At 43.3% G+C, this 60,948-nt stretch overlaps 4 protein-coding genes across 13 annotated transcripts in view; 1 reads left to right on the top strand and 3 right to left on the bottom strand.

Annotated features, from left to right (window-relative positions):
• Positions 1 to 1,451: 1,451 nt before the first annotated feature.
• On the bottom strand, positions 1,452 to 30,062 carry KLHL8 (kelch like family member 8). 7 transcript variants are annotated; one of them, XM_082051455.1, is made up of 12 exons: positions 30,036 to 30,062; positions 29,100 to 29,149; positions 27,889 to 27,950; positions 16,852 to 17,165; positions 13,329 to 13,877; positions 10,757 to 10,943; positions 9,954 to 10,097; positions 9,028 to 9,139; positions 6,796 to 6,964; positions 6,130 to 6,289; positions 4,969 to 5,170; positions 1,452 to 4,545 (listed from the first exon to the last, which is right to left on the bottom strand). In XM_082051455.1, the coding sequence occupies exons 4-12, from the start codon at positions 17,056 to 17,058 to the stop codon at positions 4,422 to 4,424; spliced, it is 1,854 nt and encodes a 617-aa protein (XP_081907581.1). In that variant the 5' UTR covers positions 17,059 to 17,165; positions 27,889 to 27,950; positions 29,100 to 29,149; positions 30,036 to 30,062; the 3' UTR covers positions 1,452 to 4,421. The 7 variants fall into 7 exon arrangements, with proteins under 7 accessions (XP_081907581.1, XP_081907582.1, XP_081907584.1 ...); XM_082051456.1 differs by lacking the exon at positions 30,036 to 30,062 and adding an exon at positions 29,849 to 29,864; XM_082051458.1 differs by lacking the exon at positions 30,036 to 30,062 and adding an exon at positions 26,134 to 26,518.
• Positions 6,995 to 13,554, top strand: LOC309439222 (uncharacterized protein). 4 transcript variants are annotated; one of them, XM_082051463.1, is made up of 5 exons: positions 6,995 to 8,091; positions 9,442 to 9,583; positions 11,149 to 11,275; positions 13,133 to 13,227; positions 13,431 to 13,554. In XM_082051463.1, the coding sequence occupies exons 2-5, from the start codon at positions 9,518 to 9,520 to the stop codon at positions 13,467 to 13,469; spliced, it is 327 nt and encodes a 108-aa protein (XP_081907589.1). In that variant the 5' UTR covers positions 6,995 to 8,091; positions 9,442 to 9,517; the 3' UTR covers positions 13,470 to 13,554. The 4 variants fall into 4 exon arrangements, 2 of the variants coding, with proteins under 2 accessions (XP_081907589.1, XP_081907588.1); XR_014183943.1 differs by lacking the exon at positions 6,995 to 8,091 and adding an exon at positions 12,679 to 12,739 and having other exon boundaries at positions 9,149 to 9,583; positions 11,152 to 11,275; XM_082051462.1 differs by lacking the exon at positions 6,995 to 8,091 and having other exon boundaries at positions 9,149 to 9,583.
• A 10,488-nt stretch (positions 30,063 to 40,550) lies between the features above and the next one.
• LOC309438621 (estradiol 17-beta-dehydrogenase 11-like) lies at positions 40,551 to 47,623 on the bottom strand. The gene is made up of 7 exons (XM_082050268.1): positions 46,804 to 47,623; positions 45,414 to 45,521; positions 44,650 to 44,781; positions 43,978 to 44,084; positions 42,736 to 42,873; positions 42,362 to 42,478; positions 40,551 to 41,240 (listed from the first exon to the last, which is right to left on the bottom strand). Exons 1-7 carry the CDS (start codon positions 47,011 to 47,013, stop codon positions 41,153 to 41,155), a joined length of 900 nt encoding a protein of 299 aa, XP_081906394.1. The 5' UTR covers positions 47,014 to 47,623; the 3' UTR covers positions 40,551 to 41,152.
• A 3,910-nt stretch (positions 47,624 to 51,533) lies between these two features.
• The window catches only part of HSD17B11 (hydroxysteroid 17-beta dehydrogenase 11), a 9,725-nt gene continuing 310 nt past the window's right edge, over positions 51,534 to 60,948 (bottom strand). Inside the window, exons 1-7 of the mRNA XM_082050269.1 lie at positions 60,563 to 60,948; positions 59,137 to 59,244; positions 58,374 to 58,505; positions 57,571 to 57,677; positions 56,170 to 56,307; positions 55,794 to 55,910; positions 51,534 to 52,479 (exon numbers count right to left, since the gene is read on the bottom strand). The exon at positions 60,563 to 60,948 is cut by the window's right edge and continues 310 nt beyond it. Of these exons, the coding sequence (XP_081906395.1) occupies positions 52,392 to 52,479; positions 55,794 to 55,910; positions 56,170 to 56,307; positions 57,571 to 57,677; positions 58,374 to 58,505; positions 59,137 to 59,244; positions 60,563 to 60,772 (900 nt within the window). The 5' untranslated portion in view covers positions 60,773 to 60,948 and the 3' untranslated portion in view covers positions 51,534 to 52,391. The remainder of the gene's footprint in view (positions 52,480 to 55,793; positions 55,911 to 56,169; positions 56,308 to 57,570; positions 57,678 to 58,373; positions 58,506 to 59,136; positions 59,245 to 60,562) is intronic.

Raw genomic sequence — 60,948 nt, 5'->3', positions numbered from 1 at the left:
GTTCTAATGAAGCTTGAACAGCTTAATTGCCTGATTTTTTTTTTTATTGCCTGGTGACAACTCGTTTGTAAAATGAATCTCGGTATCGTGTGGTGTCGGAGCAGCGGTCCTGTCACAGGAGATGGCGCTGAGCATCCCGCAGCTGCTCAGCAGAGGGAGAGGACGTGCGCCCAGCGTGGTAACGGCAGCCACTCCTGCTCCTCGGGTGGTGCGGGGCAGTTGTGTTGGGTGGGAGGTGCTGGGAAGCTGCGCCATCACTGTTGTATTCTCAGCACTCGGTTTTATCTTTTACCCACCTGAGCCAGCAAGGGCTGGCCCCTACTCTTCAGCATTTACCATTCATGGATTTCTTTTTGCCTGTTGATGTGAATTTTCTCATGCAGCTCATTTCCAACTCCTAGAAGACATGGAATCACTCCAGAATCAAAATGTCGTTGTGAGTGGAGGTAAGACACAGAACTGAGGTTGTGCAGTGGGGATGCAAGAAGGCAGCCTGGTTTTAGGTAAGTGCGCACAGAAGTACAGAGCAGCAAAGCATTCTCATAAAATTCCCTGGGATTTTGACAGCCCAAATCTGCCAGACCGCCTGCATCTCTATTGGTAGGACTCAAATGCAGTCGCGTAGAGGAAGAGGCTGCTCAGCCCAAGCGCTGGTTTCAGAATCTGCTGCCAGTCATGTCGCAATTGTGCTTTTATTTAATTACCTTCCCACTGCTCTAGAACAAGATGAACATGATGAGTTTCTTATTTTTGATGAATAAATTGCTTCTGACTTGTTCAGCCTGCCCCTACGCACACACTACGAGTGTTATAACAATGCTGGTGCTGGAATAACTGCCCTGAAATCCCAGCACACCCAAAAGAAGATCCCAGACAGACACAGGATCCCTTCAGTACCCGGCTGGCATCCTTGTCACCTCCTGCTGCCACGCAGCAGCCTGAGGCTGCGTTGATTGCCTGATGGTTTTGTTGCTTAAATACACCTTGTGTGCACAGTTCTCTGTGAAATCTGCCTTATTTGCAGGGCTGCATCCCCCTCTACAGGCAGACGTTTTGGTGAAACCATTTCGTCTCAGCAGGTTTTCAAATAGGAGGAAAGGCTGTAGTCTTTCTGACGGGACTAAGACTGCATATATATATATGGGGGGGGGGTTGTTTGTTTACATTTTAAAATATGCAGGTAACATGCGCATCACCTTCTAAAGTCTTCTGCCCACATCTGAATATTTTAGCAGGATGTCTAATCCAAACAGTTTTGCTCCAAGCATGGCTCTATTAGAAATGAGCTGCTTTCGGGAAGAGCAATTTTTAAAAGTATTCAAAGCTGTCAAAGTCTAACCAAATGCTCACAATCCCCTGTGAACATAAACAATAAGGCACGAGTTTAAGATCAGTTTGAAAGGAAGTATTTTACAAAATTGAAATTAACACTAATACATGCAAGATCCTTGCATCATCGTGGTGTTATGGCATCTTCTGGAAAAAATCAGAAATGTGGGGTGGACAGGACAGCAGGGCCAAGGGGGCTGGTTGGGCTGGTCCAGTCTGGTCTTGCTCCTCCTGGAAGCCGCTGAGATGGTTAAAATCAGCAGGCTGGAAACTTGGATGTGACTGTGACCATACACTTGATTCTTCTGAAATTATTGTTTCTTTATGTTTAAAGGATGTGCTAACAGACATCTTTGGGTTTATGAATTTTATGGGTGAGGTCATGGCTTTTAGATGCAGGAAATAACAACATTAACAGAAGCAATAACAATTCCACATTTAGGATCAGACACGTGTCATGTTTAGATGTGATGATTTCATGATCCTGAATGTTTTAAGGTTTTGCTACAGCAAATGCCGGGTTCGGTTTGAAATCAGGAGAGGCGGTGGCAGTCAGGGCCGGCTGCCACCAGAGGCAGGGCTGCCCTGTTCCCTCAGCCTCAAGGGGGTGTCACTTTGTCATCAGTTGTGCATCATTATTATCCTCTTGCCAGTATCAGAAGATAAAAAACCTGGAGTTTGCTGCTGTTAAATCACAACAGCTTTATACGCAGTTATTACAGTTTGTTGCCGTAATCCTATGCGTTTTTTTTAAATACTTTGACATCATTATCGCATTTTCAGCAATAGTGGTTCTAAAATCAGTTCTGCACAAAGTATCTGTAGTTCTGCTGCCAGCTAAGATACAGAATGTGGACAACACTGTACTGGCAACAGGCTTGTTCCTTGTAAACCTTTTTTTTGCATTTTTCCTGCCAGCCTACAGCTTTATACCTCCAGAAGCCTGAGCACAAGTGGTGGCATTGGGGGGGTGCAAATTAAAATACAACAGAAGCATCTGTCTTAACATGTTCAGCCCTATGACCATTTCCCTTCCAGCCACAGGGGTGGGAGCAGAGTTCCCTCCACACCGCACAGAATCCTCGTGCATTTGCCGTGACCTGATTTCCCTGTTGAACACACACATCTCCCTTTGGTGCCTGGAAGGTGATTGATTGCTGTGGGTTACTCACAGGCTGCTCCCACGTGTGCTAGCACTTTACCACCAGGAGGAGAAATATCTCAGCAGACAAGCGGCACTGCCAGGCTACTTGGTTTCATGGTCAGTGTTACTTTTGTGGAAAACTTACCTTTAGGTTTTGGGGATTTTTGGTGTGTGTTTGTTTGTTTTTAAAGTTTTCTTGTTAGCCAGGACATCCATAGAAGAACCTATTTGGTTCCAGAGAGGGAACCTCCACCCCTCCCAGCCAGATCAAGAGCCAGAAGCATGGCAGGGGTGACAGATCCTTGCAGAGCAGCAGGGCGGTATGGCTCGTGGCTCTAACATTCCATTTTTCCTGCTGACAAAAGTTTCTTGTTGAGAATTATATTCTGCAGAAACCAAAAACCACTGTTGTGATGTCTCCCCACAATACGGGGTTCCAATCATACTACAAACAAGGTGCTTTGAAGTACAAATGTTTTATTGCAGTATTTCATTATTTACAGTACCATTCACTTAATGAATGCACCTGGGTGCGACCCAAGTGCGAGCCATTTGAAAAAGAAAAGCTAAATGGTGGTAACTCGACAGTAAAACATGACTGTGCTTTATGCTTGTACTGCCCTCCCCGTTCCCTGGTACGGAATGCAGAGAATTTTGCTGCTCTCCCCTGTCACTTGAATAACCTGGTAATGTGAGACTTTGGTCACAAAGGATTGTCAGTCATTGGTCTGTTCGAGGTGTTACAGGAACAGGAATCTGCCGTCTTTCCACCTGGACAGGACTTGGAATTCGGGCTTTCTGACTGGGTAACGACACCTTTGTATGCAGCACTGTCAAGTTCCCTCTTCAATTTTTGATGTAAGTACTGGTTTATTTCCAATTCGTTCTGTTGCTGGTTCTCTTTGGTTTATGTAAGCTTTGAGTCATCTGCCTGTTCTGAGGCTACATCTTCTTGGCTTCAATATCTTGAAAGAGCCTCTAGAATTACCATGGAGTTGCTACTGGATACTGAAATTGGACATTTCATCTCCTAGAGCTGTATTTAAAGGTTTTTACAGAATACTGCAACTTCTATTATGTGTTTACACTTCATATGAAAACGGTGATTTGGGCAGCACTGAAGCCTACATTCTCACACACTATCATCTCAAAGTAGGACAAATTACTCTGGTTACTTCAGGAATGATCTCTGAACAGAAAATTGCCTTTTGAGGGGGGAGTAATTACTACAAATTTTATCGAAGACTTGAGAATTCCAGTATTCCAGTGGCTAAACTCAGGTCAATAATCTTTTCAGCTTTCTAACAAGTGTATTAGCTTGAAAAAGTACTTAGAAAGACATGTTCAGACTGAGTACCTGCAATTTCTGTTGCCACCAGCAGTCCTCTGGCAGGTGGGCAGTGAACTTCTCTGCTCCAGTCACCTTAGTGTGCAACAGGGATGTCGTTACCTTCTCAAACTTGAGAGACTTTGTGTTACAAAGCTCTTGTACAATTAGGAAATGTTTAAGACTAATTTCCTGGAAATAAGTTATATTAAACGGCATTCCAGTCCTCCAGAAAACACAGCGCAGGGCTGTTGGGTAAGGCTCAGAAGTACAAACTGCTGTTCTCTCTCCTCACCCCATGCCCAGCTAACAGTTCAATAATGAGTCCCTGTAACAGCTGCCTCAAGTGGTTCTGAAATGCCAAATTCTCAAAAATGGGATGACTGCAGCTCTTGGCAGGTTTTCTCCTGTGAGTCACACTTTTATTCCATGTTTCCACAGGCTTTTCTGTATCACCGTTGCCAGAAAGCCACCAAAAGCTTTACAGTTGTAGAAGGTAACATTTTCACAAAGAAAATGTATTGGTTTTATTTCTTAACCTACCATACAGAACACGGTGTTCCAAAGCCCAGCAGTGCCTCCCTGCTCCCGTTGCTCTGGCGTTCAGGGCGGCAGCAGCGCTCACATGCAGTCAACCACGTTGCTGGATCCCTGGCCCACATCGCGGATCTGGCTGCTGAGACAGGCGCACACGGCCACGCCTGCCCCTGCCCTGCAGTGCGACACCGAGCCCACCAGCTCCCACCTGCAGAAAGGGGCAGAGGAAAAAAGGAAAAGTTCCTGCCCTTTATGAGCAACTTGGAAGCATTTATTTTCTGTGTTTGAAATTCTATTATGCAGCCTAGCTGTTTGCTCTACACAAAAATACACCCTGCTTGTTTATTATTTCTCCAGTAAATTTAGTCCAAAATCAGACTGAAACAATGAGAAGAATGTAGATTCTTATTGAATGAAGGGAAGAGGACAAGGGATGGAGGGGAGGTGCTGCTTAAATATTTACAAGAACTTAGTGGCATAAGCAGCGCTCCTGCATCACTAGTCACAGATATAACTCAGTGATCACCAGGAAACAACAGTGAGACTCCTGCTCTACACGATTTCTATTACATTGTGGTTTTATATAGGCAGATATAATTGCCTTATTAAGCCAAATAAAAAGTTAAATTACCTATTCACTATGGGATCAAACGCTTCCACTGTATTCAGGTACGCGTTGCCGTTGTGACCTCCCACTGCAAAGATTTTACCCATCAGTGTTGCTATGCCAACGCCGCCCCTCGGCGTTGTCAGCTCCGCCACGTATTCCCATTTGTTGCTGCGCGGGTCAAACCGCTCCACCGAGCTCAGGGGAGAGTTGTCATCAAAGCCACCTGCAAAGAGCCATCACGTTATCAAAGCTGTAGCCACCTCTAGTGCTGGTGATAGCCAGGACTGGCATAATCGTGCTAATCCCAGCATTCAGTGGGAATAGAGTGTCCAGCTCTATTTCTGTATGTGGATTTCACAAACTCCTAAAAATTAACAGCTCTCCCTCCTGTTGTCATATAAGCATCACCAAGACTGAGTTTTCTTCAACTCATCTTGCAAGGAGTATTATTTATATTATTTTTTCTCCTTGAATTCATCTTACATAGTTGTAATGAAACAGCTTCCAATTTGGAATAGAAAAAAAAAACTTGAGTAGAAGGATGGTCTCGATCTTACTTTGAGCAAAACAAGCTCTTGAAGTGTTTTCAAATTGCAGCATTGCTGAATACATGAGTAGGAAAAAAATTCCTCAAAGATTTTGGTGATACATTCCCCTCACTGGGACAGCTGTCAGAGAAGCATTTTACTAAGAGGGTTTTTTTTTTAGTCACAATAATGCACAAGGCAAAGCTCTGCAACTATCACTACAGCGTTCCTACCTGGCATCGTCCTCCCTCAGGTTAGCAGGTAAATGCCAGGTAGAGCAGAACAGGACAGTCCTAGGACAACAGGCTGTGGAATAAGTGTAATCACTGTGTGAAAAAGCTACTGTTGTCTACATTCAGAACAGAGCTACAGTGCTTTCCTAAAAGGAATGTCAGGATTAGTGAGTCTCAAGACGACTTTATATATAGATGTATTGTCATGAGCACTACAGCACCCCTGAAATGTGGGTTAGGAAGTGCTTTTTATTTTCTTGCTAACGCAGTTTCATTTAAGCGTGCCCTGGTTGTGCTTGCTTACTTCTGCCCAAGAACACTAAGTACAGGTCGGGTCTATCAGTTCCTCTAGCAACAACGGCCTCTTCCAAAGGGCAGCACTTGGCAGGAGCAGCGCCACGAAATGCCACACGCCTACTCACCCACAACGTACAAGCAGCCGTGGAGCTCGCTGACACCGTTGCCAGCTCTTCGCTGACCCATCTCCTTCACTTCGATCCACTTATCCAAGTGGGGATCGTATTTCTCCACGCTGGAAAGAGACGCTACGCCGTCATTGCCACCCACCGCGTAAACGTGGTTCTGGAAAACAGTTGTATAGGGAAAGATTATTTGTAATGCATATGTATTTACTCAGCTTTTCAGAAGCAGTCTTAAAATGAGAGGAAAACATGGCATATCCCTACGGTCCTAATTATGTACTTTTCTTTAAGAATTTCAACAACAGACTTAATTACCTAACAACTGGTAAAACGCTGTTTTCCAATTAAAGAAGTGAAAAAGTTACATAGTGCTGCAGTTATTTTGCAGAGTACATATGGCAACAGGTGCAGATGCATGCAGTACCTGTAAACACAGTAACCATTACAAACCTGAGTCTTCTGAATGCGACGTGAAGCATTAGCCTGATGTTGTTGCCAGGGTCCTGGTACTTACCTGCAGTACCTCAAATAGTGTTGCAACAGGGAGCATAGTTCAATTTGTTTTGAGTGTTTTCCTAAATATCCTTCCTCACCTTTTGCACAGTTCTATAGTATTTTCATGGCTTAGACCTACCAGCTGCAATTTGGGAGGAAAGAGTCACTTACCACGAGGGCTACGGAGCCAACTCCTCCCCTGGGAGTGTTCATCGAGGCAACTGCGCTCCATCGGTCAGACTCAATGTCGTATCGTTCCACATCACTGAAGCAAGTGTTGTCATCTAAACCTCCTATCGCGTAAATAGGGCCACCAAGGGAGGCAAGAGCAATTCCTCTCCTGAGAAAACCATAGAATCAAGATCTCACTGCAAATCTTTAAGGAAGGGGAATGTCATACCAGTGCTATGTTAACTGACTAGCACCTGTTTCAAACTACGGGGAAAAAGTAATGAAAATTTAATAGGTTTATTATAAATAATCACTAATCAATGTGGCTGGCCCTCTGCACATCAGTGTCAGTCTTGCAACATTATCCTGAATGTCTTTTGAACGTCTGCGGGCTCCCATTAGAAGGGAGTTCTATCTTAGATTCACCTCTGCTTCCCCAGGCACCTGTATGTAATTGTGTGATCCATGAACAGGACTGCTGCAGCTACAGTATCTTTAGACTGCAAAAAGACAAAGCTCCTGTTACAATTTAAAAAAAAAAAAAAAAAAAGGACAGTGGTGCATATAATGTTTTGACTGAATGTCACCTAGGGCCCAAGTCCTCTACTTTTATGCTTCGATATATGAAGTTGTCTTAGTTATTTCATTTCTCTACCTTGGTACTGAATTTTACACCTCCTATCTTGTTTTATTGAACCTGGTGGTTTTAACTTTCTTGGTATAGCTGCTGCTACAATTTGAGAATTAATTTTTTTGGGCATGATACTAATACCTACTAAAAGGCAAACCTGTGCTGGATATTAGATGGCTGAACTTCAGCAAGCTTTAATTGCAATTTCTTCCATTCAGTTCTTTTTTCCTAAGTCTGTGTTGAAATAGTTGTCAGATTTTTTTTTCTACTAAGTCTACCAATATGAAAGTACAATCAATAGCACAAAATGAAAGTATTGTCATTACAGAACTCCGTGTAAAGTATGGTCTAGAAGGTAAGTATTAAGTTTCTGCTTTAACTACCAGGACTGGTGATTTACTATATCACTGAGGACATTCTGGTCTCATTACACAGAGGGCAGGGTTGCACATATCTAGACAGGAGTGAGAGAGGGACAGTCTGTCTAGAGAACAAATGCTGTGGTGAGAACAGATGTCCGGGGCTTATCTTAAATTGCCTCAGCAGATAATGTAGTCACACTTCCAATGGTGGCAGTTTTTTCTCAACTGAGTGTTCTGATGCCACCTTTGTGAACAGGAGGAGGGCAGCACAGCAGCCATTTCTTTTACTGAAGTACTGATCAGGTAAGAAATGTTACAGAAGTCCAGGGCTGATGTTTGCCGAGAATACGGCTGGGTGGTGGCAGGAGGGAGGAAAAGGAGCAAGAAGCCATTTCTAGGAGTCTGAGTCTTCTACTTTGATTAGGTCGCAGTGACAAATAGCTTTAGAACTTAGCTGTGCTCAGTATTTTACTCCTACTTGTATGTGACGATTGTAGAAACAACAAATAACAAAATGGAATGTAGAATTAATGAGGCTAATTTAAATGACAGCAGAAACAAAAAATTACCCATCTGTGAATCCAGTAACTCTTTAAAAGAATCGTATCAGAAGGCAAGAAAAATCCTCAATCTGGCTCTCAATGTTTCCAGCAAAAAGGCCTCCAACCTTTTGTGGTTTTCTGGACATGAGGTATTTAACTGTGCATGTTCTGCTGGCAGTTGTCTTGCTCACTCTTAAAAAGAGCAAAAAACCCTCACAGAACCAGTTAATGAGTTGAAAGTTCCTTATCAGGCGTAGCAGAAAGGCCCCAGATATCAGAATGTAAACACAGCTGGACTGGAAGAGCTCTCTGCTCCGGAAGCCAACCCCCCCCAAAAAAGGTGGGGGGGGAATATAATGGAGCAACAAAATAAAGCCAAAGACTGCAATAACCACTGTTACCAGACAGGGCCTATCTCCAGAGATGAAGTTTTGCCATGAGGTACAGTATATTACACACAACTTTGTGCACATATGTGATATATGCAAGTAACTTGATGCAGATTTGTGTTTGCTTTACATCTAGTAAATAAAGGCATTTGGTAGCATTCAAGCCCCAAAATAGGAAAAAAAAAATCCTAACAATAGCAGAGTTTAAAAACCCAAATAAAGGCAGGACAGACATGATGGTTTTCAGCATCAGCAAGAAATGATATGTCACAGATTAGGACTTAAAATTTTGCACATGGGACACATACCTCTTTGTGTTCATTGATGCCTTCATCATCCACTTGTTAGTGAGAGGATCAAATACTTCCATGCTTCCTAAGTGTTCATTTCCATCATGCCCACCTACTGCATAGACTTTACCTGAAACACATACGCATCTTTTGATACAGAGATCGCTTGGCAACATCTCAGTTTTCATTTATGTAATATCCCTGCCCATGTGGAGTAAAAAAAGCTCCAAGAAAGGTGAGAGTTTTCAAAGGCTTTCAATATCACAATTTTAATTAAGGAAGGACTTTACATTTTTATATGCTGTACTCAACCAGAGATCTGTTCTAATGTGGACTTTTATACAAAGCTTGAGATATGTAGACAATAAATCTTCCCATAACTTGAGTACTGCAGGTCAGATCAGTTTTGGACATTTATATCAATCTCTCCAGATTTTCTACAGGGGAAAAATAGCTGTGTTCTGCTGTAGCAACACAGGGGTTGCTCTGTACAAGGAAAAGTTGTACCATGGGCGCTAAGGTGCTCTGGACTGCATGGGCCTGGTTTCAGAAGATGGACACCCAAAAAATAAAGGTAGGTCTGCTCTTGGAAGAGTTATGGTCTTAGTGACTTGCCTGTACAGATTTAAGTATGAAGTACTAGCAAATTCTGGCTGTCTCTGCTGTGTAAGGCCATTTCTTTATGAACAGATTAAAAAAAAATTAACTGCCTATGAAGGCAATAGGCTATATACAGATTGCAGTAATGTCTTTGCAGTAAGCACAATCAAAAACCCCTTCACAATCGAAAACCCATTCATGGGGGAAAAAGCTTTACTAAATTGAAGAATATCCAACAGTTAAGCCACTGCAGGACAGACTTACTTAGTAAAAGCACCAATTCCAGCAAAAAGAGCAAGCAATCACCTTTTGAATAGTGTTGCTTGAATACATTTATTACTGACCTCCCACAGAGATCACACCCACATGCCTTCTCCTGCTGTTCATTTCGGGGCCGAAGAACCAGTTGTTCTTACTGATGGAGTAACATTCGATGCTGCGAAATGGGTCACCCGATCCACCTCTGCCACCGACACAGAACAGCACACCTGAAGAACACAAAACAAATTTCCAGAAAGCTGGCAGGAACATGGGGGATAAAGTTGTATAGCAGAGTGGGCTGAAAATTATGTACGTCAGGAGAAGTCATACTGCAATTCAAGGGGTACAGACATTGCCCTGTATACTGGATGCTGGATTTTGGCCTTTGCTTGGCATGCTGTTATGGCAATTAACTATCTATGCTCTTGTAAAAGTAACGTGTCTTTTAAATATGCTTTTTTGTGATTTTTGCTTATGGAGATAAACAGATTGATTGTTAAATATAACAATGTAAAAAATAGGATTTGCAGTTTATATTCATCACTCACTTTTAGTTTAGGTTAGACGAGAAAGTTAGCTCAACCTTCTTGCATTGAAGGTAAGTGTCCACCGTTTTCTGTATAGCTTTGAGCATACTGCCTGCACATAACATACTTAACAGTTCCAGCCTTAATACAGATAGAGCTGATCAGGTCAAATAACGTTTTAAAGAGAGAAAACAAGTGCTAAAGTTCTGCTAGGAAAATGCAGCCTAGTGACCAGAAAGGTACACAATGGCTTTCCCAATTTTGCATTAATTCATTAACAAGCTGTCTAACCCTGCACAGATGTGCTGCCTTTTTTCCACACCGCTCCATACTGGATAATCAGACACACATTTAATTACCAGCAGTCTGCTTCCTTGGTGTTGTGCGAATGGAGTACTCAAAGTCTGGCACTGCCCTGCTGCTCAGGTGAAGGTGGTAGTTTCTTGCTTCATCCAGCAAATCCCTACATTTTAGATTCTGCTTGACAATCTCTTCCTTTGCCACAACACCCATAAGGAAACATACGGGCAAGAGAGGCAGCCGTACCTGACAGAAATGAACACAGTTGGAGTAACTGGCTGAACTGGCTGAGTCTCACCGTTCGCAGTGATGCACACAGAACAGATGGCAGCTGCCAGCCCCGTGCTCTGCGCTAAAAAGAGCGGCTTTCATACCTTTTTTCCCCCAGAATAACAGTGATACAAATAATTACTTTAGTGACAAATGTTTGCTACAACCATTTGCATTTAAGCAGCAGTGGAGAACTGTCCCTTGGCCCAGGCTGAGCAGAGGAGAAGTGCCACTGCCCGTACCACAACCGTGTCTGCCCAGCGTGATGCAGGCAGCATCTGTAACTTCACCGGGAGAGCCCGTGTCAGGTTAGTCAGCTCATTGCTAATTGGCTAAGAGGAGTTTCGCTAGAATGGTTCATTGCTTTTGGGTGGCAAGTCAAAAAGGAAATGCTGTCAACACGAACTAAGCATCTATTAAGGAGGTATTGCTAGTGTAGTAACACCTTTCTCTAGTGTGAACTCGACAGACCACAGGATTTAAAAAAAAAAAAAAAAGTTTGAGAGGTAATTGTTTCCTTCCCCAAAGCCTTCCTGTGGTCCTCAGACCAGGCTGAGGAAGGGGAGGCTGCTTCTGGGTAAGACCACACAGCTACCCCTGTCCAGAGCAATCCCCAGGGCCAGGGCAGATCTGAAATAAGGTCAGCCTCTCCAAAACAGCCTTGAAATGTCCTTCATCCCCCCCATCACTGATTCCTGCAAACTTTTCATTTGTCCTTGTGAGAGAGAGTGAGGAATCTGAAATACAATCAGATGGGGGTGACAAAAGGAAGGTGCAAAGGTGGAACAGGTGTTAGCAGGAGGGAACTGAAGGAAACTACCACCTGACTTTCTAAGGTGTGGAACTGACACTGTCAAGCAGCTCCCAGTCAGCTCAGCAGCAATGGTATAGGAGAAGTCCAGTATCTTCACTGCTTCTCAGAGCAGCAGGATGGCACTGTCATATGGCTGACAACTGTCCCTGTCTTCAAGCATGTGTCTCTACCAGTTCTTCCTTACCCACTTGCTTTCAGTCCCATTTCTTCCTTTACTTTGGCCCTGGCTTATTTTAGGCTGATTCAAAACACCACTGTAGGCCTGCTAATAGACTTGTGAGGTTAGTGATGTGGTAAGAGCTCAAGGCTGACAAATTCAGAACCCCATTATAACAGGAAAAGCTATAATACTGATTATGATGTGGATAATAACTGTCAATAAGCTCTGTTTTCTGCTAGCAAAAAGGTCCAAATCAACTGATTACTCCATATACTTCAGCAAATAACCCATATTTACGCAAGGGGTTTACTTTTTCATTGCTTTGTTCTAGACTCTGGTTTCCATGAATAGAATAAAGCTGTTAATCTCCTCTACTAATGTAAATGCATGATAAAAATCAGATTTTTTTTTTTAAAATCTCTAATTATATTGCCTGCAAATTTAATTGTAGTGTACTAAAGGAGGGGTTTTTGTACCAAAAAAACCTCATGCTAGTCTAGATGAAACTGAAGGATTTTGGAAGACAGTTAACAATAGTGTGATCTTTTACTGGGAAATGTGAAAAATGATGCATGAAGACAATGACAGCAGCATGTTAGCAGACCTCTCGTTACTCACATGATGCAAATATTAGCAATTCTGCCAAATGCAAAATATTCAAGTGGGAGTTCACTGACAACTGAAACAGCACAAGTTCAGCTGAGTGACCTTTTGATACCTGTATGTGTTTCTTTCAGAAGTAGGGGACTCGTATCAAGTCTAAAGGATCAAACTGCAAACTCCTTTCGGATCTTACAGGTAACCAGCAGTGCCAGTCTAGTGAGCATTAAAAGGTCTAGGATATGTTTTCTGGCCTCTTGTAGGGCTAATACATCTTGGTCTTTTGCTAATTAAATATACAGAACATTCCAGAAGTAGCACAACTCGATGTGCTATATCTCCATGAGTTTTACTTTCTGACCCATGTAACAAAACTCCTGAAAAACTTTGCTCTCCTTCCTTAAGTACAAATACTTACCAGTAAGGGAAGCAAGTGTTTCAGGCTGTAGAAGTATCAAACCAGGTTGAAGTGATGGCTTTATTTTCACTACATGTAAATTTAAGAAGTTTCTGCTCTAGCACAGATGCAGGGTTTTGTTGGCTCCCCACCCCCCAGCTATAAGCATAAAGTGAGTACTCTTCTCTCTACAGAAACTGGGGAATACAACTCCTTCCTGATCTTCAAGAGGTCTGACCTGCTTCCACTGTCAACACACAACTGTGAATACCAGATGAGGCACCAACTGGTAAGAACATTTTTTATCTTGAAGTCTGCCTAAGTACAAACAGCTGATTTCAGAATTAAACCAGTAAAGAGCCAGGCACCCAGCGCCTCGGTCTGCCCTACCTGTGCCAGTATTTCATCCAGCCACGTAGCGTGATGCTGCGGATTGGCCAGCAACCACTTGATAGCAGCATTGTAAACCTGCTTTTCATTTTCTATATTCAGGTCACTGGAGGACAGGAGTTTATGGAGGTGCTGCGGTGACACGTTCACAAAGTCTTCGCATTCCACCACCTCGGTAAAGTGCTCACAAGCGTACTGATCGGCCATGTCCATCAAGTCAATGCGGTTGTGACTCTCTGCAAACGCCCTGACCGCCAGGCAGTTGGAGGGGTGGAAGTGCAGTTTCATGTATTCACAGCATGCCTTGGCCACCACCTCCACCTGAAGGATGCAAGCAGCGTACAGGAGAGGCTGGACGTTATCCACTGTCAGGGTAAGCCGGGAGGAGTACACAAACTTCACCAGATCTTCTATCGCATCACCATCAAAGTCCTTGATCTCGATCAACGTCTGCTTGGCTTCAGCCATTTCTGAAAGAAACATAGCTCTGAAGTAAGGTATAACGCAAGCCAGCACCAGTTTGTGGCAGGAGATGAGCTTTGAACCAACCTGAAAAACAAAACAAAACAGTATTTTACTGGAACGTTAATTTCTTTCAGCTATAAAGAAAGGACAGTTAAGCTGAAATGTGAATTCTGGACTCGAATTTATTTTGTTGAAAAAAATGCATTCCTTTTGCCCTGTACTTCCGACATTAGATTAATGTATCCCAAACAGATGGGAATGTAACTTGACCACCGGAGTGGCACAAGGCTACTCCAGGAAGCAATGGCCTTAGTGCACTTAAATTATTTTTTCCTTAAAGAGCCATGTCCTATTTTTGAAATGGAACTTCCTTAGGAACCTTATAGAAGCATCGTGGAGACAGGAGGAGACTGCTGGCCCCTTGTTTGGTTTACATATATGCAGACACTTTAAGGGGAAGGAAATTGTAACGAGACATTTTTAGACTACTTACTTTAAACCTCTGGACTTTTAATACTGTCAAGGAATTGATAATGCTGTGTATAGAAGCAATTTCATGTAAAACTGCAGTAATAACAGCTATTACAGGGATTAATACAAGTTACCAATTAATTCAATTCCAGAATTTAGAAGTTGTTTAGCTACAAAAGATACAATATTCCCTACAAAGAAGAGGTATTTCTCAAAATTCTGATCAGAAAGTGCAAAATAGGTATTCACTTACAAAATTCTAGAATTCATTTACATTAAAAGATAGTGGAAATATTGAAGGTAAATGACCAATCCAGTACTTAGCTGTGTTACAGCAGTGCTTTCTTACAGCCTCTGTCATTCTGCAGTCTGTGCTAATATCAAGGAATGGCCGAGTTAAATACCAATTTCCCTGACATCCTCAAATTACATCTTTGTTTTCAGATGGTGTTACAATGAGCTGTCTTGCAATTTTTTTTAAAAAAAGGATGTTAAATTATAAAGGATAATGTGGAGGTTTTTTTCTAGCTGTGATTCAATACACGATTGTTCTACCCTTGTTAAAAGTGTGTATTATCAACACAAGTATAACCTGCCTGGTAAGCAGCAAGCTGAATACAGAAAGCAGACGCACATGAAAGAGTACAGAAATTAAAAGAATGGAAAAGATTAACAGTTCAGTGTGAGTTAATTAGATTGCTCCAGAAGAAACTATTCATAGACCAAGCAAATGAACAAAAAAAAAACCAAACCAGTGGGAGAAAAGCAGATGGTATGTGTCTGCTGCCCTTCTGCTTCTAACATGTTCTTGGTATTCCAAAATCAGAGTTCTCCTCCACTTATTAACGATCATAGATTACAAAAATCATGTTTTGAGAGCCAGCAGTTAAATCAATACTTGGCCTGACAACAGCAGTGCCAAAACTGTTCCCTATCATAGATCATGCACAAAAGCAGAAAGATCATAGTGAAGTAATTCTTCTCAAAACACGAGACATGCCTGAGCACTACAAAAAGAAAAATCAAGAAAATTCTAGTGCAATATACAGATACCAGTTACCAAAAATCACTGATTTAGGAAGCCTTATGGTAAGATATCCATAGGTTGCTCTAGCCTCCATAGATTATATTCTCCACTTGAGGACTGGAAGCCAAGTCATACAATCATTAGATTGTATGTACTCTTAACGTTACCAAAGTATCTTCACACAAATAATACAAATGAACAGTAATACCAGCCTAACTTAAGGAAAATTAAATTGCAGCCATAGGAAGAAGTGTTTTCCAATCCAGGTTTCCCTAGCAGGAGTATACATTTAACTATTCTCAAAAGACTTTCTTCCTTCTTTGCAAGAGTGGGTTGAAATGGAAAAAGGTGAGGATAAGGTCAAGAAAAAAGAAGAATAGGATTAAGAGTTTTAATATGAACTTTCTTCCCAAAAAGACCTTTTAAAATGCCAGATATAAAGGGACCTGATTTTGAGCTTTTAAGCAAGTTGTGTTTTACAGCACTAATGCTGTTCAGAGCAGCTTCAGGATTGTCATTGTGTCCTCTGAGCATTAACTTGACTGTTACAAGCCACTGGGCCTGTTCTGCTGCTGCATCTTGTGCCTAGTGGCAGGTGAGTTAAAAATCTAGTACCTGCTGTGAAGCAGAACAGAAAAATGTTCTTGCTTATTCTACTCCTTTTGTCCACAGGCGTGTGGAAGGGAGAGAAACCCTCTTCTTCTTAGAGATTTCCATTGTCTCCCTAGCATTTTAAAAAGATGGGATGCCTGCCAGAGGGCACCAGGGACAGGCATCTGTCAAAGCTTTTCCCTGTTAATATGTAAAAGTGGCAGGCAAACAATTTCTCCCAAAGGCATCTGTCATTTGTTCTTGGCACAGGAACCTAAAATTCATCTCTTTTTCTTAAATAACTATCCTGCACTACTAGAATGTACAGCTAAGCAGTGCTTAATGTCTGTAGGTGCTGACAACCACTGTTATGGATGCTAGATATAAATTTATTGTGATCAGGATATAAGTAATACACAGCTCAGTTACAAAGAATGCATTAAAGCAATGCTGTGCAAGAATCACAAAACTGGTTTCCTCCTTCTCCTTTACTCTTCAATCAACTGCAGAACATAATTGTCTGGGGTTTTTTTGTCTTGTTTTTTTTTCTTTCTCAAAGTTAGACTTCTTTCAGAAACTCTGTTTGCCAGGAAAGATCTAGCAGAGCAACACAGAGTGCAAAAATAGAGACAAAATTGGGGATGAAAGTGGGGGAGAACAAAGAGGCTGCAAGGAGCTGAAATGCACTGTAATTAACTGCGGGAATTTGCTTAGAACGCAAGTTGGGTGAGGTCAGTGTCGCATACGTCCTCTTTCTGACTGTCAATACCTTAAGTGTTTACATTTCAGTTGTGAAGCTTCTAAATAATAATAAAAAACAAACAAAACCAAAAGAAAACAAACCCAAGAGCATATCTAGAGATGGCTCAGATCCAACAGGCATTCTATGGCTTCCACACCCCTGCCCAAATTCACAGCTACCTCCAGCACCACAGACTGTTAAATGCAAAGGATGTGTGACAATATCACCTTCAGTGTAACATCGCAGAGCTCTCCAGCTTCAAAGAAGTGAAGAAGAGAACTGTGAAAATCCTTCCAAGCCTCATTTGCTTCAAATACAAAGATGTCACCTTCACCGTCACTGTTGGAAGACCCAGTTTGCTGCTGCTGCTGCCGCCTTTTTCCCTTTGTCAGATGTTGTTTTGCCTGCTCTGGGACCATGGATTCTGAAGCCATTAGCTGTTTCTTCTTTCACTGCATGAATCTTGAAAAACTCCCGCCAAGACAAAATACAGCCCATCAGAAGTCAAGTCCTAAAAGGCAGTTACGTTCTGTTCACCTTCCTGTTTAAAACAAAAAACAAAACAAAACACCACAGAAAAAGCAGATGAGACATTAGGTACTGCTAGTACCTAACACTTTGATCACATCTTAGAAATACTACCTATAATCTTGCTTGGGGAAGGTGGAAGGAGAAGGTGTGGTGCGGGGAAAGACCCGCAGACAAGAATCCTATGCAGGTATCTCTAGGAAAAGCCACTTTTTGTTAACTTGTTGCCCACACTTCATGAAAAAGAACAGGCAAGAATGTCTCTTCCAACATTCTTGATCTCACTACTGTGCATGGTAGAGGAGCAGAGGGAACATGGCCCACAGACAGCTGTGCTCCTTTGGTCCCTGAATAGCACCTCTCATCGCTGCTGACACATGGGAGATTCGAGGGATTTTCTTGAAAAGAATGGACATTATATGGAACTGAACTGAATAGGCCTGTGAGCCCTATATGACCAAGAAGAGAGCAAAACAGCCTACGTGTCTTATGTGAGTTCGAGCAGCCTTGAACAAGAACAACAGAAAGTGTGTCCGGTGAAGAAATCAGGAGTCAGCAAGTTGGCAATTTTGTAGTGAGGTGGTGCTGAATGCTAGAGCTCGTGCTAACTGTAAAGATCCAATCCCTTGTCAGTTTGCAGCGAGTGAACAGTAGCTATTGTCCAATTACATGCAGCCTGTAAGCGCTTGGACAGGTCAGTAAGATACTTAAGGAGACATGTAACTAGCAATAAAGGGCTTTAGCTGGATTCACATTGGATCGTGTGGAGTCTGTGTTTTTCGCCCTCGCAAGTGGTGACCCCCACGTGATCCGCAAGGAGAATACAGCGACGAGACGACTGCTGAAGGAGGGTTAAGCCTTGGCTGACCGGCACGGCTGGACTGTGACCGGGACACAGTCTTCGGGCTGTGGGAAAATAGTCGGAGGGGATCCAACACCATTGCGCAACAGACATCCGCAGGTGAGGTGAGCAGCTGGGGGCGAGATCGGGCAGAATGTATCTAATGGAGAAAAAGCAATTCTGCAGCTATTCTTGCATATCCTCTCTAGGAGAGGAGTGAAATATGAGGAAAGAAACCTCAAAAGATTATTAATTTGGTGCCAGGACAACGGGTTTCCTGACGATCCATCTGGAGCCTTTCAAATAGAGACTTGGGAAAAAGTGGGAAACGCGCTGTGGGAGGCGATTAGTCGCGGTGAAAAAGATACTAATGGCCTTGCAGCCGCCTGGTGCTTGATAATCACTACATTGCAACAGTTAAAAGCCGAAAAGACTGTTGCACAAGGCGCCCAAAAAGACTGTTACAAGCCTCAGTGATTCAAAACAGGCATTTCCAGTTTAATTGCCAGTTAAATTGCAAGTGTTTTCCCCGATCCAACAAAATATTCACTCCCAGAAGAAAACCCATCAGAGGAACCATCTGTGCCACTCCTGGAAGAAAAATCACCGGAAAGACAGAACCAGTGTAATGACGATATGGAGATTGATCAAAAAGTGCCGTCTGACCCAACGAAGAAGAAACCATTTTATCTTCCTTTGCCACCATCCATGCTGCCTACTCCTGATTTGATTCCGATACATCCTGAGTTTCCAGATAAACCCAGATTGGCTCAAGAACTTATTTGGAAGCTGGAGGATTTGGAGAGACAACAAAAGAGTCATCAAGCGGACCAAGAATGGAGAGAGAACATGACAATGCATAGACTAGAACAGATCATCTCGGATAAACATTCTGGGGCGGGGGGGCAACAGGGGGTGCTGCAGGTAGCAATCTTATCATGAGGTGGCAGGATGTCATAAAAAATGCATTACTTGAGGGAGAAGTATTACCCTCTGCCTATCCAGTAATGCTGGGAGGTACTGGGAATGATGGGAGACAAAAGCCTAATTACTAGGCTCCTTTTCCCTGGGAATTAGTCAAAGAGGAAAGGAAATCAGTAAAAGAACATGGGTTACAGTCACCTTTTACTCAAGCGTTTATTTACAATATTTTTACTACTAACCTTATGACTCTGTCAGATTTGCATACATTGATGCAAATGATATTAACACCAATGCAGCAGTTACTTTGGCAGACACTCTAGTACGATCTGGTGGGCCAAGCAGTAGTGCAAAATTTAGAAAGAGGGGATGGTGATCTGCTAAGGACAGCAACTGTTGATATGCTCACAGGACAGGGAGGGTTTGCTGATGTGCAAAAGCAAGCCAGGTTAGTTGTGCCAATACTGCATCAATCACTGACGTTAGCCAGGGAAGCGATGAAAACATTGCCTGAGGACGGGAAAATTATACCACCTTATACTACCATTAAGCAAGATCAAAATGAGTCTTACATGGCTTTTTTAGATCATTTGCACAATGTGTTGGAACAGTCAGAGTTGACTGATCCAGTTCACGAAGCACTGCTTATGTCTCTAGCAGTGGAGAATGCTAATCCTGCTTGTAAGCGCCTTTTACAGGTGTTGCCAAAGAGCGTGTCTCTGGTTGATATGCTGGAGGCGTGTTCAAGGGTTGGCACGTCAGAAGAACAAGCCGGTTTTATGGCCAGCGCTTTTGCAGCACCCATAAAGCCTTTGATTCAAAACGAAAATCAGATAATATAAAACACAGTATAGAGCTAGTAAGCCGAGACAACAAACAAATAAAAGACTTGCAGGATATGTAAAAGAAATTCACCATTGTAGAAGATGGACTGAGTGGGTGGTTAGCAAGTCTGGAAATTACAGGATGGCTGAGGGATCTGCTTTTACATGGATTAGTAATAATGTTTGTGATTGTTGCTATGTTGTTAATTGTACCTTGATTGATAAAATTGCTCCAATGCACGGTATTGAAAGCCTTTGCGAATGTTTGGTTTGCACAAAAACAAAAAAGGGGGAATGGCGGGAGATTTGAGGGATTTTCTTGAAAAGAATGGACATTATATGGAACTGAACTGAATAGGCCTGTGAGCCCTATATGACCAAGAAGAGAACAAAACAACCTACATGTCTTATGTAGTGTGTCCGGTGAAGAAATCAGGAGTCAGCAAGTTGGCAATTTTGTAGTGAGGTGGTGCTGAATGCTAGAGCTCGTGCTAACTGTAAAGATCCAATCCCTTGTCAGTTTGCAGCAAGTGAACAGTAGCTATTGTCCAATTACATGCAGCTTGTAAGCGCTTGGACAGGTCAGTAAGATACTTAAGGAGACATGTAACAAGCAATAAAGGACTTTAGCTGGATTCACATTGGATCGTGTGGAGCCCGTGTTTTTCACCCTCGCACTGTCACAGATGGACAATTGATCTGACCCCAGCAGTTATTATGTACATATTTATTACTCAGCTTTCCTAGGTCTGTTAGAAAGCTAAAGCAAGCTCAAGTCTTTTGTGCGTTTATGCAAATGTAAGTGAAATATAAAAAGCTTCTACAGAACTACAGAGAACAAGAATTTACACTTACAGAAAAATCTTTGAAAGAAAATAATGTCCTTTTATCTACCAAACTTACTAATCCAACTGATTGATATTTAAAGCATGGAAATGAGCATTATGTAAAAGTTTATTCCTGCCTGCTAGATTTTATTTTAGATTATGTTTACTCAGCTTAGCCGAAGATATTTAAGGTGTTCAAGATTTACACAGCTCAGACAAAGGGAATCTTAGCTGTACTGGCATCACAGCTTTCCCAGAGCTGAAAGACAAATCCAGAATACCACAGACAATGGGGAGAAGGATTCTGCTTCTGTCACTCAAATATTTTATTCTTCCTGCTACTGTGAACTTCCGGTAGGTTAAAGTTTTACGCCCACTTTTTCATTTGCAAAAAAAAAAATTAAGCAGTAGGGAAAAGGTGATTTTTTTTTTTCAGTAGCTTCAGCTATGTGTGTTTAAAATCCATGAAAACATACATCCCATCACCTCAGGGGGATTGAGGCTGTGCATCTACATGCTTTGTGGCAGAGATTATGAAGCCCACAAGAAAAAAATTAAATACTGTTTGAAAGCGTGGGGTTACTGATTCAGTTTACAAGCTAGAGTTCTGTTAGATTTTTGGCAAAGGAAGCAAATGGTTTTGTTAGATTTTTGGCAAGGGAAGCAAATGGGTTTTTATGATGAAGTCTCTGGAGAGCAGGAAGGATATTTAGTAGCATGTTTGTCTCTTACACTGGCTAGCTTTGGTTTTCCTGTTTTCTGGTTTATTTATTATGCATTCGTTCTTCATTTTGCACTAAGAGTTGATGACTGCTGTAGTAACAAAAGATTCTTCTACAATGAAAATGTAAGTTATGTATTTGGGAGAACTGGTTATCTTCTGGAATACTTTCAAAGTACCTATGCCTCTTAGTGAATTTACAGCTCCCCATGCATCAGTAGCAGAGAAGGAGCAGGGAGTGACTTCAGGTGATCATACTCATTTCTGCTCTGCGTCACAGGGTTGTTGCCAGCCCCATGTCCTCTGTGGTAACAAGGCTGTCAGCTGCACTGCACCTGGCAGGTTAAATGTGCCTACAATATTCACTTATGCTGTAAGCAAAGTAAGTATTCTTCCTTTAAAAGAGAAAGGTCTCACTTTTTCTAAAAGCACAAACTAGCTCAAAGATATTACAGATCATGGGATATTTATGGCAAGGAATATATTTTTCTGCTGAAATCCTAACTTCCATTATGCCAGATTTGACAAATTATTATGCTAAGATGTGTTTCTAATTTGTTAGGAGGATAAATCTTGATACGTTGTTTCTCTTCTTTTAACTTGAAAATTGATCATCCACTACTGGTACTTGCCAACTGTAACAACTTTGAAGTCATCACTATTACCATGGAGATATGAAGCCAACACAGAGCTTCAGGTGCAACCTACTGACGTTACAAAAGTGAATGTAGACAAATGAGAGGAAAAAGAAGGAAAAAGAGACACTGAAATGCCACACAAGGGTTTTGAAAAGCATCATGTAAGAAGTAAGACATAGCATTTTAACCCTACATTTCTCAGAAACTTGTTTATTTTGCTCTGTAACTGATGTTCTCACTTCACCTCTCTCAAGCTGCTCACACTTAACTGTATTTCACAGCTCCCAAGTCTTAAGGTTTTTCCATCTGGCTTAAATCCTACATTTATCCTCATGCTTTAATTTCAAGTGCATATATACCTCCCAAAACTGTTCTGTGGTCCACTGTAAAAGAGGCTGATTTTGTATGTTTTACCTGTTCTGGGTACGCCATTGTAAACACCAACACAAAACCCATGAGTCCTAAGATAGATCAGTGCTTTTGGGGTGACTGTTTTTTTGTGTGTTAAATAAACTAAGCCATAACATACAAGCCAAACGTAAACTGATTTTAAACAATGCTTTTCATCTATATATGATGGTTACACTAAATGTAGCTCTTGCAGCTCTCACCTGTAAGAAAAGAAGCTGAGCATATATTTGGATTGATATATTTAGTAAATACTAAACACACACTTGATAATGCAGGGGAATAAACTAGAAATCACACCAGAGGAGACCAAGGCCATTACTCAGGCACATAGCCATAGACAGGACAATCACGTGTAACAGGGAACTCCCAGTACAGCAATATTAAGTTCATGGGACCATGAGACCAAGTCAGTTACTGCGGTAAAAAGAAGTTTCCACGACATGTTAAAAACTAACATGTTTAATATAACCTTAAGGAAATACTCAGCAATAGTCTGACAGAGTTTCATTCTAATGAATCTTTGTGACAGATAATACCTTAGATAAGATTTTTATTCATCCCCCAAGTCACCAATTCAGGAGAAACCTGTTTCTGTGATACATCTCTATGATCCAAATCTTTTTAATTATCTATCCACAAACCTTCCACTTGTCTTAATTATTGCATCTCATAGTTATGAGTCTTCAAACAAGATTATCTACTATGGAAAGTACAAGCTGTACACATGATACAGCTGTAAAGCTAACTTTAAAATACAGCTAGGTCACTGTATATATCCAGTTGACTGTTAATAATTAAGGGCTAACAATATGTATCTGGCTTAGAAATATCGCTGTTTTAAATTACGTTGTCCATTTGAAAAATCAAGGAATTTTCACAATCAGTGGTTTAAGTAAGTCAAGTGCCACTACCATACTTCTGTAAAGAGCCAGTCTTGTCAACATGGTGCACTAGTAAACACAAAGAGAAATAATATTACAGATGTAGAACACAATATTAATATCATGTATTGAAGTGTGTGATACAATCTATCATGATCCAGGCAGGAGGAGAGAACAGGTATTTCCAGAAAATACTGGTTTGCCTGGCTGTAGGCCTTTACCCTTCTCAGATTTAAAATGGAACAGAAATGAGTTTTAATAGCGCTTCAGTCAAGATAACAAACTCTGTAAATCTGAAGGTCATGCAGAAGTCATGAATGTCAGTATATTTCAACTCCAAACCTACTCCTCCTTCCAGCCTGAAGTGGAAGAGTGAATAGTTTTGTCCTTGCACACCCTTAAAGGGATGGCATATGAAAAGAGCAGGAAGTTGAAGTTGTATTTTCACATCTTTAATTATATAGACGTTCACTAGTTTAAGAACCACTAGCTAGGAGGATTAGTCAGCATTTAGGTTGGTGTGCATGATGCTCTCTTAAGTATGTACTAAGAATCCACAAAATGAGGCAGAAAAGCCATTTACAGATTTGCTCCTCAAATAAACAGTAATGCAACAGTAACATTCCTCTGCTTCGCTAAGTCTAGTACTGGGTGAATGCTGCAGCCCTACACACACAGAGTCTTTCCTCTTTAGAACAAAACACTGCCATGGCCATTCAAAACCTTAATAACACGTGCTCCCTTTTTATCTTGGCAATTACATCTTCCAGCCTCCCTACAGTCTAGTATTTTGACTGCATCAAGAGTGTAAGTGACCCATCACGGAAGTGACTGACTCTAAGGAAACAAAAGGAAGTGCCTCATTCATAACATCATCTGTTGTTATTCCTTGTAGACAGCTGCTTGACACTTTCTATGAAGGAGTAACTGTCTGTATAAAAAAAAAAACACAAACAAACAAAAAAACCCCACACATTGTTTATAGCTCACCATTGTTTGCTGACACCAGGTCAGCAATTTTCCTCTTCAAGTTAAATATTTAGAAATATTGATGATGTCTACTATTCCCAGAGTGCAGCAGTTCTAGACCCCAGAGCTGGTGTTCTGGTCCTCAAGGCCTGTCCTTAGGCAAGGGACTGAGGGTCCCCTCCTTGCTATTCCTCACTATCAAACTTAGAAAGGAAGCAGGGATGGGAAGCCAGAGAACAAGCGTGTTATCTTATATCTGCTGCAATTCAGATAACAGTAACATCCCAAAGTGAAGAGATTTTGGTTCAGACATTCTCGCTAAGTTATCTGAAACTGAATTAAGTGTAAAATTCCTAAAGTCAGACAGAGTACTTACATTCAGTAGAGGTAAAACACCTCAAATAATTTTGGAAGAAACGGAAGACATCAAACAGTGGCAGGACACGAACATGGCTGTTTTCCCCTGCCATGCAATTAAACCCCAGGAATCCTGGCTGCCAAGCCAACCTAGATGTTGAAGTTCACAGTCTCCTCTCCTGTCAGGTACCGTAAGAGACAGTGCCCCAGAAAAAAGTGATTGTCCTCATTCTGCCAATGGCACAAGGGAGGAAGACATTTCAGTGACAGAGAAGGGAAGTGATACCAAGGCTCCCAGTATAACTGCAACTAGACAGCATTCATTGGTTACTCCCCCACAAGACAAACAAATATAATGTAATGATCTGTGCAGAGAAAGGCACTTAGTCTCACCTGGAAAGCAAAAGGCCCGTTAATTGAAGGAGACAAGAAGCTTGTCTTCTGTCAAGGCAAAGTTTGTAGCCCTATGAGCAGGGAGGTTTTGGAAGTGACTTGAGCACAGACTGAATGCATATAAATGTGTACAAGATCATATGTGTGGCTCTCTAAAACTAACTTGTCTAATACAGAACGTGATAAATCTCTGTGGGTAATTATACACTGCTGGTGCTGCTGACCACAAGGTTAGATAAGCATATACAGTGAACAGATCTTCTCTAGTTTAATCTAAGAGAGCAAGTCTAGCTGTTGTTGTTTTACAAGTTGATGGGGTCAGCACAAAGGACACAGACAATGAGTTCAAAAGATAAGCTTACTTTTTGTGCTGGTTTGACTAAAAACTAGTTAATTTTCCTTCATTAAGTTAGAAACCTTTCTTCTTCATAGCTAGCACGGTCATTGTTTGGACTAAGTTTGAGAACAAGAAGATAACATCCCAGGACAGAGTTAATGTTTTTAATTGCTCTGGTCTGAGAGCCAAGGATGTTCTGAGTGCTCTGCCCACAGCTGTGAGGCAGCTGGAAAAGGGGACAGAGATGTGACAGATCTTGACTGACATCCAGACTGATCATGAAGAATATTCAGTGCTATTAGCGTCATGCATCATATTTAAGGAGAGCTGGTACCTTCCTGTTGGTTCTTCAGTCAGAGCCAGGACAGAGACCTGTTTGGGGGACAGGTGTTTGGGACCTTCTTTAGTTCAGCCTTTTGCCATCCTGCTGTTTTGCAGAGGCCTCTGGGCCTTTCTGCCTTTTCCTCTTTTCTCCACAATCGGCTGTTTTGGGACCAGGGTGCCGATTCCTGGGACTGGCTGCTCTGTGCAGACAGAGTTCATGAGGAATTGCACTGAGTATCTCTCATCTTCTATTTCCATTTTTTATATATTATTATTAGTAGTATATTAGTGTTATTTTGTTATTTTATTAAACGGTGTTTATCCCAATCCACAAGTTTCTCCCTTCCCTTTCAATTCTCTCCCTTATTCAGGGTGGGAGGGGCGGGAGTGAGCAAGCGGCTATCATGGTTATATTGCTACCTTGGGTTAAACCATGACACTTTTACTTTGGTTTAAAGCAGCAAAAGAATAAGCAAGGCAATGTACCTAAACATTACTACATAGAATTAATTATAGTGATTAAGAAAGATACATCACCAATGGCCTTGATACTTCAGCATCCCCCAGATCCGTGCCTCAGCTGGGGAGCCCCTGTCACAGCAAAGGATCAGAGAACCTTTCTCAGTAATTGGGAGGTCCGATGCAGTGTGTCCACTCACAGGTGAGGTCTCCATCGTCACTGTGAGAGGGTCGTGCTTTTATACAGTTTAACAAACAAATTCATATATCAAAATGCACAAAAACATCTGGTGGATTGGCATCCTCACTCGGGCACGTCTCAGATCTGGCCAGGATCCCGGGCACATCCGAGGAGTTGCTGTTCTGCTAATGGATCTCTAGCTTTGACAGCTTCCAGGGACGATTCCCATGGCCAGATTTGGCTTTGACTATGTATTTCCAAACAAGGCCTGATATCTGGTTTCTGCGTGTAAACAAGGAAATATATTCTTACGACATTTAATCTTTGCTAATGATTTTATCTAAGCCACATCTTTCACTAATGATCATACAGATTTCACTAATTATTAGATACTCATGCATCTAGAGGTTCATCTAGAGGTCAGCTTTGGTTTGGGGCCCATTGCTCAGGCCTTAGTACTTCAGTTTTCTGTGTTGTACTAAGAAAACTTGAAAGTTTGAAAAGAGAGCAGCTGGCAGAGAAGCAGGAGGGGCAGGAGGCAGCCGCAGCCAAGCAGCAGCTTCGGCAGGGACTGCACAAGCAGCTGTTTGCTGTTCAGTCTGGTTTACAGTTGTATCACCAGGAAGGAACATGGGGGGAAAAAAGACAAAATAGCAGAGAAAAACCTCAGTGCTCTCCCATTTCAAATTCCACCAAAAGAGTTATGGAAACCTCAGGCAAAACTGCTCAGATGCCAGTGCTAATTAGGTCAAATCAGACAGGGCTGGAAAACACGGTAAAGCTCATGTTACGCACTGTATTACAAGCCCAAGCCTACTGTACTTTTCAGCAGAAACATAATTTAGCAGAAAAAAAAATCAGATACCACACATCTAACTGGTTCAGCTGGTTTAAAACCATGAGGCTTTCTTTTGTAGAAATCCACATAAAATTTTCTTAAACAACACCAAAATAAAATTTCCAGATCCTTTCAGTATTTCAAAGGTTCTTTGTAGCAAAAGCTGACATGTATTATTGTTTTGTGTTACTTGTCACATAAGTAGCTCAGAAAACAGTAAAATGGGTAAGTAAAAACCTTCCTTGCATTTGGAAGCAGATCTTTAATCTGCTCATATAACCAAGAAAAAGGACAGAAAAGGTGTTTTGTAGAGCATGAAAAGCATAGTCAGGTGAAATCTAATTTTGGAAATCATTCTGCTGGCAATAATCCTCTTTTGAGACAGCTTCTTCCCTTGATCCAAGATATGAATATGATCAACAAAGTTCTGTTGAGCTTTATTCCCAGTTTCCATCAAATATCAGAAAAGGCAACTGTCTTCTAGGCTTTATGGGATGGCAGCTTGACAATTTTGTTCAATTTTGCATAATAAAAAGAAACAAACAACCTAATATGCCATGATTTACTTACACATGAACTACTTTTGCTTACTTGAGAACAACCACCAAAACCATCAGAAGCCTCAGAAAAGCAAAGAACTCTGCTTTGCAGATACAGGTGTACTTAAGAAGTGGTTTATTTATCCTAGATAACCTTGAGAATATGCAAAAAGCAGATATAAAAAAAAAACCAAAACACTGCAAATCAGTTCAATTCTTGGGAGGATAGTGAAGTGTTGATACATATGTGGTAAAAATTTTAACTAGTACTTTACCTTCGTAAGAACACGGACCAGGCCCTTACCAAGGAGAGGCACCATTGTCTTCTGTGATGGACCTGATTAAAAATAACAATAGTCTAATGATCTACACAGCAATGTTTAGTCCAGCCCTTCCTGGGAAGTGTTAACTAAGAGCAACATAATTTCGAAGTCATTTGCCAGCTGCCCTTTATCCTAGATCTGTAAATCAAGGCACGGTACCCACCAGAGCATCCTAGAGCTGTAGCCACTGTTTCCCATTTACCCACCACTGCCATCCTCTCAGTCCTTCCTGCCTTAGCTGCCAACCATCATTATATTATCTTGTCTAGATTCACTGAGGCTGCAGCTTCATGTGACACAAGTCAAACAGCTCAAACCATAAAGCAATATCATCTTCCTTTTGTCCCAGAGCTGTAAGGCTCTTTCAAAATCTATTTGAAATCAGGACAGGGCAAAGGTAATACAAGATAAAAGGCTTCACAACCCAAGAAGCTACAACTACTGATGCAGGAAATTATTATTACAAAATCTGTTTGGTGAAGCCTGCTGGGGAAGAACTAAGATGCTGGCTAACATGGTGCTACTATGCCTTGCATCAAATTACTGGCAGTAATCACACCATCGCTGTGTCCTTTGTTGTAATCACACTGATTAAACTTGCTTTTAAAAATAAACAGCCAACTACAAAACTGGATACTAGCCTACTGACATGTCGCTAACATAAACCAGGCCACGGATATACTGCTTATCAAATGCTGCATAGAAATCACAAGTACAATCTTGGCATATTACAAAACAGACACACTTCTTGCATAGCACAAGAACTCACATGGAGATTACAGGTGAATCAGCCCAGACTAACTCAAAAATCCTCAGACTCAACTGCCTGAAGATGAAGGGTGAACCTCGTATACCTGAACCTCAGTTACAAGCAGTTCAAGCTGTATGTGACACACCTGTTGTGGTTTTAGCTTGTTAACATTTGATGAGTTATTTTACCTGCAGTGGCACTTTAGTGACACGTGTGAAGTATTTCTTGATTATACTGCTAGAAGCCTTTGCAACAGGCACAAAGAGCCTGAGGTTTTTAACTTTCATTACCACAGAATACACAGCAATTTTTAGGCAAAGGAGGAAATGCACAGCTACAAACTAGGCAGCCCTATTTACTTTGTGAACTACCTACACACCCCTTTATAGATAAGAGCTTGATGAACTCATACCTCCCAGCAGATAGTAATCAATTGCTTCAGTGGAGATGAGAAGGTGGAACCTATCAAAGAAGGAAGGAAACTCAAGTAGGCAATACAAATAGCCAGTGGACCTGAAGCATCTGAAATTCTCATTTATTTAAGAAGGGAAGGCTAGGAACTCCTGAGCCTCTTCTCCAGTGGCAACAGCTAATTTCTTATTGTTTTCTAACACAAGAAACACTTGGCTTAGGCTAACTGAAATTACTTGTTATCCATCACCAGAGGTCCATAGTAAGCTGATCAGGGCATTTTTCTTGAGCTGCCGTTTCCACAGTAGTGAATTGCATGCAGCATAGTTCAGTTTGTGTCGTTTAGTCTCTGTGCTTGAATCTATATGGCAACTAAGAGCTCTGTAAGCACAGGGCTCCAGGGCTGCCTCCCAAAGAATAACCCTTCAGCCAGCCCTGCTCTTGCCGGGGGCATAACCCAGCCGTGGATGATCCGCACCAATTCTAGGTTAATTCACAAGAAACGCAGGCTCGGTTTGTATCGCCGAAGCCGTTGGTGGCGATAACGGTTTGCCACGCCAGGGAGCCGGGCCGGTACCGCTCCGCAGCCGCGGGGCCCGAGGAGCGCCCACGGGAGCGGAGTGCGGGCTGCCCGGCCCTTGCGAGGTGCGTGGGAGGGGTCCAGGGATAACACCGAACCGGGGCGGGGAGGGATATGAGGAGGAGAATAAAGACACGGCAGCAGAGCAAACGAGGCCGCCTGCCCGTTACCTCTGGGGGAGGCGAGTTACATAAAGCCGGGGCAGCCCACCATGGCGGCAGCGGGCCCGGGCCGAGGGCAACACGGCGTACGGCGGCGGGGGCTGGCAGCAGGAGCGGGGTGCAGGGGGAAGGCTGGGGTTGGCCCCGCCGGTTCAGCCGACAGACGCGGTTCCCTCCCGGCGCCCTCCCCACTCACCTGCGCTCCGGCGAGGGCCGGGGTCCCGCGGGAGGAGGGGACACGGCGCAGGGCGGGCGGCCCGAGCGCATGCGCCGCGCCCGAGAGGGCGGGGCGGGGCGGCCGCTGGGGCTGCCTCGTGCGGGCGGTAGTGTCCCTGGGGTCAGCGCTGTCCCACCGGCCGCGGTGACAGAGCGTCTGTGGTGCACCCGCACAGCGGGGCTCTTGGGTTCGCTGCTCCTTCCACCACGGGCTTGTGACGTTACAGGAACCCAGCAGTTCTCTTTTTCTCCTCAAAGCCCGGGTACGAGAAGGAAGCGTTTGGGCTGTGTCTGACTACTATCCCATTTTTTTACTTCCCTTGGTGTTTCACTGAAACCACACCATAACTCACGGGACAGGAGTTTTGTGCTGCGAGGGCTTCACACGCTACAGCAGCTGTAGTTCTAGGGCCACCTTTTAAGATAGAGGCAAAATATAATAACACTAGGGGGGAGGCGGTTGCACATGAGGGTATTACTGCTGTGAAATGATGTGCTAGAAGAAAAAGGGGAGAAGCCGAGCTTCTCAGTAAAAACTGAAACACGCACTCTGTCACTATTTAACAGTGAGCCAGCAGAGTTATTTTAGCTCAGGTGGTTGGTGCTGATGGTGCAAAGCAGCTGCTGCAGCTCCGAGGGCAGGCTGGGATGCAGGGATGCTCTGGGCACACTTTCCTTTATCTTCTCAGGCAGAGGAGAACCCCAGAAGTCGTCAAGAGCTGGTGGCCGCAGGGGGTGGCTAATCCTTCTATCTCAGCTTCGCTTGCTTATCAAGTAGCGTTTGAGGATAGTTACTTTTCCTGCTACAGTTGACCTCTTTCTTTGACTATTTCCAACAAAGAGTGATTTTTTGTGAAAAATGTTTTCCAGATCAGTTTTAAACAAAACACAATTTGCACGTGAGTAAAGGCACAAGAGTGCTGCTGGAGCATGGGGTAGGCATTCATCCCAGGACAGTTTCACAGCAAAGGTAAGTCTGTTGGCTTGCTGTTTCCTCCATGTCTCTTGGTTTCTAGTGACTCTGCCTGTGGAACAATACGGGTAAGCCTTGGTTCTGTTGGCTGTTAGAACTGAATAAAGACCTTATTAAAGAAATACATGCCCTGAGAAGTACGGAGTCTTCTTAAATATCTGCCTTGCACAAAAGCAAGCACAGCCAGCCAACTGAAAATGTCCTCCGCCTCCAGCCACGCAGCTAAATAGCTCTGTAGTTTTTCCAGTTGCATACCACAGAATGGAAAGCTGGATTCTTGTGCTGGATGCCAAGTTTGCCTCTATAGAGCTGCATAATAATTCTAGGATTTCCTTTTTTTTCTTGAATGCAACACAGGAAAAGCAGGAGTTTTATAAATCCATGCTTATCTGAGAATGAGTGGCTGGAGGTTTACAGTTCCACATGGAATGCACATACACTACGTACAAAAATCTGCAACTAAATAACACTGCTATTTGAGCTGGCCTATTTGAAAAAGAACCAGAACACTATCCATGGGGAAACTGGCATAATATTTGTTATCTAAAGTATATTGCGGTTTATGGTTGTTATTCCTGCCGCCCCCACCCTGTCATGTATTTCACAGATGACCAAGATGGTGAAAATTGGGTAGCAAACAGCTGAAGTGATTATCTGATCTGCTGAACTGCCCAGAGCATGCTACTTAGGATCAATCCAAAACATTGCAGGTTTTGCATAAACACATTTCAGAAAATTCCAACTCAGCAATACCTTAGTGGCTATTTTTTCTGAATACAAAAAAACTAGCAATCCTCCCCAAATCCATCCATGTGTTTGAAGGGCACTAACCTGTATGTACCTGGCAGAGATGCTACTGACCATGAGCAGTTTCCAGAAGACTGTGGTGGGACGGACTGACCAATGTAGACAGAGCCCCTGGTCAGAGGATTAAGGGTGAGGCTAGCCAGCAGGCCTCCAGAACCACAGGCATGCAGCCAATGATCTGATGGGAACAACTTTGTCAGGCCTTTGCATTTTGCAGTTTTCTCCTTATTTTCTATTGCAGCATGCACTTTGATTCTTTGTTGGACTCATTGCTTGTACATCGTATGTCTGACTTCTTCACAGCACATTTCCCTTTGCCTGGAAGCTCCTATACTTCCCTAGATGGATTCTCTTCAAGATGGAACCTCAACACTTAAGAAGATACAGGAAATTTTACAGCCTATCTTCCTGACACAAGCACCAGGGGTTGGAGCAAGCTGGTTGCTCTGTTCTGTAAGGAAGTAGGAGGAATCAGTGGGCAGACTGCTATTCTAAATAAGAAACTAATGCCTTTGTGCTCTTATTTCTGTTTTTGAGAGTCATGATACTGCTTGTAATGTATTGTGGCTCTCATCCAAGGTCCCTGGAAATCACTGAAAAGGCTCCCATTGATTTCAGTAATAGTTTCATCAGGCCTACAACCCACAAAGGTGCTGTTGTATAGTTTTGCTGCTGCTGGGGGTTTCAGCACAAACAAACCCCTCCTGCCCTCAGATACGTATATCTACTAAGTCTTTGCAAGTAGTGATTTACATGTGTAATGTATAATCTCTAATGACAGGAAGAGGTTACCTTTTCCTGAATTGAGGCTGGATTTCTGGCGATTCACTGTGACTGCAGTGTATTCTGGGAAATGTTCTTCCTCTATTCTGTTAGTAAACATAAAATAAGTTATGTGATTTGGTTCTCTTAAAGACTTGAATTTAAAGCTATACTGGCTCATTGGGTTAGCAATTGTAGAATAAGAAAACATCTTCTAGAAAATGCAGTTAATATTTATATCATTACACTGGTCAGAAATTACATTTTAGGAAATGGAAATCTGATTCGTATCCTAATATCTTTAGTTAAGTTTATTCAGCCATCTCCTTAGCTTTGCAACAATAATTCAAGAACACAAAAGACCAGCCTGTGTTCTGTGATGCATGTTAGTAGTGAAAGGGACTTCAGACTCCCAGGCTTTGAATTGTATCTGAAGTTAGGCAGCATAGAGCCTGTTGAATGGGAAAGTTTGTAGCAGAATAATGATCATTTAAAATAACCTGCAACAAAAGAATAAAGCCAGGGTGGTTGTTAAGCTACTTGGTTGGTTGGCTTTAAGGGATCTGTAAGAACTTAAAACTTTACCTCCTTGCTGTAAAGGCTGACTTATTAAATGAGAAACACAAAAAATTAAAACATAGATTCTTAAAACTGGCCTTTATTGTCATGTATCTTTTTTGCTGCCTAATTTTAATACATCTTCTATCCAGGGTTAATGTTTACAAAATAAGAAATAGTTTCCAACTGTGCCCAGTCAGCTAAGTGATAGAGACTTTTTTATCAAGCAGAGATGCTTTGAGAACAGGATTGCTCTCTGAAAAACTAATTTAAATTTATTGCTTATTCCCTAATAGTAACAAAAACAAAAAACAAAACAAATGTAAAAAACAAAAACAAACAAACAAAACAAACAAAAAACCCCACCACAACAAAAAAGCATCAGATATATTACTAAAGAACCAACTGTGAAAGCTTAAATATCTGATTATTTGTCAATGTTATTCTGCAGGGGGAAAAAAGAAGTTCACTTGGTACAAAAGAGAAATGATGACCTGACAGCTCAGAGACAGGACATTAGCTTGGGTGAAAAGGATTTTGGCGTGTTGAGTGACCGTGGCTTTGTGTGCTAAGCTCAGCTAAATCTGTGTGTGTGCCAGATATGTATCCAGGGTGAAATCCCACAGGAGCATAAAAACCTACCTTGAGGAGGCTTCAGATAGAGACCAAACGTGAGGTAGTTGTATTATATCTTGCCAAGAAGGTGTCATGCACAGAGTATAAATTTGCACTGGGTCATCATCCAGAGATCCTCGAGTTAGCTGCTGAATGAAGAACAATCTCTTTCCCAAACACGTTACTACAGAGTTGCACTAAGGCAGCTGGACCGCCGCTGTGATCCAAGATAGCAGATAAGCATGGGACTGTGTATGCAAAGTATCTCTTTCTCAATGCATTTGAATGAGCACTGAGATAGCATGGTGTTGCACAGCACAGGCATTGTCTAAAACTGCTTTTACAGTTTTGAGGATTGTGCTTTAGGATTTGGTTGCCTAGGACTCATATTATGTGTTTAGGAACTTGAGAACTGTGCTCAATGTAACTGTGTATGGACTGTCCTAAGGTTCATGACTTCTGAGGCTGCAGATGTAAAGACCGTGTCGTGTGTGACAGGGCAAGATTCGAACAATCCGTGGGTTTAAAAATAACTACCTGAAAAATCTGTGCTGCTGTTTTCTTATAGATAGTCCTGGGGTATATGTGGACTTATGTCATCCTGCTGAAGGAGAATACACCTCTGTTTGGCACATGCTGCCATTCCTTCATTTTTATCTGTTTCTTGTTCCTGAGAAGAGAAAGTGTCAAGTGAGCTACAGTCGCTCCTGCCCCTATATCGATTACTGATTAACCCTAGAGATTAAGCACAAAATAACTCTTGTAGGGTCATGAATTCTTTATATAGAAAATGAACTTATAAACAGGGAGTATAAATTACTTCCATAAGGTGTTGCATTTTAAATTATCCTCAGCCACTCATTCCTGACGTTGCATCTGGGGGTTTCAGCACAGTTAACAGATATAAAGGGAATATTCTTTCCAAAGTATCTCTGTAGTCCTGTGCAGAGATACTCACTTGAATCTTGGGAGCAACCTAGCTGGTTTAGCTGTGATTGTGCCTCCATTAATTAGTGTGATTGGTTTTGCTCGTATGTTCTTTTTCCTTGTGAGGAATAAAGTTTAGCTCATGCTTAGTAGAATATTCTTATGGCACTTGTACTCATTTAAACTTCCTAAAATAAGAAACAGTTAGCAAATGTGTAATTTTAAACCAGCACAGTGAGATCTGGAGGTACCCTGTGGCCAATGTTAGCTGTGTGGCCCAGGGGAAGCTTGCCATGCAACAGCCTGTATGTATAAAATGCAGAGCCTTTGTGAAGCAGGATCTGCATCATATCCCAGAGTAAAGGTTTTCTTTTTCATACCAGAGCCATGGAAATCACATATTTTCTTTTGATGCATTAATAAAAAAAAAAAGTTTGTATTTGTATTTTCTCCTGTAAAATTGAACTTGACTCAATTTATCTTCCCCAAAATGTTTTACACATTTTTTTGCCTGAAAGTATTCATTAAATTCACAGGAACTGACATGTAGCTCTGAGTGACTTAAAAGGGTACTTCTAAGGAAATAATAAATTCATCTAAAATGTTTTATCTTTTTTTTTTTTGTCCTATATTACTTTGCTTGCTGTAAATCATCATGTAGCCTTCACTAGACAAGCTAATTAAAATCCCCTTGGAATTGTGCTTGTGTTTAAAAGGGCTCTCGATATTATTTTATGTCAGAGAGAGAGAGGAGGATGTAAGTGGAAATGTGCCATGTGAGCAAAGTGTTTAGCTGAGAAGGTAACACTGACAATGTCCGCGCAATATTAAAAACAGGTGTATTATATGATCTTCAAATTTTCACCTCTTTTAGAGTGCAGGTGTCAGTACTATAAGGTTCAAAGAACTTCTTATGTACTATATTCCAGGTCAGCAGCATTTCATCATCAAAGCTATATGGTCATTGAAAGATTGATGCAAGTTCCTGTTGAGTGTTGGTTTTGTGCTGTGGGGTTTTTTGTTGTTGTTTTGTTGTTGTTTGTCTGGTGTGGTTTTGTTTGTTTGGGTTTTTTTCCATTGGAGATTACCTTGTGATTAGCAAGCTGGTAGGCAATAGTAAACATGAGTGGAATATCTAAAAACACAAGCACTCTTGTCACTGGATTATTTTTGAGCAACGAGCATATCTTCCTGTTGCAGTATCTGTTTAACTAGAACATTTCTTGAAAAACCATTTCATTGTGACATTTTGGAAAACACTCAGCTACCAGCTGTGAACATTAATAAGCTGATAACATAGAGGGGAAATAGTTTGCATGAGAGCATGTTTACTCCTGCTAACACCTGGCTTGTTGGATAAATGTAGCCTTACTCATAGTCTAATAGAAGTTTTGTGGTAAGACTGTGGTCTGCTTAGTGGTGAGCTCATACTGTGCAGGTACAAAAACCAAGAGATGTGCTTGCCAAATGCAGAGTGAAAGAATCTGAAAGGTTTGAGGTACCAAAAATTTGTTTCAGAATGGAATTTGGCAAACATTTTGCAACCCTGTGAACAGCCAGTGATATCAGATGCTTAATTACAGAGGAGCAGTTGTAAAAAAAAAAAAAAAGGGTCAAAACCTTTTAATTGAACTGTTGGGTTCAGGAAGTTCTGTGCATTTAGAAATCCATTTTCTGAAATGCTGCCTAAAATTGCATATTATTATATTATTGTATGCATACTGGCATTACCTGCAAGCATTAAAATACAGGTATTGCCCCAGTCGTGAGGCTGGGGCCTCAGTGCTGTCTCAGTGTTAGGAGACAGAGGCAATAGAATATACAGCCACGATTTTCACTTTTAAGTGGCCTAGGTTTGTGACAAGAAACACAATTTGGGATGATTCTTCTAACATTTTGAGTACAATTCAAGGACTTTGGAAAAATGCAGCAGAGCCATTCTCCAAATAAGTATTCTTAGACTTTGCTAGAGGCTGCAGTGGTGTGGGGATCTTTAGTCCATTCTATTAGACTTGATGAGACTGAGATGAAGCCACCTAGAGACTTCCGAAAATTTTACTTATCACAATGAAGACGGTAATTATGACTACTAAGTACTGTTGTTAAATATTGTTGTTAAATGTGGATCTTTCCTCTGATAATCAGCCTCTCAAATTTCAGACCAGTCAGGTCTGCATATATAGTGGTCAAAAAGAAAATATCACAGCTGCTCCTTTGTTTGTTGATTTGGATGGTGTCCTTGGAAGGCTTCCATGTCTGAAAACTTCTACTTCTCTTGCACAACAGATGGTCTCACCCACACTGCCTGCCCAGCAACACCTGGAGACATGCTGTCCCCGCACAGTGTCAGAGCATCTGCTGCCAGACACAGTTACAGGCCAGAGCTATGCCAGGAAGCCTGCTAACACTTGGTCAGCATGGATGCCTGCAGAACAGTGCACGAGTGTGGTGTCTGGCCCACGTAGCTTACAAATACAGCTATAGGCTTTGTGATATAAATAGTTTTCTTTCTTTATTGCCATACTGGGGAACAGAGCCTCTGTCAGCTAGCAGTGTACACAAGCCAGTAGCATCTGCATGCTGGGTGCAGCAATTCAAAGAACACATAGTGCACCTGGTACATAAACTCTCCGGGGTTCTCACACCCTTGTGCTTCTGGAAGTGAAACAGCTGCAGGAGCTGGGGAAGGAGCTCCACAGACCTTTAGCCAGTCTCCTGGTCGTTTGGCTGCAGTTACTCATCCTGTCTGTGGGAGACTGGGTCAATCCAGCAGAGAGATTCAGAGCTAGGCACTTCTTGCTTTTCTCTTGGAACTTTGTTTTGTGCTTAATTAACACATCAATGGTTGGGCCAGGCCCTAATTACACGGCTCAGCAGTGCTGTCATTTTCCTGGCACAGGCTCCAGACAGTGCTGTAGCTGAGATGGGAGAGGCACGGAGGGCAGAGAAGCGCTGATTCCAAGAGACACCTCAGAGGGAGGCAGAACACGAGACAAGAGTCACCAACCTGCCTCCTAAAGAGTCCTAAGCCAGGGTGTGAGGTACAACTCTTTAGATTTGGGGTTTAGCTGTAGGCGGCTGTCCTGGTTTTGTTAAAAAACAAGTTTCTCTTCTAGTGAATTTTGCCTGTCAGCTAAAGCCTTCATATTAACTGCATTTTCCTGGAAAACCAGATACATGTTTTGGTAAACATAGCAATGGAATGCGAAGTTATTGATAAGCATGGATGGACATCTTGCAAGAGGGGCAACGAGAAACAGGTGACCAAGAAACTGACCAACTGTGTATAACATTCCATTCACATTAATACTTCATATAAAAGTGGGAGATCATGAGGATCTCGTCCCTTTTTCCTTCTTTTTCCCTTCTGCTTATGGCTGACATTAGAAGAGGACCTTGCTAGTCATCCCTGCGAACTGAGGCCTAGTGAGAGACTGAATCCAGCTCCGGTTGGCTGCAGAGTCTAGTCCAGGACTTTGGGTGCTGGCTCTGCAGTTGCTGAGACTTTCAAGATTGGTTTTGTATATTTAGTATTATTTTCTCTATTCTTATTAGTAGCATTAGTAAAACATTGTTAATTTTTCCAACTCTCTTCTCTCTGTCCTTCTTTTCCTTCCATCGCCTGTCCTCAGTGGGAAGGGGGGGAGAGGGAGGGACAAAAGGGGGAAGGGGGTGGGCGGGAGGAGGCTAACAATACATCTGCCAGGGTTTTATTGTCACTCGGCAATCTAAACCCTCAACAGCGGCTGTATGAGTCTTGCTCATAGAGGCTCCTGCTAGGCACCTGTAATGACCAGACTTTGGGATAAGTTTCTCTTGTGGCCAGGAAGAGACTAAAGAGTCCAAGAGGTTTGATGGTTCAGTTCTGACACTGGTGTTCAGGAGATGAAGGTTTAAATCCTTGCTTTTCTGTCAGTTTATTTATGCCAAGCAGATGACTTGAAGTCTTGGGCAATATGGGGAAGAGCAAGTGGCTCTCAAGTCTGCCCTCTTAGCAAGAGCTGAATATGTAGCCTAAATATAAGCTGGAGCAGCACAAAACAAAGAACTTACTTCACATTAGACACAAGATATTAAATCATGGTTCTCAGATTTGAGTGATGCCTCTGAGGCAGGGAAAACAGATTTACAAAATTCATGGAACAGACATGCAAACTGGCCTCCTTTATCCTTCGGGATTCAAAACATGCTTCTCAGATATTCTGGGGTTTGAAGGGTCTTGGTTTTAAATACAATCCATGTCTAAATATTCTTTAACTGGCTTGTAAAGTTTATTTTTATTATGATAATTTTTTTCACCCTGGATTTTTCAAACCCCTTCTTTATTTTCCTTTCTCAGCTCCAGGAATCTTGCACTGTGAAGCCAAACTTCCCAAGCTGACAACTTGTGCTTTAACACACCCTGAATGTCTCATTACATTAATGTTACATGAGTAAAAAGGAAACTATTTTTGTGCCATTTAGGCTGTTGGCAGCACAAACTTCTATGTGCTGCCACATAAGAGCGAGCAGAGCTGGATGATGAGTGCTCTCCCTTTATTGAAGAACCTTGGTTTCCCCAATAACATGAAATGCTCAAGTGAGCAGGATGGGTTCTGCTGGAAGCCACCCATTTCTAGCTCTGCCAAAGATGGCCACATGTTCAGGCCACTCTTGAGTGGCTGCAAGCCAGACACGCCTGGTACGGGTGGGACTTGTGCACATAGGCCAAAGGCGGTCTGTGCTCTGCAGAGGTCTTTGACCTGTGTTTCATCAGGTACTGTTCTCCTGTACCACAGGCCAAAGACCTTTGGGGGTTTAACCTCCTGGTTGAGGTGGGTCCCATTAGAGCAGGCGGCTCACTTGTGGTAAGGAGCTGTGAGAAGGCTCATCTGGAGCCTTCCCCTCTGCACCCTCTGCCCTGGCACCTGGATTTAAGCCCTGGCCTTGCATGGGCTGAGCTGTTGGGTGCCATGCCTGGCCCTGTACCTTGCTGATCCTGAGGTGACTTCCTGGTGTGAGCTGGGACTCATCTCGTTCCTGCAGACTCAGCCAGCATTGTGGTACCTGCTCTGCCATCCTCACTCAGGAGCGGTGGTGCAGCCCCACTGGTGCAATACCTGCCTTGCTGACACCCGTGGCACCTGGTGTGCCTCCTCCTGCTGAGCATTCCTGCTCTGCTGCTCCCCTGCACCTGGAAGGGGCAGAGCAGAGGTGGGAAGGTAAAGCCCAGGAGCACACAGGGATGTTGTTGCTGCAGCATCTTCTCCAGGCAGCATGACAGTGTTTCAGAGGAACAGAATATAGTCTGGTGCATATGTGTTTGAAGATACAGAAAGAAAAGAGATATGTGGATATGTCATCTGCTGTCTGTATGGTTGTATGTTTGTCCTGTGATTAATGTGTTAATTAGCTGAGATGGAGACAGATTCAGGAGTTTCCAGCTCTCCCGTTCTGGCCAGTTTTGTGTTGTACACAGGTGCAGAATGTCTGTGGACTTCAACTTAATCTTGCCTGCCACATGTGAATGAAGGCTTTCCTGGCTCAGTTTAACCTTGCTCTTTTCTTTAATAAACGAGACTGACTTACGAATACTGAAGCAGACAGGCTGCAGAATTTTCATTAAGTTGGATTATTTGCCTTGTAAGGAGAAAAATATCCCAACTTGGTGTGTGTTCTCATGAAACAAATAATATTTTCTAGCATTCATGAAATGCAGGAGGGGACCCAGCAATTATGCTGTTTTCGCATGAAGGTGTTTTAAAGGTATCTGGGAATTGCAGACAAGAAATGTGAGAAATGGTACAGGGAAAGGGTGTATTACTTGATACTGTACCTTAAATGCACCGCTAAGAACTGGTTATGACTTTCACTGCCAAGAGACAACTTTGGGTTAGAGAACTGTATTTATTCAGAATAAGGCATGTTGGTGGTGCTAATGCATAACTGATAATTGGTGTAATTAGGTATTGCAGAACATAAAAGACTGTATTATTTCAAGCAATCACTACAAAGGCACATGATATTCAGTGATCATTAGAGCATATTTTAAATTTAAAAAGATAGGTGAAACAGGCCACCCACCTTCTCTATGAGTTGTGCTTCTTGCAAGATACTTTAGCTCAGGGATGAGTCCAGATTAACATATTCTCAGGCAAGCCCTTTGCACTCAGGTAAGCAGCTGTGCTGTCCCAAAGACAGGCTTTGTGGGAGTTCCTGTCTGCCTCAGCACTAGGAGGTAAAGCCAGTGTGATGTACAGCCAAAGTAGCACTTTAGGCTTCAAGAGCTGCTTTGTTAATGCTCCCTGTTATGCAGGTACGTCCCTGCTGCAGGTATGGGATAAACCCTTAGGTGTGCTTGGAAATGGTGACCCGGAAGCATCTGTCTTAGTCCTGCATAAAGCCAGCTGAACTATGCTCAGCATATGCTCTGTTTTTGCTTGTGCCACTAGGAAATGTGAATCAATTTTTGCTTTTCACTGAGTGCTTCTCTGCCCAACAACTGCATCAAACTTGATTTCGGTCATCTTCATCAGAGCCTTCAGGGCACGTTCTGGAAACAACCTGGAAGAGAAAATAATGTGAAAGTACATGTGGGATAAGAAACTTAACTTATGGGAAAAAGTGGCACAGCAGGTGAGAGAGGAGCTGGTCTGGGAGCAGAAGCGTGCACACACACAGACTGAGACCAAGACTTAAACCAGGTGTTATTTCAAAAGAATATGCGGCCTGCATCAATTTCTGACTAATTTTAACTTCAATCTCACCCATGTCCTTTTATGACAATTCCAGGACAGGTATGTACTGGACATGAGTTAGGTTGCAATATTGCTGCAGGATCCAGGACGTTTTAATATTGAACAGAGGTGTGTTCATTTGCTTTCTCTTTGCCTTCAAAAACATCTTTGGTTAATTTGGGAAATTTGAGGGAAAAAACAAATAAAAACAAACACCTTTGCACTGCCTCATTAAAATAAATTTGGGGTTAGACCCAAGTTTGCTGGCTTACACAAACAAGATATTACTAGGAGTTTCATGAAGTACTGTAGAACTTAACTGAGAACCTAATTTAGTTGTTCTGATGTGAATTCCAGGTTTGAAATCTGAGCTCTGGTGAAAATGCCTCCTCAGCAGAGCAGCTACACTGGATATTAAAGACGTGAGAAGACCAATTTTGCTTTACATGGCAGAGAGAAGCAGTGTAGCCCTTCTGAAGTAACTTTGCCCAGTCACTCTGAATTCGATCTTTGGTGCTGACATGAAGAAACCAACACGAACAAGCAGCAGGCTCTCAGCTCTTTCTGGAGCTACACTGGGACTGCTGGCTCAGACAAGATGTTTTTGCAAGCCCAAGAGAAACGGCCAGCTGTGCAAAACAAGTGTTTTCTTGTTCTCCCTCTCCCTCCCTGTCACCCTGTAGAGTGGTTGAGTTCTCCACTGAGCTGCAGAAAGTGGATCACAACCACCTACAAGAGGACTCAAAAAATCTTTATGTGTATGATGTCTACTGCTGCCATTAGAAAGAATGTCTGGGGTGTTTGATTACCTTGTTATGTGTTCTAAAATACAACTTAATCTAGAATCAGATGTTACATATTTGATAGTTGTACACTCAGCAGGTTATCTTTGATTTATGTGGTGTTCAGTGTATGGTGGTGTTTATTTGTTTTCTTTTTTCTACTTACCTTTCAAGAAGTAAACCAATGCCTTGATGTGATGGAACAAAAACCATTTTCTTGTTGGTCAGTATTCCTTCCATCAGGGCCTCTACAACTTCTTCAACCTCCAAAATCTTTCCAAGCCTGTAAAGGAAAGCACATCTGTAAGAGCTGCAGTGGTAAAATGGGAGTGGTATTACCTGACGTAGGATGTTTCACATATGCACAAACTTAAGTAGTTCAAATGCAACTATGATGTGGGTGAAATGACACTGATTTTCTCTAGCCAACTCTATTTGCCTTTTTCATATAGTCAGTGGGAATACAAGCCCTAAACCTGAGGCTAATCTGTGATGGTCAGATGCCATGAAGGAAAAGTAAGACACAGTTTGGATAGTTACCTTGTGGTGGGGTTTTTGACAAATCCTGTGTTTATGAACACCGGGCAAAGACATGTGGTTTTTATTCCATCCTTTCCCAGGGTAGACAGCTCCTCTGTCAGAGCTTTATGAAATCCAACTGCAGCAAACTTGCTTGAGCTGCAGGGGAGGAAAAGCACAGATGAGAAGACAGGAATACTATTTCTAACTTTCTACAAGTGGAGATCATCTGAAAAATCACCCAGTACTGACTGGGAGGGGAAAAAACGTAACCCAGCTGAGAGAGAGGGCAGGGAGTGATTCTAATATGGTTTCTTGCACAACACGGGAGCATCTTGTGACACTCACAGGTGAGTTTTGAAATAGAGGATCATTATCCATGCAAAATTGAGGAAGTTAATGCCACGGAAATTGGTGCAGGCCAAGAGTATAAATCACCTCCAAAAGAACATAAAACTATTGAATCAGTTTACTGACTGCTCTTGATATGGACAATGTAATCCAGGTAAAATCCTTGGCTCAGGAGTTCTCATATTGCAGCAGTGAACAACTGTCTACGAACAAGCGTACCCATGGGAAGATTGCTCTGCATGGAGCTGCTGTCATAGGGGCTAGATCTGTTGCAGGACAATATGCAGTCTCATAGTTTCTCTGTTCGTGGACTGTGATTTTTCTAGGTGTGTTTCAAGGGCTTCTAGTAGAAATAGGCAATGCATCGACCTCTCAGGTGTATCAGTCAGAGTGCTCACATAACACAGGAAGTATTATCATGTTTTTACCTTCAGAAAGGTAAGTTTACAATCAAAAATCAGTTTTATCTCATGATAATAGAAATATATCTATACACTGCAGTCATTGTTACAACGGTAGAAAGATCAAAGCTACCCATTGGGAGTTTACTTGACGACACGACACTACCTCACACCAGATCTACTTTCTAAGAAGGAGAAGGGGATACCTTTTTTTTTGTGAAGCAAAAGTCTGGATCAGTGAGACACAGAAAAAAAATAGCAGCTTTTCTTAGTTGATGTGTCACATTCCTATTCCTTCATACAAGTATTGCTCCTGATTCAGTCAGTGCTAATAAGCAAATTGGTGGGAACCTCCAGGCATCCTTAAGTCCTGGTTGTTGTGTTTTTTTCCTCCAAAGCACCATCTTTTGGGTGTACCATGTTCAGTGGGATGATTATTTCAGTTACTTTGCACTGGCTGATAGAGTAGTCACAAATGAAAATAAAGAGAGCCGGTGTGAAAATCACTTACCAATAAGTCACCATGAAAGACAACACAAAATGACCTGCTGCCGAAGCCACTGTGACAATGTGACCATGGTTGGTTTTCATCATGGCTGGCAGGAAAGCTCTTGTGGTCTTGAAAGTCATTTCAACCAAGAAGCAGAAATGAGGAGGGGAAAGAGATATTAGGCATATTCAATGATGACCCCAACTATTGTTAATTGATTAATGCTGTCGCTAATGCTATGTGCTGCACAGTACCTCAGATTCTCCTATGCTGCTTTTTAGGGTTCAGGTGTCAGCGACAAGGCCACCAGTGTTTCACCCCAGCACATACAAGAAAAAGCTCATCAATCTGCAGCATCTCTCTTTTTCTGCCACAAACAGCATGCCCTTAACAGCTGAAAGAAGAGCCCTGATACATCTGTGACTGAGACCAACCCAAGCTACAGATGAGGCTGTCACAGGTAAGCTCATGCAAAGAAAAGAAAGACTTAAAACTGTGCCAGGCTCAGATCAGTAAGAGGTTAATCAAGTTTCCCAACAGTCAGTCTCACTGGGTACCCCTGTACCCCAGCTACACACATCAGAAAGATGCTTTTCTAATTCACTCGTAGCTGAAAATAGTTGTTAGTCTAAATATGCCTCCTCAGCAACATTGCCCAAAGAACATAGGCATGAAGATGGTGCTGGACCTTACCCACATGTGAGCAAGAATGTTGACCTCAAACATTCTTTCAATCTGGTGGTCCTGAGTTGAGAGCAGGTCAGCACATGTAATCACACCAGCATTATTCACCAGGATGGAGACATCCCCTATGTCCTTTTTCACCTTTAGGACAGAAGAAACCCAGAAAGGTGTGTGTCATTCATTACCCAAACAATGCAAGGCTGTGGAAGATGAGTGACAATTAATTGAATTCTTAATGTTGTTTCTTTAGGGAGAAGAAGATGGTGCCACATTTCCACTGTGATAGGAACTGTGCAGTGGTATTGGGAAATCTGGTGATCTGATGCTTTTTGCTAATTACTGTCAGTATTTATAGCCTTCCACACATCACTCACAGACACAGTATGCTCTGCTTAGTGACTATTGGGACTCTGGACATACAGGCTGTTTTGAGGGAGCTGAACCATATTCTTTACAATAAAAGGTTTCAACTGTCCTCAGTGTTGTCTGTGTGCTGCTTGGGAAACTAAGAGGCAGAAGTTCCTTGGCGGTGGGAATTCTAAAGAGCCAACTTGGCAAAGGGGTGTGATATGCCAGAGCTTTTCAAAAGATGATGAGAGTGGCTGTGGTATCAGAAGTGCCACTTTCCGCTGTGTCCTGAAAGCAGCAAAAAGTGGGAGAGGATTCCAAGGGCTGGCATGATTTGTGTACGATACCACTTCTCTTGTTTTCCTGACCTCTCTGAAACTCAAGCGCCTCTGGGTAAGCCTTTGGGTGTGCTCCGGCTCCCCTACCTTCTCTGCAGTGCTGTAGATTTCCTCCCTTTTGCTGCAGTCCACCACGAAGGCTTGCACAGTGGCTCCCAGCCTTTCACACTCTGCTGCCGTCTCCTCAAGGCCATGCTGTCAGAGGCGGAAAAGAAAGACTTATATGCATAACTGTTGTATCCTGCCTCTGTGTTGCCGCTTGGGCACTGCAGCAGACAAGGTAGAGGCTGGAGATTTCCTAGGAGAACAGCATTTGATGTGCACAGAACAGAAGCGCCACTCAGCCCCAGCAGCTGCTTAAGGCTGGTGGCCCCAGGAACGAGGCCTTTGCCAAGACAGTTTTCTTCTAAGCTGCATCAGGGAAGCCCACGCCTAAAACCCCCTCCCTTGGCCATGTATTTCAGTGCCTGCTTCTACCCACCCTTACAATACATTTCCCAGCACCACAGCTAGGGTTTGCCCAAACCTTCTTCCCCATTCCAGTGAACATGGACAACACTCTGCTTGGCAGCAGCCCTTGCACATCAAGAGACAGGAGCCATATCTCCTCACACCCCACCACAGCTTGGCCTTAGCTGCAATGGGTAGCATGAAGAGACACTGAAAGTATTACACAATATCCTCCCTATTTGCACAGCTCCTTACATGAAGCTTTTCTTGGTTTGTTTAGGGATTGGTATTGGTAGGTTTTTTATTTGCACACTCAGGATTACACAATAAACTCCTCTGCAGTTTTTGATCTGTTCTACCAGAAACCGTTCTTTTGCACTGCTGTCCAGTCTCTCCCTGCCCCCCTAAGGCAAATTGCTCCTATACACAGTACTTTGATCTGTCCGTCCTCTTCTTGCCAAGATCGTTTTGAGCTCTAGTCAAATTATCAGCAAGGAGAGTTTGAGCTGCTGCAAACATTTATCAAGGACCTGTCCAGGCAGGTAACTGTGCCAGAGGGCAGCACGGATCACACACAGCACAAAACAATGATGGCCGCCTGTATCAGTAAAGAGACACGTCTTCCAGCGATGTACACGTAACATGTGAGGTATGAGAGACAGCGAGCAGAAGGCAAAACAGCTTCTCTGTAGCAACAGGCTTCTAGTCTCAGTGTGCAGCCTTCTGCAACCTTAGGCAGCAGTTCCACCAGCAGATTGCTGAGCGCTCCATTTCCCTCCTGCAGCTACTCTTTGAGGTGCTGTGCATTCTGCCTTGCTCATCAGCACCGAGTAACTGTGGGATCCAGACACCCACGTCCTCCAGTGCAAGTGGGGCAAAACCTTCTACTCACACTCAGTGACCCAGTCACCTGTGAGCAGGTGTGGAAGGAGACAATCAGATACAGTGTGAATGCAGCCTCTCTTCCACTGTTACAAACCCAGTGGCCTCAGGGATGAGCGAGTCAAGATACAAATTGTACCATTACCTTATTGATGTCCCACAGAACCAGCCTGCTCTGGCGCTTGGCAAACTCGAAGGCGGTCGCTCTCCCTACGCCGTGGCCAGCACCCGTGATGAGAACGAGCTCTCCACTGACAGACTTTCTCTTGACGGGAATAAAAAGCTTCACAAAAGCCTCTAAGTAAGAGTAGATGAGCAGACCCAAAAAGAGGAGAAGCTCCAGAAGCGGATTCATTGTTTTTCTGAAGTCCTTTGATTGCCTGAGCTCTGATCTCTCTTGACAAGGACGTGGGCTCTTGATTTACCAGCAGCCGGACCCGTTCCACCCCTGGGCGGCAGCAGCAGCCGGGTGTAACTCGTGACGGGAGCCGGTGTAACACAGAATCCGCGGTTTTCGTGTCGCCGTCCCGATCCCCGTTCCAGGCGAGGGAAGGGGATCGGCAAGAAGGCAGAAGTGTACCCTGGACCCTGCACGGGGCGAGGCCAGCACGGGAAGCCCGGGGCGGGACTCCGTGACGGGTGAAGCGCGGCTCAGCCCTTGCGGGAAACTCAGGCACCGCCCCCGCCAGGGGGCGCCGCACGCCTGAGCACGCACTATCGTCCTGTCAGTCAGGGGCCACGGCCCCTGCGGGCCCCGCCCCCTCGCCGCGGCCCTCCCCGAGCCGCCCGGCCCGGCCCCGGCTCCCCTCGCCGTGCGGGGCTCCGTGAAACGCGGAGCCGCGGTTGCCGAGGCCGGGCCGCGAGTGGAACGCGAGGGTCTGTGGCCGTTAACTGTCCAGCCTGCCGCGCGCCTGGTCCCACCTGCCGGCGGCGCGGCCACCAGTGAGAGGGCGGGAATCGAGGTGGGGCGTGGCCAAGGGAAGGGAAAGCCGGTGGGCTGGAGACGCTCGCGATTGGTGGCGCTTTGTCCAATGACATGTGAGCTTGTCAGTCCCGGCAGATAGCGGGTTCACTCGGGCGGTTCCGGCGGTTCTGTGTCCGGGGCTCGGGAGGGGCCTGCGGCTGTGAGCGGGCTGCGGCTGTGAGCGGGCTGCTGCTCCGCTCGCCCAGTGCCGCACTCACTGCATCTTTGTTTATGGTGGTGCTGGGTGCGCGGCTGGGAGGTGCTGCAGGCTGCACGTATGTGCTGCTCCAGTAGCAGCGCTTACCCGTGTGTTCCGGGCCAGTACTGATGCAGCTGCAGTCGGTCGGATGCTGCACATCGCTGTCCAAGGAGCTGTTACTGGCAGCGTGGCTGTGCGAGTGTGGCTCTGGTTGTTCCGCTCCTCCTTTTGTGTCCAGAAGCAGCAAAGAATGTTCCTGTTGTTGTTTGCTGCCGGTGGAAGAGGGATGGAAGTGGCAATAAAATCGCTCATCTAGTCCAGAGTATGGTGCTGGTGCATAGAATATATTAAGGGCCAGTCAAAGGGGAGTAATAACAAGAGGTTTGAGGAGGAGGCCTTGAACTCCTTGCAAAAATTCCCTGAGGAGAAAGCAGAATTGGAGAAGCAGCTCCACAAGCTGTGCGCTTTGTGGTGAGCTCTGTCTCCTGTGGCATCTTCTTGTGCTGTGCCTGTAACTGCAGCTGTTTGGAAGCTGAAGAAGTGTGACTGAAATAAGCTGTCATGCTGGGGTTGTCATGATGTAGGAGACAGAAGGGACTGTTGGAAGCTCTGTAAGGGTGAATGTGTTGCAGGGAAAGGAAAAAAATCTTTTTGATTGCATCTTGTTTCCTCCTGTGATACTAAGCTTGCTTTGGTTTGGGGCCTTAGGTGTACAGAGGTGTGGATGACCCTCAGAACACAGATAACACCTGGATGGAGACAGGCTGTGAACTATCATGACAAAAACAGTGTGTATCTCCACGTGTGCACTTAGTTGCCTTTTACTATTGAATATCATGGCGTAAATTTGACCTGTAGATGGAGAGTGTATAAAGCTGCATTAAAAACTGCGAGCAATACCCTTGACTGTTCAGGCTAAAGTACCTTGTTTTGATAGCCAAGCACAAGGTGTCCCAAGAACAGGAACTGCTTTGGGTCAGTCTAGGGCAGGGACCCCTGCCCCCATGAGTGTCCCCTGAACTCTATTGTAATTTTGTCTCATATCCTGCCCAGTTGCTCAGTCTTATGATTCTGTGAGCAATTTTCTTCACAGTGAGTCCAAGTCCTGACTTCCTTTGAATACCTGTGTGTTGTCAGCAGATTTTGTCACCTGCCTTCCTCTTCCAGGTCAGTCAAGGTAAGCTGAAGAGCACAAGTCCTTTCAACTCTTGGGTCTCCACAGGTGAGCTCTTGGCTGTCTGTTGGCTCTTATTCTGTCTTCCTTCCATCTTATACTATGGCTGCTCAGTTTCCTCAATTCTTTTGGAGAAAGGCATTGACTACATAAATTGGGTCCTTGTTGTCTAATTGAGTCTAAATTGCACAACTCATACCTGGACTTGTTTGTGTGTAATGGAATATCTAGGACTTTCAGCAGTACAAGAATCCTTACAGGAAACTGGAGAAAACTTGTTTGAGATGGTTCATCTAACTGTAACAATATAACTGCATGATTTTATTTTGAAAAAGATTGATAACCTTAACTCCTTTGCTTGTCGGTTAGAAATCCTAGATATATCCAGATCATGTTCATAATTTTACTTGCTATTTTTGAGCCACTTGGGGAAGAGTGAAGGTAGTATGAATATCTGTCCTCTGACCAAAATCAGTCTCCAGTGAAGATTAGAGTTATTGAAAAGGACTTTTTTTTCTTTTTTTCTTTTTTTTTTTTTTTTTTGTCCTGGTGGTTTGGCTGCAGCATTGATTATTTAGTCTGTGGGAGACTGGGTCAACTTCGGCAGAGAGATTCAGAGCTAGGCACTTACTACTTTTCTCTTGGAACTGTGTTCTGTTCTTAATTAACACATCAATGGTTGGGCCAGGCCCTAATTACATGGCTCAGCAGTGCTGTCATTTTCCTGGCACAGGCTCCTGTCAGTGCTGTAGCTGAGACAAAAGAGACAGGGAGGGCAGAGAAGCGCTGATTCCAAGAGACACCTCAGAGGGAGGCAGAACACGAGACCAGAGTCACCAACCTGCCTCCTAAAGAGTCCTAAGTCAGGATGTGAGGTACCACTCTACAAATTTGAGGTTTAGCTGTAGGTGGCTGTATGAATCTTGCTCATAGAGGCTCCTGCTAGGCACCCGTAATGACCAGACTTTGGGACAAGATTCTATTGTGCCTAGGAAGGGATTGAGGAGTCCAGGAGGCTTGATGGTTCTGTTCTGTCACTAGTGTTCAGGAGATGGTTTAAATCCTTGCTTTTCTGTTTGTTTATTTATGCCAAGCAGAGGATGTGCAGCCATAGGAGACACAGAGAGGAACTGCAGCCATGTACAGAGTAGCGCACAAGTTGCGTTTCCTCATGATTCCCCTGGGCTCTGAGAGACTGGGTGAGATCTGGCAAAGTGGGAGTGAACACAGTCTCTCTTCCTTAGGTGACAGTGTGCTGAGAAACAGGCTCTGCAGGAAGGTGCTGTCTGTCATCCCCTAGATGGATTTTTTGTCTTCCAATTTAATGTTGTCATTGGAATGTGAGAGATGCTCAGGGCTGGTGGGAATAGCAGGCCAGGAGACACCAAATCTTCTTGTCTTACTGGAGCCAGTCCTTCCCCTGTCTGAGAAAAGGATCTCCTCATCAGGATGTCTATATTGGGGTGTTCTTTGGACTTTTCTTTGGACTCATTGGACTGTACTGTACGAAAAGGGCTTCCTTTGGGCAAGGGTTCAAGCCATGAAATGGCAGAAAGTTGGAGGGTGTGTACCAGGAGAGGTCAAGCTGGGTGGAAAGTTAAGAATGTTTGGCAGCAATGCAAGAGAAAACTATCAAATACCCACAGATAAGTGAAGTACTGAATTACCCTTTAGGCTCCAGAATTTACAACAATCATTTTGGCCAGTATGGGACTCTCTCTGATAGGGCTTTTGAAGCATCTGTATATTTAGAACCTTTACCTCCTCACTAGGTAAAAATAGGTGGAAATGAACTTAATGAAAAAGCCAAACAGATGTGCTCTGGCTCCAAGTGTCTTACGTGTGTGATAAGACTGTCATCTTGGCAAGAAGGCAATGTGCAGCTCAAAAAAAAGCTGGGCCAGCACAAAACACACAATTGAGCTTTGGTTTTAAATACAAACCATGTCTAAGTATGCTTTAATTGGCTTGTAACATTTTTTGATGCCCTGAATTTTGAACCCCTACTTTCTTTTCCTTTCTCAGCTTCAGGAATCTTGCACTGTGAAGCCAGACTTCCCAAGCTGACAACTTGTGCTTTAACACACTCTGAATGTCTTGTTATCTGAATGTGTAACCATTTTTGTGCCACTTAGGTTGTTGGCAGAAGAGACTTCTACCTCTTGTTAACTGAGAACAGGCAGAGCTAGATGATGAGGGCTCTGCCTTTTCTGAAGAACCTCAGTTTCCCCAATAACATGAAATGCTCAAGTGAGCAGGATGGGTTCTGCTGGAAGCCACCCATTTCTAGCTGTGCCAAAGATGACCACGTGTTCAGGCCACTCTTGAGTGGCTGCAAGCCAGACACGCCTGGTATGGGTGGGACTTGTGCACATAGGCCAAAGGCGGTCTGTGCTCTGCAGAGGTCTTTGACCTGTGTTTCATCAGGTACTGTTCTCCTGTACCACAGGCCAAAGACCTTTGGGGGTTTAACCTCCTGGTTGAGGTGGGTCCCATTAGAGCAGGCAGCTCACTTGTGGTGAGGAGCTGTGAGAAGGCTCATCTGGAGCCTTCCCCTCTGCACCCTCTGCCCTGGCACCTGGATTTAAGCCCTGGCCTTGCATGGGCTGAGCTGTTGGGTGCCATGCCTGGCCTTGTACCTTGCTGATCCTGAGGTGACTTCCTGGTGTGACCTGGGACTCGTCTCGTTCCTGCAGCCTGGCCTGGGGGTTGGCAGACTCTGGCTGACTCAGTCACTGTTGTGCCACCTGCTCCACTGTCCTTGCTTGGACCTGGTTACGACTTTCACTGCCAAGAGACAACTTCGGGTTAGAGAACCGTATTTATTCAGAATAAGGAGTGTTGATGGTGCTAATGCACAATTAATAATCAATGTAATTGGGTATTCCATTATAAACAAGGCTGTGTTATTTCAAGTAGTCACTACGGAAACAAATGAAACTGTGAGTGTTTAACTTCAAAAATGTGTTCTAATGAAAATATAAATTAAGGTGAAACAGGCCACGCACCTCCTCTATGAATTGCGCTTCTTGCAAGATACTTTAGCTCAGGGGTGAGTCCAGATTAACATATTCTCAGGCAAGCCCTTTGCACTCAGGTAAGCAGCTGTGCTGTCCCAAAGACAGGCTTTGTGGGAGTTCCTGTCTGCCTCAGCACTAGGAGATAGAGCCACTGTGATGTACAGCCAAAGCAGCGCTTTAGGCTTCTAGAGGTGCATCTCTGCTTTGTTAATGCTCCATGTTACGCAGGTACATCCCTGCTGCAGGTGTGGGATAAACCCTTAGGTGTCCTTGGAAATGGTGACCTGGAAGCATCTGTCTTAGTCCTGCATAAAGCCAGCTGAACTATGCTCAGCATATGCTCTGTTTTCGCTTGTGCCACTGGGAGAATAATTTTTCATTGAGTGCTTCTCTGCCCAACAACTGCATCAAACTTGGCATTGGTCATCTTTTTCAGAACATTCACAGCACGTTCTGGAAACAATCTGAAAGAGATAATAACATGAAATTACATGTAGGATAAGAAACTTAAAATATGGGAAAGTTGCACTGCAGGTGAGAGAGGAGCTGGTTTGGCAGAAGTGTGCATACAAAGAGGCTTGAGAGCAAGACTTAAACTAGGTGTTATTTCCAAAGAATACATAGCTCTTGTCAATCTCTAACTGGTTTTAACTCCAACCCCACCCATGTCCTTTCATGACAGTTGTAAGGACAGGTAGCTACTGGGCAGTATTTGGGTTTCAAGACTGCTGCAGGGTCCAGGAAGGTTCAATATTGAACAGAAATAAGTGCCTATTAAGTGTTGTCATGCTCTGAAAAGCAGCAGACCTATAGAAGGATGGGATGTTAAATGAGACCCAAGATGCAATTTGCTCTCCTAGGATTTCTTCTCTTAGGAGTGTTATAGAAGATATTCGATTAACTACTTTATCTCTGAACTTTATCTCTGAACAGTCTTCCTTAGCATTAGCAGCTAAAGTAGCTAAAGCCTTAGTCTGCAAGAGCTGACCAAGTGTAAAATTTTTGATAAAACTAATGCTGCTAACAAAGAACTCTCTGAATCTGGCAGATAAGAGTGCTATGAAGAAGATAAGGGCAACTCCAAGAGAATGAAGTCGCTTTAGAAAAAGGCCATCCCATTGACAGTGAAACCTATCAGAAATTAAGAGACCAGTGACCAGAACTAAGTGATTGGACTTGGGGTTGGACTTGAGGATCAGGTGATGGGTGGCACAAGTATAACTGAGAGGCATGAATTGGGGTAGGGGTCCCTCTCAGAGGCACCCAGCATGAGCTGTAACCTAGGAATTAATAAAAGTCTAATTGGAAACCTTCGCTCAGACTTTGCATTCTCAGTGGGATACTACCGTCGGACCCTGTGGTGGTGGCTGGTGTGTGTAAATCCATAACATGAGCCATGTCTCTTTGTGTCCTCCTGCCCCAAAATAAAACAAAAAAGCAGAGTTGCCCTCAGGGCTTTGAGGGCATGAGGTTTGACTTGTCTATGCTTCTGCACAGTTGTGCTGCCAGCATGCAGCTCTTGGAGATACAAAAATACTTAAAAGCTTTTTCCCCACTGTCTGGTGTTGGGTTTTGCAAACAAGATATTAGCAAGTGTTTCAGGAAGTACTGTAAAACGTAATTTAGTTGTTCTGATGTGAATTCTAGGTTTGGAACCTGAGGTCTGGTGAAAATACCTCCTCATCAGAGCAGCTACACTGGATATTAAAGATGTATGAGAAGACCAATCTTGCTTTACATGGCAGAGAGAAGCAGTATAGCCCTTCTGAAGTAACTTTCCCAGCCTCTGTGACTTCAGTCTCTGGTGTTGACATGAAGAAACAAACACTAACAAGCAGCAGGTTCTCAGCCCTTTCTGAACCTATGCTGGGGCTGCTGGCTCAGAAAAGCTGGTTTTTGCAAGCCCAAGGGAAACGGCCAACTGTGCAGAACAAGTGTTCTCTTGTTCTCCTTCTCCCTCCCTATCAGCCTGTAGAGCCATTGAGCTCTCTACTGAGAACAGTGAGCTGCAGAAAGTGGATCACAACAACCTACAAGAAGACTCAAAATATCTTCCTGTGTGTGATGCCTGCTGCTGCCATTTGAAAGAAGCACTGCTATTTCATTACACTGGTATGTGTTTTTCATACTAAAATAATTCAAGTGGGTGGTTGTTTAAAAAATATTCTTATCTCCTGCAGACAGTTATACATTATCTAGCTATTATAGGCATAGTGATGTCAAATCTGGCATGATAAACAACTGATTACAGTGATGTCAAACACTGAAAATTATACTACAAAATAAATGAAACTGGGATGAATGTGAACTTCTGCTGTCCAGCTGTCATATCAGGGTTTCTCTGTGCTGCCAAACCATGTTTTTTACTAGCATGAGCGCAAAATGGAGTTGCTCATAAAATAAAACTTAATCTTGAATGAGGTGTTATATTAAGTTGGTGCAAAAGGAATTGTGTTTTTTGCATTGTTGAAATTTGCCATTTGATATTGGAATACATTCTTAAATAAATGTGGTTGTGTTTATACATCATTTTAGGGTGCTTTTCTCACTTAGTTCTTTTGCTACTCCCTTATTACTTTATTATTTTATACTTTGTTATTTTATATTATGTTATTTTATATTACTATGGAAATGATGTTAGACAAAAAGCCAATTCAAGTGATTTTCTTATTATTGGGTCATAAAGCAGTGGAAACAACTCACAACATCAACACCACATTTGGCCCAGGAACTGCATGACTGTACAGTGCAGTGGTGGTTCAAGAAGTTCCGCAGAAGAGATGAGAGCCTTGAAGATGAAGAGCGCAGTGGCCGGCCATCAGAAGGTGACAACGACCAATGGAGGGCAATTATCAAAGCTGATCCTCTTACAACTACATGAGAAGTTGCCAAAGAACACTGACTGTTCTATGGTTGTTCAGCATTTGAAGCAAATTGGAAAGGTGAAGAAGCTCGATAAGTGGGTGCCTCATGAGCTGACCCAAAATAAAAAAATCATCATTTTGAAGTGTTGTCTTATTCTATGCAGCAACGACAAAACATTTCTTGATCAGATTGTGACCTGTGAGGAAAAGTGGATTTGATACAACTGGCAATGATGAGCTCAGTGGCTGTACTGAGAAGAAACTCCGAACAACTTCCCAAAGCCAAACTTGCACCAAAAAAGGTCATGGTTGCTGTTCGGTGGTCTGCTGCCGCTCTGATCCAATACTGCTTCCTGAATCCCAGAGAACCGTCACATCTGAGAAGTCTGCTCAGCAAATTGATGAGATGCACAGAAAACTCCAATGCCTGCAGCCCGCATTGGTCAACAGAAGGGACTTGATTCTTCTCCATGACAACACCCAACTGCATGCTACACAACTGGCACTTCAAAAGTTGAACAAATAGGACTACAAAGTTTTGCCTCATCTGCTGTATTCACCTGATTTCTTGCCAAACAACTACCACTTCTTCAAGCATCTCAACAACTTTTTGCAGGGAAAATGCTTCCACAACCAGCAAGATGCAGAAAATGCTTTCTAAGGGTTTGTTGAATCCCAAAGCACTACATTTTATGCTACAGGAATAAACAAACTTATTTCTCATTGGCAAAAATGTGTTGATTGTAATGGTTCCTATTTTGATTAATAAAGATGTGTTTGAGCATAGCTACAATGATTTAAAATTCACAGTTCAAAACCACAATTACTTTTGTACCAACCCAATACGTTTACTGCTTGTATACTCAGTTTTGACAATGTACTCCCCACACACCTTTTTTTAGTTTTCTACTTACATTTCAGTAAGTAATGCAACGTTTAGATTTGATGGAACAAAAACCATTTTCTGGTTGGTCAGTATTCCTTCCATCAGGGCCTCTACAACTTCTTCAACCTCCAAAATCTTTCCAAGCCTGTAAAGGAAAGCACATCTGTAAGAGCTGCAGTGGTAAAATGGGAGTGGTATTACCTGATGTAGGATGTTTCACACATGCACAAACTTAAGTAGTTCAAATGCAACTATGATGTGGGTGAAGTGACACTGCAGATTTTCTGTAGCCAATTCTATATGCCTTTTTCATATAGTCAGTAGGAATACAAGCCCTAAACCTGAGGCTAATCTGTGATGGTCAGATGCAATAAAGGAAAGACAGACACAGTTTGGATAGTTACCTTGTGGTGGGGTTTTTGACAAATCCTGTGTTTATGAACACTGGGCAAAGACATGTGGTTTTTATTCCATCTTTTCCCAGGGTAGACAGCTCCTCTGTCAGAGCTTTATGAAATCCAACGGCAGCAAACTTGCTTGAGCTGCAGGGGAGGAAAAGCACAGATGAGAAGACAGGAATACTACTTCTAACTTTCCACAAGTGGCCTAAATGATCACACAATACTGACTGGGAGGGGAAAAAATGTAACCCAACTGAGAGAGAGGGCAGGGAATAATTTTATATTTCTCTGTACAAGAGTGTAGTGATGGAATAGATATTGCTGCTTGGGGAATTATGGAAGGCAAACAGGGTATCCTTCAGGAAAAAGCCACCTCAGTGGTGAACAGAGAGAAGAACATAAGGAGATCTTAGAAAATTATAACTAATGTACATCAAACTATGGACTTCCTTTTTTTTTCCCCAGCTTAGAAGATTCTGAAAAGGAATGCAGCCTGAATCTGTAAAATACAGAATGATGGGCATCTTAGAAATGGATAACAACTCCCTACTGTTTCTTGCACCACATAGGAGCATCTTGTGACATTCACAGGTGAGTTTTGATATAGAGGAGCATTATCCATGCATAACTGAGACACATAATGCTATAGAAATTGGTGCAGGCCAAGAGTATAAATCAACTCTAAAATGAAAGTGAACCTAAAGAGTCAGTTTATTGATTGCTGTTCATTTGGACAGTGTAATCCAGGCAAAATCCATGGCTTGGGACTTCTCACATTGCTAACAGTGAGTGATTCTCAAAGAATGAGCAGACGCAGGGGAATATTGCTCTGACTGGAGCTGCTGTCATGGAGGGCTTGATCTGATGGAGAAGGACAATACGCCATCTCTAAATTTTTCTGTTCAGGTACTGTAATTTTTTTTAGGTGTGTTTCAAGTCAAAATGTAATTTTATCTCATGATACTAGAAGTATTTCTATACACTACAGTCATTGCTACAATGGTAGAAAGATCAAAGCTACTCATTGGGGGTTTACTTGACAAGACACCACCTCACACAAGTCCTGCTTTCCAAGGAGAAGGGAAGAGGATACCTTTTTTTGTGAAGCAAAAGTCTGAAATAGTGAGAGAGAGAGGAAAAAAATAGCAGCTTTTGTTAGTTGATGTGTCACATCCCTATTCCTTCATACAAGTATTGCTCCTGATTCAGTCAGTGCTAATAAGCCAATCAGCAGGAACCTGCAGGCATCCTTAAGTGCTGATTGTTGTGGTATTTTCCTCCTTAGCACCATCTTTTGGGCGTACCATATTCAGTGGAAGGATTATTTCAATTACTTTGCACTGGCTGATGGAGTAGTTACAATTAAAAATAAAAATGAAGAGAGCTGATTTAGAAATCGCTTACCAATAAGTCACCATGAAAGAAGTCACAAAATGACCTGCTGCCGAAGCCACTGTGACAATGTGACCGTGATTGTTGTCCATCATGGCTGGCAGGAAAGCTCTTGTGGTCTTGAAAGTCATTTCAACCAAGAAGCAGAAAGAGGGTAGGGGAAGATGGACGAAAACAATGTTTTCTTAGGCATGTTCAGCAATGACACTGTCTATTGTTAATTAAGCAACTAATGCTATAGCTAATGCTTTGTGTTGCACAGCACCTCAGATTCTGAGAACCACAGAGACACACACTCTCTGTTCAGCTGGTACAACTGGCAACCACTTTTCCAAAGAAAATGTTTCAGGAAGTTTGCTCTAAAGAGGAGTGACTCTCACATCTCTCCTGTGCTGCTCTTTACGGTTCAGGTGTCAGCAACAAGGCCACCAGTGTTTCACCCTAGCACATACAAGAAAAGGCTCATCAATCTGCAGCATCTCTCTTGTTCTGCCACAAACAGCATGCCCTTAACAGCTGAAAGAAGAGCCCTGATACATCTGTGACTGAGACCAACCCAAGCTACAGATGAGGCTGTCACAGGTAAGCTCATGCAAAGAAAAGAAAGACTTAAAACTGTGCCAGGCTCAGATCAGTAAGAGGTTAATCAAGTTTCCCAACAGTCAGTCTCACTGGGTACCCCTGTACCCCAGCTACACACATCAGAAAGATGCTTTTCTAATTCACTCGTAGCTGAAAATAGTTGTTAGTCTAAATATGCCTCCTCAGCAACATTGCCCAAAGAACACAGGCATGAAGATGGTGGTGGACCTTACCCACATGTGAGCAAGAATGTTGACCTCAAACATTCTTTCAATCTGGTGGTCCTGAGTTGAGAGCAGGTCAGCACATGTAATCACACCAGCGTTATTCACCAGGATGGAGATGTCCCCTATGTCCTTTTTCACCTTTAGAAGAAACCCAGAAAGGTGTGTGTCATTCATTACCCAAACAATGCAAGGCTGTGGAAGATGAATGACAATTAATTGAATTCTTAATTTTGTTTCTTTAGGGAGAGGAAGATGGTGTCACATTTCCAGCTGTGATAGGAACTGTGCGGTGGTATTGGGAAATCTGGTGTAGATCTGATGCTTTTTGCTAATTACTGTCAGTATTTATAGCCTTCCACACATCACTCACAGACACAGTATGCTCTGCTTAGTGACTATTGGGACTCTGGACATACAGGCTGTTTTGAGGGAGCTGAACCATATTCTTTACAATAAAAGGTTTCAACTGTCCTCAGTGTTGTCTGTGTGCTGCTTGGGAAACTAAGAGGCAGAAGTTCCTTGGCGGTGGGAATTCTAAAGAGCCAACTTGGCAAAGGGGTGTGATATGCCAGAGCTTTTCAAAAGATGATGAGAGTGGCTGTGGTATCAGAAGTGCCACTTTCCGCTGTGTCCTGAAAGCAGCAAAAAGTGGGAGAGGATTCCAAGGGCTGGCATGATTTGTGTACGATACCACTTCTCTTGTTTTCCTGACCTCTCTGAAACTCAAGCGCCTCTGGGTAAGCCTTTGGGTGTGCTCCGGCTCCCCTACCTTCTCTGCAGTGCTGTAGATTTCCTCCCTTTTGCTGCAGTCCACCACGAAGGCTTGCACAGTGGCTCCCAGCCTTTCACACTCTGCTGCCGTCTCCTCAAGGCCATGCTGTCAGAGGCGGAAAAGAAAGACTTATATGCATAACTGTTGTATCCTGCCTCTGTGTTGCCGCTTGGGCACTGCAGCAGACAAGGTAGAGGCTGGAGATTTCCTAGGAGAACAGCATTTGATGTGCACAGAACAGAAGCACCACTCAGCCCCAGCAGATGCTTAAGGCTGGTGACCCCAGGAACGAGGCCTTTGCCAAGACAGTTTTCTTCTAAGCTGCATCAGGGAAGCCCACGCCTAAAACCCCCTCCCTTGGCCATGTATTTCAGTGCCTGCTTCTACCCACCCTTACAATACATTTCCCAGCACCACAGCTAGGGTTTGCCCAAACCTTCTTCCCCATTCCAGTGAACATGGACAACACTCTGCTTGGCAGCAGCCCTTGCACATCAAGAGTCAGGAGCCATATCTCCTCACACCCCACCACAGCTTGGCCTTAGCTGCAATGGGTAGCATGAAGAGACACAGAAAGTATTACACAATATCCTCACTATTTGCACAGCTCCTTACATGAAGCTTTTCTTGGTTTGTTTAGGGATTGGTATTGGTAGGGTTTTTTATTTTGTTTTGTACATTTCGGATGACATGATAAACTCCTCTATGCTTTCTGATACACTGTGCCTGGACCCATTCCTGCACACTGCTGCCCACAGCTTCCTGCTCCAATACACCTGATCACACCTATGCACAACATTCTGATCCTTGCTGAACACCATTCTGCATGTTCATATCTGTTCGGCTTCACTTTCCAAGGTCGTTTTGAGCTCTAGTCAAATTATTAGCAAGGAGAGTTTGGCCTGGTGTAAACATTTATCAAGGACCTGTCCAGGCAGGTAACTGTGCCAGAGGGCAGCACAGATCACACACAGCACAAAACAATGATGGCTGCCTGTATCAGTAAAGAGACACGTCTTCCAGCGATGTACGCGTAACATGTGAGGGACGAGAGACAGCGAGCAGACGGCAAAACAGCTTCTCTGTAGCAACAGGCTTCTAGTCTCAGTGTGCAGCCTTCTGCAACCTTAGGCAGCAGTTCCACCAGCAGATTGCTGAGCGCTCCATTTCCCTCCTGCAGCTACTCTTTGAGGTGCTGTGCATTCTGCCTTGCTCATCAGCACCGAGTAACTGTGGGATCCAGACACCCACGTCCTCCAGTGCAAGTGGGGCAAAACCTTCTACTCACACTCAGTGACCCAGTCACCTGTGAGCAGGTGTGGAAGGAGACAATCAGATACAGTGTGAATGCAGCCTCTCTTCCACTGTTACAAACCCAGTGGCCTCAGGGATGAGCGAGTCAAGATACAAATTGTACCATTACCTTATTGATGTCCCACAGAACCAGCCTGCTCTGGCGCTTGGCAAACTCGAAGGCGGTCGCTCTCCCTACGCCGTGGCCAGCACCCGTGATGAGAACGAGCTCTCCACTGACAGACTTTCTCTTGACGGGAATAAAAAGCTTCACAAAAGCCTCTAAGTAAGAGTAGATGAGCAGACCCAAAAAGAGGAGAAGCTCCAGAAGCGGATTCATTGTTTTTCTGAAGTCCTTTGATTGCCTGAGCTCTGATCTCTCTTGACAAGGACGTGGGCTCTTGATTTACCAGCAGCCGGACCCGTTCCACCCCTGGGCGGCAGCAGCAGCCGGGTGTAACTCGTGACGGGAGCCGTGTCGCCGTCCCGATCCCCGTTCCAGGCGAGGGAAGGGGA

This window comes from Streptopelia decaocto (assembly GCF_964273445.1).
Source record: "Streptopelia decaocto genome assembly, chromosome: 4".
NCBI classification, from domain to species: domain Eukaryota; kingdom Metazoa; phylum Chordata; class Aves; order Columbiformes; family Columbidae; genus Streptopelia; species Streptopelia decaocto.
Note: the sequence above shows the minus strand (reverse complement) of the source record. Positions and strands in the feature narration are given on the sequence as shown.

Excerpts from the sequence above, each read along its gene's own strand:
- LOC309439222 (XM_082051463.1), top strand. The coding sequence starts at position 9,518 with ATGGGCGCTAAGGTGCTCTGGACTGCATGGGCCTGGTTTCAGAAGATG. Across the intron at positions 11,276-13,132 it reads ACCGGGAGAGCCCGTGTCAG|AAACTGGGGAATACAACTCC; the intron begins GTTAGTCAGCTC and ends TTCTCTCTACAG. Across the intron at positions 13,228-13,430 it reads ACCAGATGAGGCACCAACTG|GTCACTGGAGGACAGGAGTT; the intron begins GTAAGAACATTT and ends TTCTATATTCAG.
- KLHL8 (XM_082051455.1), bottom strand. The coding sequence starts at position 17,058 with ATGGCTTCAGAATCCATGGTCCCAGAGCAGGCAAAACAACATCTGACA. Across the intron at positions 10,098-10,756 it reads ACCAAGGAAGCAGACTGCTG|GTGTGCTGTTCTGTGTCGGT; the intron begins GTAATTAAATGT and ends TGTGTTCTTCAG. Across the intron at positions 4,546-4,968 it reads TTTGATCCCATAGTGAATAG|GTGGGAGCTGGTGGGCTCGG; the intron begins GTAATTTAACTT and ends CCCTTTCTGCAG.
- LOC309438621 (XM_082050268.1), bottom strand. The coding sequence starts at position 47,013 with ATGAATCCGCTTCTGGAGCTTCTCCTCTTTTTGGGTCTGCTCATCTAC. Across the intron at positions 44,782-45,413 it reads TCTACAGCACTGCAGAGAAG|GTGAAAAAGGACATAGGGGA; the intron begins GTAGGGGAGCCG and ends TCTGTCCTAAAG. Across the intron at positions 44,085-44,649 it reads ACATTCTTGCTCACATGTGG|ACCACAAGAGCTTTCCTGCC; the intron begins GTAAGGTCCAGC and ends ATGACTTTCAAG.